The 71,679-nt window shown below is 43.9% G+C and overlaps 2 protein-coding genes across 4 annotated transcripts in view; one reads left to right on the forward strand and one right to left on the reverse strand.

Annotated features, from left to right (window-relative positions):
• Window positions 1–16,356: 16,356 nt before the first annotated feature.
• On the reverse strand, window positions 16,357–41,971 carry LOC129837673 (dual 3',5'-cyclic-AMP and -GMP phosphodiesterase 11A-like). 3 transcript variants are annotated; one of them, XM_055904022.1, is made up of 20 exons: window positions 40,742–41,971; window positions 37,032–37,190; window positions 31,956–32,045; window positions 31,186–31,326; window positions 30,092–30,156; window positions 29,834–29,954; window positions 29,251–29,326; window positions 29,060–29,127; window positions 26,322–26,414; window positions 22,982–23,032; window positions 22,398–22,544; window positions 21,988–22,095; window positions 20,566–20,675; window positions 20,273–20,363; window positions 18,214–18,314; window positions 17,985–18,062; window positions 17,818–17,881; window positions 17,614–17,688; window positions 17,023–17,106; window positions 16,357–16,769 (listed from the first exon to the last, which is right to left on the reverse strand). In XM_055904022.1, exons 1-20 carry the CDS (start codon window positions 41,519–41,521, stop codon window positions 16,380–16,382), a joined length of 2,892 nt encoding a protein of 963 aa, XP_055759997.1. In that variant the 5' UTR covers window positions 41,522–41,971; the 3' UTR covers window positions 16,357–16,379. The 3 variants fall into 3 exon arrangements, with proteins under 3 accessions (XP_055759997.1, XP_055759998.1, XP_055759999.1); XM_055904023.1 differs by lacking the exons at window positions 37,032–37,190; window positions 40,742–41,971 and adding an exon at window positions 32,827–33,182; XM_055904024.1 differs by lacking the exons at window positions 31,186–31,326; window positions 31,956–32,045; window positions 37,032–37,190; window positions 40,742–41,971 and having other exon boundaries at window positions 29,834–29,958; window positions 30,092–31,167.
• A 27,321-nt stretch (window positions 41,972–69,292) lies between these two features.
• The window catches only part of LOC129837951 (uncharacterized protein C7orf31-like), an 11,436-nt gene continuing 9,049 nt past the window's right edge, over window positions 69,293–71,679 (forward strand). Inside the window, exons 1-3 of the mRNA XM_055904545.1 lie at window positions 69,293–69,735; window positions 70,167–71,138; window positions 71,526–71,679. The exon at window positions 71,526–71,679 is cut by the window's right edge and continues 68 nt beyond it. Coding sequence (XP_055760520.1) covers window positions 70,837–71,138; window positions 71,526–71,679 — 456 coding nt within the window. The 5' untranslated portion in view covers window positions 69,293–69,735; window positions 70,167–70,836. The remainder of the gene's footprint in view (window positions 69,736–70,166; window positions 71,139–71,525) is intronic.

A 71,679-nucleotide genomic window follows, 5' to 3' on the forward strand; every position in this document is an offset into this window, starting at 1 on the left:
AGGAACTTACCCAGTTCATATATATATATATATATACACACTACCGTTCAAAAGTTTGGGGTCACTTAGAAATGTCCTTGTTTTTGAAAGAAAAGTACATTTTTTGTCCATTAAAATAACATCAAATTGATCAGAAATACAGTGTAGACATTGTTAATTTTGTAAAAGACTATTGTAGCTGAAAACAGCAGATTTCTTTTATGGAATATCTACATAGGCGTACAGAGGCCCATTATCAGCAACCATCACTCCTGTATTCCAATGGCACGCTGTGTTAGCTAATCCAAGTTCAGCATTTTAAAAGGCTAATTGATCGTTAGAAAACCCTTTTGTAATTATGTTAGCACAGCTGAAAACTGTTGTTCTGATTAAAGAAGCAATATAACTGGCCTTCTTTAGACTAGTTGAGTATCTGGAGCATCAGAATATGTGGGTTCGATTACAGGCTCAAAATGTTCTGAAACAAAGAACTTTCTTCTGAAACTCGTCAGTCTATTCTTGTTCTGAGAAATGAAGGCTATTCCAGAGAGGAGTGGGAGGCCCCGGTGCACAACTGAGCAAGAGGACAAGTACATTAGTGTCTAGTTTGAGAAACAGACGCCTCACAAGTCCTCAACCGGCAGCTTCATTAAATAGTACCCTTCAAAACACCAGTCTCAACGTCAACAGTGAAGAGGCGACTCCGGGATGCTGGCCTTCTAGGCAGAGTTCCTCTGCCCAGTGTCTGTGTTCTTCTGCCCATCTTGGCTTTTTCTTTGCAACTCTGCCTAGAAGGCCAGCATCCCGGAGTCACCTCTTCAGTGTTGACATTTCAGTGGGGAATACGCATGCAATCTGCCAATCCTCCAACCAGGATTTCTTGAAAAACGGTGCTTTTTCTTTTCAATTACTGGAACTTTGCAACCCTAACTATATCCAATGCCTTGTGGTCAGGGGTCAACCTCCACCACCTCTAAAGACTGGCTGGCTCAGATCTGTGGGTGTTGACTGAACAGGGGGGGGTCAACCTCCACCACCTCTAAAGACTGGCTGGCTCAGATCTGTGGGTGTTGACTGAACAGGGGTCAACCTCCACCACCTCTAAAGACTAGCTGGCTCAGATCTGTGGGTGTTGACTGAACAGGGGTCAACCTCCACCACCTCTAAAGACTGGCTGGCTCAGATCTGTGGGTGTTGACTGAACAGGGGTCAACCTCCATCACCTCTAAAGACTGGCTGGCTCAGATCTGTGGGTGTTGACTGAACAGGGGTCAACCTCCACCACCTCTAAAGACTGGCTGGCTCAGATCTGTGGGTGTTGACTGAACAGGGGTCAACCTCCATCACCTCTAAAGACTGGCTGGCTCAGATGTGTGGATGTTGACTGAAGAGTTCACACTGGCTGGCTCAGATCTGTGGATGTTGACTGAACAGTTCACACTGGCTGGCTCAGATCTGTGGATGTTGACTGAACAGTTCACACTGGCTGGCTCAGATCTGTGGATGTTGACTGAACAGTTCACACTGGCTGGCTCAGATCTGTGGATGTTGACTGAACAGTTCACACTGGCTGGCTCAGATCTGTGGATGTTGACTGAGCAGTTCACACTAGCTGGCTCAGATCTGTGGATGTTGACTGAACAGTTCAGACTGGCTGGTTCAGGTCTGTTGATGTTGACTGGGAGGGACGTGGATGGGTAGATGGGTGGGTGTATAACAAGAACGTCCAACAACCCAAAGGTTGCATGTTAGAATCTCATCATGGACAACTTTAGCTAATTTGCAACTACTTACTTATTTTTAGCTACTTTGCAACTACTTTGCATTTTACTTAACCCTAACCCTAACCTTAACCACAACCTTAACCAGAACCTTAACCCTAACCTTAACCCTAACCTTAACCATAACCTTAACCTTAACCCTAACCTTAACCTTAACCCTAACCCTAACCCTAACCTTAACCCTAACCTTAACCCTAACCTTAACCTCAACCCTAACCTTAACCCTAACCTTAACCCTAATCTTAACCCTAACCTTAACCTTAACCATAACCTTAACCCTAACCTTAACCCTAACCTTAACCCTAACCTTAACCCTAACCTTAACCCTAACCCTAACCTTAACCCTAACCCTAACCCTAACCTTAACCATAACCTTAACCTTAACCCTAACCTTAACCTTAACCATAACCTTAACCTTAACCCTTACCCTAACCCTAACCCTAACCCTTACCCTAAACTTAACCCTAACCTTAACCCTAACCTTAACCATAACCTTAACCTTAACCCTTACCCTAACCCTAACCCTAACCCTAACCTTAACCTTAACCATAACCTTAACCTTAACCCTAACCTTAACCTTAACCATAACCTTAACCTTAACCCTTACCCTAACCCTAACCCTAACCCTTACCCTAAACTTAACCCTAACCTTAACCATAACCTTAACCCTAACCTTAACCATAACCTTAACCCTAACCAGTAACCGAAAGGTTGCTAGATTGAATCCCCGAGCTGACAAGGTAAAAAAAAATCTGTCATTCTGCCCCTGAACAAGGCAGTTAACCCACTGTTCCTAGGCCGTCATTGTAAATAAGAATTTGTTCTTAACTGACTTGCTTAGTTAAATAAAGGTTAAACATGTTTGTTTTTTAATTGAATGGAGATAGATGTACATTTACTATGTTACTGCTACTCCTGAGTCCAGGTTTATTTTACAGTCATAATTGTATTTAGAATGGGTGGATAGCGTAGTATAGTGTAGTATAGAGTAGTATAGTGTGGTATAGAGTAGTATAGTGTAGTATAGAGTAGTATAGTGTGGTATAGAGTAGTGTGGTGTAGTGTAGAGTAGTATAGTGTGGTATAGAGTAGTGTAGTATAGAGTAGTATAGTGTGGTATAGAGTAGTGTGGTGTAGTGTAGAGTAGTGTAGTGTGGTATAGAGTAGTATAGTGTGGTGTAGTGTAGAGTAGTATAGAGTAGTATAGTGTGGTATAGAGTGGTATAGTGTGGTGTAGTATAGTGTAGTATAATGTAGTATAGAAGTATAGTGTTCCCTTGTGCTGCTATTTCCATTGCTATCATTATGAAATGATAACATCATTCTGATTTCAAAGGGCAGTACTAAATACATGAGTAATAATGATTAAGTGAATGAAGCTGTCTCCTGCGCTGGTACAGTGTGTTATAATGAGGGTTTGCATACATTCATGTAAACAGGCTACTTACCGTGCATTGCATTTGCATGGGTTTACTGGCAGAGTGTCGTTTCCAAAAAAATGAATTTAGATTGTTTCCTGTTTCTAGATGTCCTGCTGGGGTTCTATTTCCCCAGGAATTACACTCTGCGGTTCTGATTGTTATTATCATACAAATAGCCTTTATTACGTATGACTGACTGATTCACACAGGTTAGCAGAGGGCAGTGAGCTTCTAGTTTCAGTTTCCCTTTCAGATTCTGCATACAAAGCTGTTTATAATACTCAATCAGAGTTTCGTAATGGAAGCTTGTTGTGGTCTTGTAACTAGAATTCTGTCATCATAAACAAACAGTTGGAGAGAGAAAGAAGGAATAAAGAGAGAGAAAGAGAGAGAGAGAAAGAGCATGACAGAAGGATAAACAGAGAGAGAGAGAGAGCGAGAGAGAGATCAAAGACTAGTGTATAGTCAGGCCCCGTAACCACAATGAGGTTGGAGGGCCTCCCCTCCCCTCGGCGCCCCCTTCCTCTCCTTCCTGTTCTCCTCTGTTCAGTGGATTTGAGAATAGACCCAATCCCTGTTCAATTATAGATTACAGCCCGGCTCTGGCTATAGTTACAGTGTGGCTGTGCTGACTGACTGCCTGCCTAGCTGTGTGTGTGTGTGTGTGTGTGTGTGTGTGTGTGTGTGTGCGTGCGTGCATGCGTGCGTGCATCGAACCAGTTCTGAGCCTCACACAGCTGTTTCACCTCTCAACCTCATTAATTGAAAGCAACATCAAACACTCTCGACAACCCTTCACAGAGCTGGAACAGGGGATTTAGTTAAAGAGACTATATGAATATGGAAACATCTCTTCTCTCACATTCAGTACAATATGGTTTCTGTTGGTGCTGTTGCCGTTTGTAGTCTTACCTTGTGCAAAAATTCTTTATGGTGCTTGGCTCTCTGAGACTGTATACATCATCTGGTGTAGCCTATACAGTACCTGTGCTGTGATATGGGGAACACTGTGGTGTGATATGGAGAACACTGTGGTGTGATATGGAGAACTCTTTGGTGTGATATGGAGAACTTTGTTTATTTAGTCTTGTTCCAATATACCAGGCTGTCTATGCAACACTGTTCTGCACATACTGTGCTGTATGGCTGTAGGAGTGGAAAATGTATTCCTTTCCTTCATATTTCCAGCTTTTAGAACATTGTATGACCGTGTTTCTGGTCTTCAGCTTGTGTTAGAACTCTTCAGGTAGCTCTCATAGACAACCAAGAATACAAACACACACCAGTCAACCAAACAGATCATGTTACCTGCAGATTAAATATTTTAATCCATAAAGGAAGGGGATTCCATGAAATGAAGCTCCACCTTGAGGTGTCTCATCTGCAAAGAGGAAGACATGTTTTACTTATGAGATTGCAGAAATGGCCAATGATTATCAACACAAGCAACACATAATTATATCCTCTGACACTACAGAACAGGACACGACTGTGTCCCAAATGGCTGCCTATTCCCCACATAGTGCACTACCTTTGACCAGAGCCCTATTCTACAGTACATCCACTGACCAGCAGAGAGCACTGAGGCCCACCGCTGTCTTCCTCTAGCAGTTCATTCCTGACCAGCAGCAGGGAAGTTGGTCTCCTCACCACTCTCCTCTACCTGTTCCCTCTCTCCCTGGCTCTCCTCCTCCTCTCCCTCCTCCTCCTCTACCTGCTCCCTCTCTCCCTGGCTCTCCTCCTCCTCCTCCTCTCCCTCCTCCTGCTGCTCTTGTTCCAGGTCGTAAAGCATTACAGGAATGTAGGTGATGCCCAGAGGGGCAGTGGGCGGGACTATCAAGCAGGGGGAGGAGTCTCTCTCTTTCTCTTCCTGGTCTGTGTCTGGCTCCTCCTTGTCCGAGGACAGGATGGCCTGTTCCATGTTCCATGACTGAACAGATATTGAACCTGTGCAGTCACTGTTTGCAGTCATTTCTTGGTCCACTACTTCTATGGTTGATCCTCTTGTATCAGACCAACTATGGTCATCTGTTTCAGAGTCTCTCTTGTCAACAATGTTGTGCAGGTCCTCAATAAACTCTGGATTTTCATTGTCTGATCGCAGTCTTCCATTAAAGATGATTGGGCCGTCGTACACATCAAGGGAGGCACAGCACAGAAAACAATAGCAGAACCACCACTTGGCGGATCCTTTGCGTGGTCCTCCTTCCATGGTCAAATGTGAAATAACAGAATTAGAAAGAGTAGAACGGCCCTCCCCATTCAAATGAATACGGTGGACTGGCAGCCATTATCGGTGGACTGGCAGCCATTGTGAGTGTTATCAGGAGCACAGCAAGAAGCAATAGCAGGTGTTCCACTCAATCTATGCTGTGATTTGTTGTGTCAACTCAACTGACATTTAAAAAAAATACATTCTATGAGCCACATCAGTTACTTTGCATCATTTGAATGAACATTCTATATTACCATGGAAACCAGCATCAGCTGATAGAACATTCCAAATTACCATGGAAATGTCCTATCAATGTTAATTCCATGAATTGTCCGTTGTGTGTTCTTAGTTCTGGGCAGAGCCATAATCCAACGTTCTTTGCTATTGACCTCCATTGTAAAAGAGGCAACTGTTGTTGATTTTTTTGTTAATACAGAAATAACAAAACATGCTGAAAAGCTGCTGTGTTGTTCAATGTACATGTAGCCAGGTCAAACATCCCAACCTACGGTTCCTGATGCTCCCTCTGTAGGGAAAAAGAGCCTGTAAGAAGAGCCCTGTGGCTTCAGGCTATTAGGTGTGGGAGAGTGGGAAGTGTGGGGACCCGGTGTCCGAGTAGACGTAGCCATGTGTGTGGGAAACATTTCATCACAGGTAAGACGTTTAACTTGTTTAGTACAGTCCGTTTGTAACTCCACTCTACTTGTAGCTGTATACTGTAGTCAGTTTGTAACTCCACTCTACTTGTATCTGTATACTGTAGTCAGTTTGTTTGTAACTCCACTCTACTTGTAGCTGTATACTGTAGTCAGTTTGTTTGTGTTGTTGGTCTTGACTAACTTATTACTGTTCCGGTAGCTAGCTAGCGCTCACTCGCTCAGGTGGCTGCTAGCATAGTCATGAGAAGGGACATGACGGAAGCACACTATGAAGTGTTTCTCAGTAGTCAGAACTCTAGGGAGCAGGCAATGTTGAAAAGTCATCTTTAGACATGTTATACTTTTCTTAAATGTAGTTTCGTAATGAACTAAAACAAGCAGATAACAAGAAAATTGCATTTGTAAAAGGTGATGTTTTTTGCTGTGAGCCAAAGCGGTAACCTAGGTAACCACAGGTTGTTTTCCCTTTTCTGGTACCAACTGGGTCTATAGAGAGTTCCACCAGGTTTAGAATGGACGCCATGTTAGCTAGTCTGATACCGACTGGGTCTATAGAGAGTTCCACCAGGTTTAGAATGGACGCCATGTTAGCTAGTCTGATACCGACTGGGTCTATAGAGAGTTCCACCAGGTTTAGAATGGACGCCATGTTAGCTAGTCTGGTACCGACTGGGTCTATAGAGAGTTCCACCAGGTTTAGAATGGACGCCATGTTAGCTAGTCTGGTACCGACTGGGTCTATAGAGAGTTCCACCAGGTTTAGAATGGACGCCATGTTAGCTAGTCTGGTACCGACTGGGTCTATAGAGAGTTCCACCAGGTTTAGAATGGACGCCATGTTAGCTAGTCTGATACCGACTGGGTCTATAGAGAGTTCCACCAGGTTTAGAATGGACGCCATGTTAGCTAGTCTGATACCGACTGGGTCTATAGAGAGTTCCACCAGGTTTAGAATGGACGCCATGTTAGCTAGTCTGGTACCGACTGGGTCTATAGAGAGTTCCACCAGGTTTAGAATGGACGCCATGTTAGCTAGTCTGGTACCGACTGGGTCTATAGAGAGTTCCACCAGGTTTAGAATGGACGCCATGTTAGCTAGTCTGGTACCGACTGGGTCTATAGAGAGTTCCACCAGGTTTAGAATGGACGCCATGTTAGCTAGTCTGGTACCGACTGGGTCTATAGAGAGTTCCACCAGGTTTAGAATGGACGCCATGTTAGCTAGTCTGATACCGGCTGGGTCTATAGAGAGTTCCACCAGGTTTAGAATGGACGCCATGTTAGCTAGTCTGATACCGGCTGGGTCTATAGAGAGTTCCACCAGGTTTAGAATGGACGCCATGTTAGCTAGTCTGGTACCGACTGGGTCTATAGAGAGTTCCACCAGGTTTAGAATGGACGCCATGTTAGCTAGTCTGGTACCGACTGGGTCTATAGAGAGTTCCACCAGGTTTAGAATGGACGCCATGTTAGCTAGTCTGATACCGGCTGGGTCTATAGAGAGTTCCACCAGGTTTAGAATGGACGCCATGTTAGCTAGTCTGATACCGACTGGGTCTATAGAGAGTTCCACCAGGTTTAGAATGGACGCCATGTTAGCTAGTCTGATACCGACTGGGTCTATAGAGAGTTCCACCAGGTTTAGAATGGACGCCATGTTAGCTAGTCTGGTACCGACTGGGTCTATAGAGAGTTCCACCAGGTTTAGAATGGACGCCATGTTAGCTAGTCTGGTACCGACTGGGTCTATAGAGAGTTCCACCAGGTTTAGAATGGACGCCATGTTAGCTAGTCTGGTACCGACTGGGTCTATAGAGAGTTCCACCAGGTTTAGAATGGACGCCATGTTAGCTAGTCTGATACCGACTGGGTCTATAGAGAGTTCCACCAGGTTTAGAATGGACGCCATGTTAGCTAGTCTGATACCGACTGGGTCTATAGAGAGTTCCACCAGGTTTAGAATGGACGCCATGTTAGCTAGTCTGGTACCGACTGGGTCTATAGAGAGTTCCACCAGGTTTAGAATGGACGCCATGTTAGCTAGTCTGGTACCGACTGGGTCTATAGAGAGTTCCACCAGGTTTAGAATGGACGCCATGTTAGCTAGTCTGGTACCGACTGGGTCTATAGAGAGTTCCACCAGGTTTAGAATGGACGCCATGTTAGCTAGTCTGGTACCGACTGGGTCTATAGAGAGTTCCACCAGGTTTAGAATGGACGCCATGTTAGCTAGTCTGATACCGGCTGGGTCTATAGAGAGTTCCACCAGGTTTAGAATGGACGCCATGTTAGCTAGTCTGATACCGGCTGGGTCTATAGAGAGTTCCACCAGGTTTAGAATGGACGCCATGTTAGCTAGTCTGGTACCGACTGGGTCTATAGAGAGTTCCACCAGGTTTAGAATGGACGCCATGTTAGCTAGTCTGGTACCGACTGGGTCTATAGAGAGTTCCACCAGGTTTAGAATGGACGCCATGTTAGCTAGTCTGATACCGGCTGGGTCTATAGAGAGTTCCACCAGGTTTAGAATGGACGCCATGTTAGCTAGTCTGATACCGACTGGGTCTATAGAGAGTTCCACCAGGTTTAGAATGGACGCCATGTTAGCTAGTCTGATACCGACTGGGTCTACAGAGAGTTCCACCAGGTTTAGAATGGACGCCATGTTAGCTAGTCTGATACCGACTGGGTCTATAGAGAGTTCCACCAGGTTTAGAATGGACGCCATGTTAGCTAGTCTGATACCGACTGGGTCTATAGAGAGTTCCACCAGGTTTAGAATGGACGCCATGTTAGCTAGTCTGATACCGACTGGGTCTATAGAGAGTTCCACCAGGTTTAGAATGGACGCCCTGTTAGCTTGTCTGGTGTTCAAGTCTCTATCTAACATTCCACTCCTTGTCATTGCCAGAGACTCAAATATGAACATTCTATCATGAATGAGCTGGAAGAGAACAGAGGATCTCACGAGGATCTCACAGCTATCCTCCAATCACAACGATTATGAGAAGATTGGAACTCACTTTTTTCCTTTACAGAACGAGTTGGTATCCGGTTGCTAATCAACCATTTTTTGTTTGTCCAGATGAAACCAGTCCGTCAAAAGTTGCTAGCTCACATCTAAATTCCCAAACTAAATAAATACTGCAATTTCAGCCACAAAACCTCGTAGCTTTGATTAAGCCTCAAAATACAACAACTTGTCTAGCTTCACAGCTAAATTTTTGTTTTTGATTTTGTTATAATTTTTATTATATTTTCAAGGCTCCACATCTTATAATGGAAAATATTAATGTTATTTCCAACAACCAATGAGCAACTCCACCTTTGTGAAGGAGTGGAATGTTAGCTGAAGAGACTGCTACTCAGGTTACATGCTCTGCTACTCAGGTTAAATGTCAGCACCGTTTTTCTCAACATGGTGATGATGTAACAATACAATTCCCTATGAAATGACCCGCTGGAAACAAGCAGAGCAGATTATTTTATTGATTTGATTTTGGCATCATGTGTATCCTAGTCGGTACTGTGTTGTGGTGTTCTGAAAACTATCAGAAGTATACAGCACAAGGAAGTGTAAATTATCACTTAGCAACGGCTCTGGAGGAGAAAGTCTGAACATGCCTCTGAACGTTCAGAAAGAAAACATATTGGCCAAACTTTCTAAATACATGCCTCTGGTTCTGACTGTAGATGTAGGGGGAAGTCTGTGACCTTTCTAAATACATGCCTCTGGTTCTGACTGTCGATGTAGGAGGAAGTCTGTGACCTTTCTAAATACATGCTTCTGGTTCTGACTGTAGATGTAGGGGGAAGTCTGTGACCTTTCTAAATACATGCCTCTGGTTCTTACTGTAGATGTAGGGTGACGTCTGTGACCTTTCTAAATACATGCCTCTGGTTCTGACTGTAGATGTAGGGTGAAGTCTGTGACCTTTCTAAATACATGCCTCTGGTTCTGACTGTAGATGTAGGGTGATGTCTGTGACCTTTCTAAATACATGCCTCTGGTTCTGACTGTAGATGTAGGGTGATGTCTGTGACCTTTCTAAATACATGCCTCTGGTTCTGACTGTAGATGTAGGGTGAAGTCTGTGACCTTTCTAAATGCATGCCTCCGGTTCTGACTGTAGATGTAGGGTGAAGTCTGTGACCTTTCTAAATACATGCCTCTGGTTCTGACTGTAGATGTAGGGTGACGTCTGTGACCTATCCAACATATTATCCAACAGATCTATCCAACATATTACCCTAACATATGATACATTTCTAAAATCCTCAAATTGTTTCCTAATCACAGACAAAAAACAAATGTTGATATATTCATAGGAGGCATGACACACACATTTGTGTACACTGAGTCAAAATCCTATTTTCAGTTTGCATTTGTTAGACTGGAACAGCAGGTCAGATAAACTGGGACACCATTATTAGTCTGAATTATACCCCAATGACAATTCAACTACATTTTGATACATTGATCCTTGTGGTATTTTGTAATTTATTTTGTAAGTTTTGCCCATCCCTCCTTTCTGTTTAAAGCTTGCTCCGCCCCCCTCTAATTTGTCATTCCAATGACGTGATTTTGATCATGTGGTTTCTCTGTAAGGGCTTAGTAACAATAGTTCAGATTTTCTCTTTTCAGACCAAGAAATAAACGAGTCAGGATTAAGTTGTCCCAGTTTATCTAACCTGTCAGGATTAAGCTGTCCCAGTTTATCTAACCTGTCAGGATTAACGAGTCAGGACTAAACTGTCCCAGTTTATATGATGTCCCACTCTTTCTGAATTCATCCTACAGTAATTGTAAGATTCTTGTGGATTTTGTCTATTTAATAATACCCTGATATTCCGTAACTGTGTAGTATCATTGGGATCATTGTTTATGCCCTACTGCATAAAATAACCTTAACCGTAACGCATTAAATAAATAACATACTTCACCATTTTCAACACAAACCACACAAAGAAATTTTTTCGCATGCCAGAGCTTTTTAATTATTTACAAACCCCCTGAGGAAGACAGACAGGTTCTATTGAACCTTTCCATTGCACAATTTCCCTCAATCTTTCATTTAAGTATTAGTGCAGAATGTAGAAACGGTGAGCAAAATGCTAATTGTGTATCCCCCATGCAATAAATATAGAGCCTAATATATACAGTGGGGAGAACAAGTATTGGATACACTGCCGATTTTGCAGGTTTTCCTACTTAAAAAGCATGTAGAGATCTGTCATTTTTTATCATAGGTACACTTCAACTGTGAGAGACGGAATCTAAAACAAAAATCCAGAAAATCACATTGTATGATTTTTAAGTAATTAATTTGCATTTTATTGCATGACATAAGTATTTGATACATCAGAAAAGCAGAACTTCATATTTGGTACAGAAACCTTTGTTTGAAATTACAGAGATCATACGTTTCCTGTAGTTCTTGACCAGGTTTGCACACACTGCAGCAGGGATTTTGGCCCACTCCTCCATACAGACCTTCTCCAGATCCTTCAGGTTTCGGGGCTGTCGCTGGGCAATACGGACTTTCAGCTCCCTCCAAAGATTTTCTATTGGGTTCAGGTCTGGAGACTGGCTAGGCCACTCCAGGACCTTGAGATGCTTCTTACGGAGCCACTCCTTAGTTGCCCTGGCTGTGTGTTTCAAGTCGTTGTCATGCTAGAAGACCCAGCCACGACCCATCTTCAATGCTCTTACTGAGGGAAGGAGGTTGTTGGCCAAGATCTCGCAATACATGGCCCCATCCATCCTCCCCTCAATACGGTGCAGTCGTCCTGTCCCCTTTGCAGAAAAGCATCCCCAAAGAATGATGTTTCCACCTCCATGCTTCACGGTTGGGATGGTGTTCTTGGGGTTGTACTCATCCTTCTTCTTCCTCCAAACACGGCGAGTGGAGTTTAGACCAAAAAGCTCTATTTTTGTCTCATCAGACCACATGACCTTCTCCCATTCCTCCTCTGGATCATCCAGATGGTCATTGGCAAACTTCAGACGGGCCTGGACCTGCGCTGGCTTGAGCAGGGAGACCTTGCGTGCGCTGCAGGATGTTAATCCATGATGGCGTAGTGTGTTATTAATGGTTTTCTTTGAGACTGTGGTCCCAGCTCTCTTCGGTTCATTGACCAGTTCCTGCTGTGTAGTTCTGGGCTGATCCCTCACCTTCTTCATGATCATTGATGCCCCACGAGGTGAGATCTTGCATGGAGCCATGCTTGACCGTCATCTTGAACTTCTTTCATTTTCTAATAATTGTGCCAACAGTTGTTGCCTTCTCACCAAGCTGCTTGCCTATTGTCCTGTAGCCCATCCCAGCCTTGTGCAGGTCTACAATTTTATCCCTGATGTCCTTACACAGCTCTCTGGTCTTGGCCATTGTGGAGAGGTTGGAGTCTGTTTGATTGAGTGTGTGGACAGGTGTCTTTTATACAGGTAACGAGTTAAAACAGGTGCAGTTAATACAGGTAATGAGTGGAGAACAGGAGGGCTTCTTAAAGAAAAACTAACAGGTCTGTGAGAGCCAGAATTCTTACTGGTTGGTAGGTGATCAAATACTTATGTCATGCAATAAAATGCAAATTAATTACTTAAAAATCATACAATGTGATTTTCTGGATTTTTGTTTTAGATTCCGTCTCTCACAGTTGAAGTGTACCTATGATAAAAAATTACAGACCTCTACATGCTTTGTAAGTAGGAAAACCTGCAAAATCGGCAGTGTATCAAATACTTGTTCTCCCCACTGTATATATATATATATATATATATATATGTATTTTGAACCTTTATTTAACTATAATATATGAAAATATTGGACGTTTGAACTCTGATACGGAGTTGCGAAATAGGAAACTGAGTCTGTACGTCTAGTAACACTTTCAATAGTACACCGCCACCAGTACATATCTCCCTACTATCTCCCTCCTCTCATCAGTGAATAAAAGTACTTTGGAGTAAAGAGGGTTTCAGGAACATCAAAAATAAATTATCAACACAATATCCAGTGTCAACAACAGAACGACCGTGTCCAAACATATCGGCATGCTGTCCAATTTGGATTGTAGAATCCTCAGCATACTTCAACTCTACAGATACATTTGGATTGTAGAAACCTCAGCATACTTCAACTCTACAGATACATTTGGATTGTAGAAACCTCAGCATACTTCAACTCTACAGATACATTTGGATTGTAGAAACCTCAGCATACTTCAACTCTACAGATACATTTGGATTGTAGAATCCTCAGCATACTTCAACTCTACAGATACATTTGGATTGTAGAAACCTCAGCATACTTCAACTCTACAGATACATTTGGATTGTAGAAACCTCAGCATACTTCAACTCTACAGATACATTTGGATTGTAGAATCCTCAGCATACTTCAACTCTACAGATACATTTGGATTGTAGAATCCTCAGCATACTTCAACTCTACAGATACATTTGGATTGTAGAAACCTCAGCATACTTCAACTCTACAGATACATTTGGATTGTAGAATCCTCAGCATACTTCAACTCTACAGATACATTTGGATTGTAGAATCCTCAGCATACTTCAACTCTACAGATACATTTGGATTGTAGAAACCTCAGCATACTTCAACTCTACAGATACATTTGGATTGTAGAATCCTCAGCATACTTCAACTCTACAGATACATTTGGATTGTAGAATCCTCAGCATACTTCAACTCTACAGATACATTTGACAAATAAATGCATACACATAAAGTGTACACACCCAATTTTGATATCATGCATGTACACATTGAACAGAGCAAATGTTCAGCCACAGGCTGAGTACACTAGCATGTACAATAAACGCATGCAACCAAAAGGTTGGTCATAGGCTACATTACAAATGGTACCCTATTCCCTATATAGTGCACTAGTTTAGACCAGCTCAAAAGTCCCACACTATACTCTGTATAGGGTGCCATTTGGGACACAGACATTGACATGTCAGCTACTCAAGTAGCTGAGATAAACATTCAGGAACAAGATTATGCTCCGGTCTACATTCATTAAGGAGAACGATAGGATAGATAGAGGGAGACAGAAATAGAGAGGGAGGTTGTAGATACAGAGAGAGATACAGAGAGGGAAAGAGAGAGAGGGCGGGGGGTAGATACAGAGAGGGAAAGAGAGAGGGGGCGGGGGGTAGATACAGAGAGAGGGCGGGGGATAGATACAGAGAGAGGGCGGGGGATAGATACAGAGAGGGAAAGAGAGAGAGGGCGGGGGGTAGATACAGAGAGAGGGCGGGGGGTAGATACAGAGAGGGAAAGAGAGAGAGGGCGGGGGGTAGATACAGAGAGAGGGGGCGGGGAATAGATACAGAGAGGGAAAGAGAGAGAGGGCGGGGGGTAGATACAGAGAGAGGGCGGGGGGTAGATATAGAGAGAGGGCGGGGGTAGATACAGAGAGGGAAAGAGAGAGAGGGCGGGGGGTAGATACAGAGAGGGGGCGGGGGGTAGATATAGAGAGAGGGCGGGGGTAGATACAGAGAGGGAAAGAGAGAGAGGGCGGGGGGTAGATACAGAGAGAGGGCGGGGGGTAGATATAGAGAGAGGGCGGGGGTAGATACAGAGAGGGAAAGAGAGAGAGGGCGGGGGGTAGATACAGAGAGGGATACAGAGAGAGAGGGCGGGGGGTAGATACAGAGAGGGAAAGAGAGAGAGGGCGGGGGGTAGATACAGAGAGGGAAAGAGAGAGAGGGCGGGGGGTAGATACAGAGAGAGGGCGGGGGGTAGATACAGAGAGAGGGCGGGGGGTAGATACAGAGAGAGGGCGGGGGTAGATACAGAGAGGGAAAGAGAGAGAGGGCGGGGGGTAGATACAGAGAGGGATACAGAGGGGGAAAGAGAGAGAGGGCGGGGGTAGATACAGAGAGGGGGCGGGGGGTAGATACAGAGAGGGAAAGAGAGAGAGGGTGGGGGGGTAGATACAGAGAGAGGGCGGGGATAGATACAGAGAGGGAAAGAGAGAGAGGGCGGGGGGAGATACAGAGAGAGGGCGGGGGGTAGATACAGAGAGGGAAAGAGAGAGAGGGCGGGGGGGTAGAAACAGAGAGGGCAAGAGAGAGAGGGCGGGGGGATAGATACAGAGAGAGGGCGGGGGGTAGATACAGAGAGGGAAAGAGAGAGAGGGCGGGGGGGTAGAAACAGAGAGGGAAAGAGAGAGAGGGCAGGGGGATAGATACAGAGAGAGGGCGGGGGATAGATACAGAGAGGGATACAGAGAGGGAAAGAGAGAGATACAGAGAGAGTGACAGAGAGGGAAAGAGAGAGAGGGCGGGGGATAGATACAGAGAGGGAAAGAGAGAGAGGGCGGGGGGATAGATACAGAGAGGGATACAGAGGGGGAAAGAGAGCGAGAAAGAGAGAGATCACAGTGATTTCTTGTACATGAAGGCATAACACATTGGTTACTGGACATCTTTGGTTTCAAAGCCGGTCCATGGATGCACAAGCTTTAACAAACAGTAGGTTTATCACGTGGACAGCATTACTACATTTCACAAGAGCAGTGCAACGCAGGTGTGAGCATGAATCTAACATGAATGGATGTTTCACACTCAATGTTCTTGTAATTACAATGCCATAAAGATCAACACGTAATCCACTGAAGTGTCCTACAAGGTGGAAACAAAGTGTAAAAAACAGACCTTTTCAATACCCCAACTAGATCAGGTTGAGGTACAGACACTACAGTACCACACAGCCTCCCCAACTCCTCTCTCCCCCTTCCTATCTCCTAATGCCGTCTTCCTCTTTCCTCCCTCCTCTCTCCCCACCCTATCTCCTAATTCCCCCTCCCTCCCTCTCTCCTCACTCCTTCTCTCTCCCCCTCCCTATCTCCTAATTCCCTCCCTCTCTCCTCCCTCCTTCTCTCTCCCCCTCCCTATCTCCTAATTCCCCCTCCCTCCCTCTCTCCTCACTCCTTCTCTCTCCCCCTCCCTATCTCCTAATTCCCTCCCTCTCTCCTCACTCCTTCTCTCTCCCCCTCCCTATCTCCTAATTCCCTCCCTCTCTCCTTCCTCCTTCTCTCTCCCCCTCCCTATCTCCTAATTCCCCCTCCCTCTCTCCTCCCTCCTTCTCTCTCCCCCTCCCTATCTCCTAATTCCCCCTCTCTCTCTCTCCCTCCTCTCTCTCCCTCCTCTCTCCCTCCCTATTTCCTAATTCCCCCTCCCTCTCTCCTAATTCCCCCTCCCTCTCTCCTCACTCCTTCTCTCTCCCCCTCCCTATCTTTTAATCCCCCCTTCCTCTCTCCTCCCTCCTTCTCTCTCCCCTTCCCTCTCTCCTCAAACCTCAGCCCCCTGCCCCTGAGACAGCTGACCAGACACTATACTTCCATCTGACCCCAGATGACCACTAGACTCTGTAGTGAGAACTGACGTCTGATCAAATACTGAATGTGACCCAAACTCTGAATGACCACTAGACTCTGTAGTGAGAACTGACGTCTGATCAAATACTGAATTTGACCCAAACTCTAGTTGCGAGTTCTGACTGGAGTCTGGATTTTGATTGGTCTCTGGGTTGGGTCTTGACTCAGAGTCAGGACTCTGATTGGTCTCTGCGGTTCTGTGTGTGTGCTGCTGATAGGACGAGCCCAGCTCCTTCCACTTCATGCGGTTGGCTGCTATCCCATCAACCATAGGCTTCAGCTTCACGTTTAGCTTCATCAGAGCCTAGAGGGGCGGCAGTGTGGGAGACTGACTTAGAAGAGGCTGCATCATAGACAGACATAGGCTCATTTCATGCAGGATGACTGAACAAAGGGATGAAATGAAGACATTTCAGAAGACATCACACTGTGAAAACATACAGGTCTGGACTAAACAAAAGTACTGTACATAGATTTTATTGCGTTGGATTTCTCCTTTAACTTGGTGTGTCAGTAACAAACAGACAAGGTGGGTTTAGAACAGGTGAGTCCGTTACCTGGTAGAGGGGCTTACAGATCCCATCTATCCACTCCAACTGCAGGGCGGGCAGCTCGTCTTTACGATTACGGTCAAAGATGGCCTGAAGAGAGAGACGGGGGCGGGGTCAGGAAGAGAAACTGCTGTTACACTATCCTCCACCATGAAAGGCACTCCTAATCACTTAACTAACTTTAGTCATTTCATCCCAACAGTTGAATATCAAAAGAAAGAACCTCCTACATCAAGGCTAAGTTTTGGGAACCCAGAGGGTGTTATAAAGATACTGAAGCTCAGCAGAAGGAAAGATAAAAGTCTACTTCCTAAATGCGGTGCAGACGAAACGTGCATCAATGGAGTTTGGACTCAAGTGAATCAAGGTCGTAGTGGATGGAGCGTTAATATCAAAGTTGATGATCTGACAATGAAGAGAAGTGTAGTGAAGGGAAGTTTATTTTGAAGGGAGGGGTAGTTGGAAGGGAAGTTGTACAATGAAGTCTAGTTTAACAGGAAGTGTAGTTTAACAGGAAGTGTAGTTTGAAGGGAAGTATAGTTTGAAAGGAAGTGTAGTTTTAAGGGAGGTGTTACAGTAGTACTGTATACTGCTTACCGCTGGAGTTAACTTGAGCTCAGACCTCTCCCTGTCACCTTGCTCGAAAAACTCACTGGTCACCAACTCCGCAACCTGCAGGGGGATTTCAAAGTGATGTCAATGATGTCAATGATGATCCTATGGACCCTAGTCAAAACTAGTACACTGTACAATGATTAGGGTGCCATTTGTGACACAGGAAGAAGTTTTGTAACGTTTCACCTGTTTGGAGATCTCCCAGGGGCGGGTCACTGCACCCAAGTCACATGCTGTCATTAGCATAGACCTGGTGATGACAGGGGTCAGAGGTTGTTCAGAACCAAACCAAGTCTCCACATAAGGAGGTTGTTGATCATTTTTCAATAGACAAGTAAGAAAGGTGGAAGGACCTGAGAAGTTCTCTGTGAGCCTCGTCTGTCCAGCTGAACTCTCCAGACAGAACACGGTCAAAGAACTTGCTCCTTCGCCTGTTTAGGAGCACAGATAGAGTCACAAAACAGATACAAGGAAAAGGAGGCAGGTTCAATGGCAAAGCAGATGGGAGGCAGCCTGAGTACCGGTCTGTTTATGTTATCAAGTATCTCTTCTACAACTGTATGTGGAAGTTGGAAGACTTACTGGAAGTGCAGGGTGAGGTCAGTGGAGAGGATGGCCTGTTTCAGCAGCTGCATCATACTACTGTACTCTTTGGAACACAGGTTGGCAAAGATATTATGACCCTGTTGGAAGACATGACAGAAATACATATTGTGATATTATGACCCTGTTGGAAGACATGACAGAAATACATATTGTGATATTATGACCCTGTTGGAAGAGATGACAGAAATACATATTGTTATATTATGACCCTGTTGGAAGACATGACAGAAATACATATTGTGATATTATGACCCTGTTGGAAGACATGACAGAAATACATATTATGATATTATAACCATGTTGGAAGACATGACAAAAATACATATTAATATTAAGAATCTATGACCCTGATGGAAGACATGAGCAAAATATATACACTGCTCAAAAAAATAAAGGGAACACTTAAACAACACAATGTAACTCCAAGTCAATCACACTTCTGTGAAATCAAACTGTCCACTTAGGAAGCAACACTGATTGACAATACATTTCACATGCTGTTGTGCAAATGGAATAGACAAAAGGTGGAAATTATAGGCAATTAGCAAGACACCCCCCAAAACAGGAGTGATTCTGCAGGTGGTGACCACAGACCACTTCTCAGTTCCTATGCTTCCTGGATGATGTTTTGGTCACTTTTGAATGCTGGCGGTGCTCTCACTCTAGTGGTAGCATGAGACGGAGTCTACAACCCACACAAGTGGCTCAGGTAGTGCAGCTCATCCAGGATGGCACATCAATGCGAACTGTGGCAAAAAGCTTTGCTGTGTCTGTCAGCGTAGTGTCCAGAGCATGCAGGCGCTACCAGGAGACAGGCCAGTACATCAGGAGACGTGGAGGAGGCCGTAGGAGGGCAACAACCCAGCAGCAGGACCGCTACCTCCGCCTTTGTGCAAGGAGGTGCACTGCCAGAGCCCTGCAAAATGACCTCCAGCAGGCCACAAATGTGCATGTGTCAGCATATGGTCTCACAAGGGGTCTGAGGATCTCATCTCGGTACCTAATGGCAGTCAGGCTACCTCTGGCGAGCCCATGGAGGGCTGTGCGGCCCCACAAAGAAATGCCACCCCACACCATGACTGACCCATCGCCAAACCGGTCATGCTGGAGGATGTTGCAGGCAGCAGAACATTCTCCACGGCGTCTCCAGACTCTTTCACGTCTGTCACATGTGCTCATGTGCTCAGTGTGAACCTGCTTTCATCTGTGAAGAGCACAGGGCGCCAGTGGCGAATTTGCCAATCTTGGTGTTCTCTGGCAAATGCCAAACGTCCTGCACGGTGTTGGGCTGTAAGCACAACCCCCACCTGTGGACGTCGGGCCCTCATACCACCCTCATGGAGTCTGTTCATGACCGTTTGAGCAGACACATGCACATTTGTGGCCTGCTGGAGGTCATTTTGCAGGGCGCTGGCAGTGCACCTCCTTGCACAAAGGCGGAGGTAGCGGTCCTGCTGCTGGGTTGTTGCCCTCCTACGGCCTCCTCCATGTCTCCTGATGTACTGGCCTGTCTCCTGGTAGCGTCTGCATGCTCTGGACACTACGTTGACAGACACAGCAAACCTTTTTGCCACAGTTCGCATTGATGTGCCATCCTGGATGAGCTGCACTACCTGAGCCACTTGTGTGGGTTGTAGACTCCGTCTCATGCTACCACTAGAGTGAGAGCACCGCCAGCATTCAAAAGTGACCAAAACATCAGCCAGGAAGCATAGGAACTGAGAAGTGGTCTGTGGTCACCACCTGCAGAATCACTCCTGTTTTGGGGGGTGTCTTGCTAATTGCCTATAATTTCCACCTTTTGTCGATTCCATTTGCACAACAGCATGTGAAATGTATTGTCAATCAGTGTTGCTTCCTAAGTGGACAGTTTGATTTCACAGAAGTGTGATTGACTTGGAGTTACATTGTGTTTTTAAGTGTTCCCTTTATTTTTTTGAGCAGTGTATTAAGATTTTATGACCCTGTTGAAAAAGATCTATTTTCAGGTAATAAATGGAAGCTGTTAAGTAAAGGTGATGGTAGCCAAGGTCACCTCACTCTGTAGGATCATGACTGCATGGTTGAAGTGATGATGCTCCAGAGTGGCTGATGTCCCATAGAGCAGGGCCAGAGCAGAGCCAGTCCTGTAGGAAGCAGCAGAGGAGGGACATTCAACTGACTGCACCAATTGACTGATTGATTGATTAACAGAGAAGATGGACGGACAGGCGGACGGACGGACGGACGTGCAGACTGACTGACTGATCAGACTAATATCTTCCTCATTTTTCTTTATTTTCCTTCGTTTTCCTTATTTCTCTTTGGGGCTCAGCCGAGGTGACTCACTTGGCCTGGAAGGCGTTGTTGGTGCCACGGTGGTCTAAGTCATGGCAGAGACAACCCACCATCAACGCCAGGGTCTCTGCATCCGACAGAACATCCTGGAAACCAGCCGTCTGCGGACACAGAGGCAACGGAAGTACGGAAACTGTCCAAGACATTACTTGTGTCCCAAATGGCACTCTATTCATTATATAGTGCACTACCCTTGTCCCGTCCCTGGTCAAAAGTGGGGAACAAAATAGGTAATTTGGGACAGAACCATTGTAATTGGTTAATCTTTATTTTAATTGCCTTGGTGGAGAAACAAATTGAGGAACAATGTGAACAAAACAGTTTGCCATGACAAAGGGGTTGATTGACTCAAGCCATTTCAGCCTTAAATGTTTTATTAATTTCAAAAGTTTCAAAAAACATAATTCCACATTGATATTATGGGATTTTGTGTGTAGGCAAGTGACACAAAATCTCAATTTAATAAATGTTTTAATTCAGGCTGTAACACAACAAAATGTGGAAAAATTCAAGGGGTGTGGATTCTTGATGAAGGCCCTTTTTTGAAGGTTCTATAAAGGTTTTAAATGGAACTTTTACAGTGCTGTAGAGAACCCTTTCCTAAGGTTCTACAAAGAACCATTAAAATATGGTTCTATATACAGTAGCACCAAAAAGGTTCCGCTATGGTTACAACCCTTTTCGTTGCTATTGAGAACGCTTTTTAATGGTTCTTTATAGAACCTTTATGGAGAATGGTTCTTTATAGAACCTTTATGGAGAATGGTTCTTTAAAGAACCTTTATGGAGAATGGTTCTTTAAAGAATCTTTATGGAGAATGGTTATTTTAAAGAATCTTTGTGGAGAATGGTTCTTTTTAAGAATCTTTATGGAGAATGGTTCTTTTAAAGAATCTTTGTCAATCTCAAAGGTTCTACAAATAACCTTTTGAAGAACCATACACTGTGTTTTATTCTGGTTAGTCATATTATGTTGTTAAAACTCCACAGGTGTCATTCTTGTGTTAACTGGTAGCTCTGGAAGGGCTGGGGTTCCTGAGGAGAGGATTCAGATCGTCTGACTCAGCAAACAGTTCTCAACAGACACAAGGTCTTACGTGAGTCTTTTACAAGACACTGTACTGGCCATATTCAGATCTGACATGTAATGATATCACACAATAAACTGGAATGACACTCTCACTCACGGCTGCACAAAAAGATTTTTGAGCAAACCACGCCCCTACATTTTTATTATCACTAAAAGATGAAAGAACCCTTTTCTGAACGGCAAAGAACCATTTAAGGGCTCAAAGGGAACTTTGACTCATTATGGTTCGGTTCCACATAGAACCATCAGCCTTACCAAAGAACCCTTGAGGAACCCTCTTTTCTAAATGTGTCCATAGAGCATGTTTTGTTGCGTTGACTCACTGTGATCATGAGGAACATGCACTGGCACACGTTGAAGGCATGCCTCCAGTTATGGTACGCCACCGTGCGATAGTTCTTCCTCACCGTCAACAGCCAGCGACACAGGACCTGAGAGGGAGGAGGACAGTCAGAAGGAATGAATGTTTGTTTTGCTGTTGTTCATGTCAGGTGTTACTGTAACATGTCACCAAGAAAGTTCATCAAAAACAAGATAAACAGGGTTGCAAAATTCTGGTACTCCCAAAATTCCCAGGTTTTACAGAAACCCCAGTTGGAAGATTCCCGGAGTCAGGACAGAATAACCAGGAAATCTGCTATAATCCAACCACGATTTCTGGAAAATTTAGGGATTTTGGAAAAGTTGCTGGATTTTTGCAACCCTGGAGAGAAATATTGTTGACCTCACTCACGTCATAGTCAATCTTAAACTTCTGGACGGCTCCGAGTTCCAGAAACATCCGGAGGGAGGCAGTGATCATGGCGTCGTTGTCCAATGAGAAATCGTTGAAGTGGAACTCTTCGATGCCCAGCTCACTGCTCAAAGGGATCTTAGCAGCCTGAGGGAGTAGAATGTCCGGGTGAATATTGAGCGTCCTAGCAGGTGAACAGGAAATAACAAACTCAAAGCCTCAGGTCCTCCAACCCCCACCTCCACCTCCACCCCTCACCAGTCCCTCCAGTCCCTCTTTATGATAGGTCCTCCGACCCCCACCTCCACACCTCACCAGTCCCTCTTCATGATAGTCCTGGGGTGTACTCATTAGTCTGACGTAACAAAACGTTTTGCAACCAAAATGAACGTTTCTATTGGACAAATTCAGGTAGATTCCTCCCTGTTTCATTCCGTTTTCTTCTGTTTGGTTCCTAGTGAATACACCCCTGGGAAAGTAACCAGGTGACTTCTACATGGACACATGTTTTGATTATTATCTTGTAGATTTTGTTGTTGTTATTCTTCTATTTCTTCTACATGTAATGTAATTCTCAGACATACCTTAAGTCTGTCCACCTCTACCTTGGAGCATGTGGCGTGGTAGGACAGCATCTGAGGGAGGAGAAAACATCCTCATTGACTCTCTCTCTCTCTCTTTATATCTCTTTATATATCTCTCTCTCTTTATCTCTCTCTCTCTTTATATATCTCTCTCTCTCTCTCTTTATATATCTCTCTCTTTATATCTCTCTCTCTTTATCTCTCTCTCTCTCTTTATCTGATTACTGCGCCTGTACATAACCCATCTACAATTTAGCCCAAACAACTACCTCTTTACCTACTGTATTTATTTATTAATTTATTTTGCTCCTTTGCACCCCATTATTTCTGTCTCTACTTTGCTCTTTCTTACAATGCAAACCAACCATTCCAGTGTTTTTTTTTAGTTTTTATTTTACTTGCTGTGTTGTACTCACTTCGCCTCCATGGCCTTTTTATATTTTTATTTATTTATACATATATCTGTTTGCCTTCACCTCCCTTATCTCACCTCACTTGCTCACATTGTATATAGACTTATTTTTTTTCACTGTATTATTGACTATATGTTTGTTTTTACTCCATGTGTAACTATGTGTTGTTGTATGTGTCGAACTGCTTTGCTTTATCTTGGCCAGGTCGCAATTGTAAATGAGAACGTGTTCTCAATTTGCCTACCTGGTTAAATAAAGGTTAAATAAAAATAAAAATAAAAATAAAATAAAAAATCTCTCTCTCTCTTTATATATCTCTCTCTTTATATCTCTCTCTCTCTTTATCTCTCTCTCTCTTTATATCGCTCTCTCTTTATATCTCTCTCTTTATATCTCTCTCTCTCTTTATATCTCTCATTATCTCCCTCTCTCTCTTTATATCTCTTTATATCTCTCTCTTTATATCTCTCTCTCTTTATATCTCTCTTTATCTCCCTCTCTCTCTTTATATCTCTTTATATCTCTCTCTCTTTATATCTCTCCCTCTCTCTCTCTTTATATCTCTCTTTATCTCCCTCTCTCTTTATATCTCTTTATATCTCTCTCTCGTTATATCTCTTTATATCTCTCTCTCTCTTTATATATCTCTCTCTCTCTCTTTATATCTCTCTCTTTATATTTCTCTCTCTCTCTCTCTCTCTCTCTCTCTCTCTCTCTCTCTTTCTCTCTCTCTCTCGCCTCATGAACCTCTCTGGCCCCCTGCAGGTGGGTGTGGGACATGCATGATGATATGGGATCTGGCACAAAGTAGTGCATTATATAGTGAATAGGGTGCCATTTGGGATGCACACATAGAAGCAATATTGTCTTGTTCACACTACTCATGACTGCATTTTTACAGTATTATCCTCTGCTGCCCGAGCCGATCCTCCACATTAATATTCAACAGGGTTCTGCTCTCCCACCATAAATATTTCAGTTATTTTCACTGTTTCCAAAGAGGGGATGCTGTCCAAAAAATATTGCACACTGCAAAAAATGTCTGTAAACTGTAAAAATGTCTGCACACTGTAAAAATACACTAGCATATAGTATATATAATATATCAATATATAGTATATTTAATATAATATACTAGTATATAGTATATATAATATATGGTATATATAATTTAATATACCAATATATAGTATATATAATACAATATACTAGTATATAGTAAATATAATATACTAATATATAGTGTATACATAACATAATATAATATACTAGTATATAGTAAATATAATATACTAGTATATAGTGTATACATAACATAATATACTAGTATGAAGTGTATACATAACATAATATAATATACTAGTATGAAGTATATACATAACATAATATAATATACTAGTATATCGCCTCTCATCAAGGCTGATATGTGTTTCAACCACATGACCTCCGCTGTTTCATAAAGCATTCTGAGGACCATACATACATTCAGACAGACAGACAGACAGTGGAGCACAAAGCCCAGCAACTAGACTGGCTAGATAACATTTTCATTTTACATTTACATTTCAGTCATTTACCAGACGCTCTTATCCAGAGCGACTTACAGTTAGTGCATTCATCTTAAGATAGCTAGGTGAGACAACCACATGTCTCAGTCATAGTAAGTACATTCATCTTCAGATAGCTAGGTGAGACAACCACATGTCTCAGTCATAGTAAGTACATTCATCTACAGATAGCTAGGTGAGACAACCACATATCTCAGTCATAGTAAGTGCATTCATCTTTAAGATAGCTAGGTGAGACAACCACATGTCTCAGTCATAGTAAGTACATTCATCTTAAGATAGCTAGGTGAGACAACCACATGTCATAGTAAGTACATTCATCTTTAAGATAGCTAGGTGAGACAACCACATATCTCAGTCATAGTAAGTACATTCATCTACAGATAGCTAGGTGAGACAACCACATGTCTCAGTCATAGTAAGTACATTCATCTTTAAGATAGCTAGGTGAGACAACCACATATCTCAGTCATAGTAAGTGCATTCATCTTAAGATAGCTAGGTGAGACAACCACATGTCTCAGTCATAGTAAGTGCATTCATCTTAAGATAGCTAGGTGAGACAACCACATATCTCAGTCATAGTCAGTACATTCATCTACAGATAGCTAGGTGAGACAACCACATATCTCAGTCATAGTAAGTACATTCATCTTAAGATAGCTAGGTGAGACAACCACATATCTCAGTCATAGTCAGTACATTCATCTTTAAGATAGCTAGGTGAGACAACCACATATCTCAGTCATAGTAAGTACATTCATCTACAGATAGCTAGGTGAGACAACCACATATCTCAGTCATAGTAAGTACATTCATCTACAGATAGCTAGGTGAGACAACCACATATCTCAGTCATAGTAAGTACATTCATCTACAGATAGCTAGGTGAGACAACCACATGTCTCAGTCATAGTAAGTACATTCATCTTAAGATAGCTAGGTGAGACAAACACATGTCTCAGTCATAGTAAGTACATTCATCTTTAAGATAGCTAGGTGAGACAACCACATATCTCAGTCATAGTAAGTACATTCATCTTTAAGATAGCTAGGTGAGACAACCACATATCTCAGTCATAGTAAGTACATTCATCTTCAGATAGCTAGGTGAGACAACCACACATCTCAGTCATAGTAAGTAAATTTTTTCTCAGTAGAATAGCTATCAGTAAAGTCAGAGCTAGTAGGGGGGAAGTCAAGTGCGAATGTTAGTTCACGAAAGGCACATATAAAAAATAATCCTCAACGCCTAGCGAGTGAAGGGAGAAGAGTACATGGTTCAGTCCCAAATGGCACCCTAAGCCCTTTATGGTGCACTACTTTTGACCATTTGGAACGCAGACTATCAATGCTCACATCCAGGGCCACAGACTGCTTGGCCCAGGTCTTCTTCACTTGGTTGTACATCATGGTGTTGTTGATCCCCAGCCCACAGAATATCACAAAGGCCTGTATGGAGACAGGGTAGAAAAACGTTTCTACCAATAAAACAGCTTTCTAATGAAGCAATAATGCACGAGGGGGTGTGGTATATGGCCAATATACCACGGCTAAGGGCTGTTAAATATGACACATCGCAGAGTGCCTGGATACAGCCCTTAGATGTGGTATATTGGCCATATATCACAAAGGGCGTCTTATTGCTATTATAAACTGGTTGCCAATGCAATTTGAGCAGTAAAAATAAACATTTTGTCATACCCATGGTATATGGTCTGATATTGCATGGCTGTCAGCCAATCAGCATTCAGGGCTCGAACCACCCAGTTTATAATATCTATTATACAACAGGTGGGTCTAATCCTGAATGCTGATTGGTTAAAACCGCATTCCAGCCAGTGTCTATTCCACAAGTTACCACCGGCTAAATCTATGACCTTGAAATGTCTATTTACTTTGTTCCATCTGACTGCTCAATCCATTGTGTCATCATACATATATAGATATAGATAGATAGAACCTGCTCAATCCACTGTGTCATCATAGATATAGATAGATAGAACTTGCTCAATCCACTCTCTTTATACATTTATAGATATAGATAGATAGAACCTGCTCAATCCACTGTCTCATCATACATATGTAGATATAGATAGATAGAACCTGCTCAATTCACTGTCTCATCATACATATGTAGATATAGATAGAACCTGCTCAATCCACTGTCTCATCATACATATATAGATATAGATAGATAGAACCTGCTCAATCCACTGTCTCATCATACATATATAGATATAGATAGATAGAACCTGCTCAATCCACTGTCTCTTCATACATTTATAGATATAGATAGATAGAACCTGCTCAATTCACTGTCTCATCATACATATATAGATATAGATAGATAGAACCTGCTCAATCCACTGTCTCTTCATACATTTATAGATATAGATAGATAGAACCTGCTCAATTCACTGTCTCATCATACATATGTAGATATAGATAGATAGAACCTGCTCAATCCACTGTCTCTTCATACATTTATAGATATAGATAGATAGAACCTGCTCAATTCACTGTCTCATCATACATATGTAGATATAGATAGATAGAACCTGCTCAATCCACTGTCTCATCATACATATATAGATATAGATAGATAGAACCTGCTCAATCCACTGTCTCATCATACATATATAGATATAGATAGATAGAACCTGCTCAATCCACTGTCTCTTCATACATTTATAGATATAGATAGATAGAACCTGCTCAATTCACTGTCTCATCATACATATATAGATATAGATAGATAGAACCTGCTCAATCCACTGTCTCTTCATACATTTATAGATATAGATAGATAGAACCTGCTCAATTCACTGTCTCATCATACATATGTAGATATAGATAGATAGAACCTGCTCAATCCACTGTCTCTTCATACATTTATAGATATAGATAGATAGAACCTGCTCAATTCACTGTCTCATCATACATATGTAGATATAGATAGATAGAACCTGCTCAATCCACTGTCTCATCATACATATATAGATATAGATAGATAGAACCTGCTCAATCCACTGTCTCATCATACATATATAGATATAGATAGATAGAACCTGCTCAATCCACTGTCTCTTCATACATTTATAGATATAGATAGATAGAACCTGCTCAATTCACTGTCTCATCATACATATATAGATATAGATAGATAGAACCTGCTCAATCCACTGTCTCTTCATACATTTATAGATATAGATAGATAGAACCTGCTCAATTCACTGTCTCATCATACATATGTAGATATAGATAGATAGAACCTGCTCAATCCACTGTCTCTTCATACATTTATAGATATAGATAGATAGAACCTGCTCAATTCACTGTCTCATCATACATATGTAGATATAGATAGATAGAACCTGCTCAATCCACTGTCTCATCATACATATGTAGATATAGATAGATAGAACCTGCTCAATCCACTGTCTCATCATACATATGTAGATATAGATAGATAGAACCTGCTCAATCCACTGTCTCATCATACATATGTAGATATAGATAGATAGAACCTGCTCAATCCACTGTCTCATCATACATATGTAGATATAGATAGATAGAACCTGCTCAATCCACTGTCTCATCATACATATGTAGATATAGATAGATAGAACCTGCTCAATTCACTGTCTCATCATACATATGTAGATATAGATAGAACCTGCTCAATCCACTGTCTCATCATACATATATAGATATAGATAGATAGAACCTGCTCAATCCACTGTCTCATCATACATATGTAGATATAGATAGATAGAACCTGCTCAATCTACTGTGTCATCATAAATATGTAGATATAGATAGATAGAACCTGCTCAATCCACTGTCTCATCATACATATGTAGATATAGATAGATAGAACCTGCTCAATCCACTGTCTCATCATACATATGTAGATATGATAGATAGAACCTGCTCAATCCACTGTCTCATCATACATATATAGATATAGATAGATAGAACCTGCTCAATCTACTGTGTCATCATAAATATGTAGATATAGATAGATAGAACCTGCTCAACCCACTGTCTCATCATAGATATATAGATAGAACCTCAGTGGAGAGGGAGCTTGCCTCAAACAGTCTTTGATCTGCATCATTGAACGTCCTCCTGTCCAGGCGATTTAGAATCTGGGCAACCCCTTAGAACAGTACAGAAAATACATCAATATTTGTAATCATTGAACAGGTGGAATAGCAGAAAGATGAAAAGACCGAGTGGTTTTCAAGTGACAGTGGAAGGCTGAACAGACTGGTGAACCCACCTATTATCTGATGAGTCCGGTTCCAGATGGGGACACACAGTACTGATCTGATGTGGAATCCTGAGGCTTGATCTGCCTGGGGAGTACGGAGAGGAATGTTACTGTGTGTGCATGCCCACGCGTCTGTGTGTGTGTGTGTGTGTGTGTGTGTGTGTGTGTGTGTGTGTGTGTGTGTGTGTGTGTGTGTGTGTGTGTGTGTGTGTGTGTGTGTGTGTGTGTGTGTGTCTTTTAATTGAATCACTCTTTTGTTGCTGAGAATGTTCCTGCACAGAAGGAAATGCAAACCTGCAGTGTATTAAACGTTTAAAAAAAGCATTTAAAGTTTGTAATTTCCGCTTTAAAATATCAGGATTGTCACGAACAGAAAATGTATCAACCACTACAAAACATTTGCATGAATCATAATCAACATAATAATTCACATTTCCTGTTTCTGCAGGATTATTTTCCTGCTGTAGTAAACTGGCTCAAATTAAGATCCTACATCTGTACGTGCGTGCCTGTGTGTGCGTGTGTGTGTGTGTCCAAATGTGTGTGTGTGTGTGTATTTGCGTGTTTTCATTGTGAGTGATTGGTGCCACACCTCAGCATCAAAGCGGGGGTCCTGACAGACGTCGCTGATGTTGACAGGCAGTCCTGTGGACGCCACCAGCTCAGCAATGCTGTTATTGATCAGCCAATCAGAGCAGGACAGCTTCTCCATGCTGACTTTGTCAAAGAGACACACACGCTCAAGAAATGCCAAATACATGGATTGGCGATACAGACGGATGTCAGTCCTTCCTATCAATTGTTATGTATAATTATTAAAATATCTTCTCCCAAGCAGTGAAGACTTCACCTGATGTCACGGTCCATGTTGCACAGGGGAGACATGAGCTCAAAGGTCTTTGAGAACTTTACCACCTGCATAAAATACACACAATTGGAGGAGGAAGAATTAGAGAGGGGAAAATCGGAAAGGGGAGAATTGGAGAGGGGAGAATTGGAGAGGGGGGAATTGGAGAGGGGGGAATTGGAGAGGGGGGAATTGGAGAGAGGGGAATTGGAGAGGGGGGAATTGGAGAGGGGAGAATTGGAGAGAGGGGAATTTGAGAAGGAATAATTGGAGAAGGAAGAATTGGAGAGAGGGGAGAATTGGAGAGAGGGTGAATTGGAGAGTGAAGTATTGGAGAGTGAAGTATTGGAGAGGGAAGTATTGGAGAGGGAAGTATTGGAGAGGGAAGTATTGGAGAGGGAAGTATTGGAGAGGGAAGTATTGGAGAGGGAAGTATTGGAGAGGGAAGTATTGGAGAGGGAAGTATTGGAGAAGGAAGTATTGGAAAAGGAAGTATTGGAGAGGGAAGTATTGGATAGGGAAGTATTGGAGAGGGAAGTATTGGAGAGGGAAAACAGAAGGAAAGAGAAATTAAGAACATAAAGGAGGAGAGAAGAGCTGAGCTCTCACAAGTGAGTTTAATGTTTACGACACATTCATGGCAGAGGAGAGGAGAGAAAGAGAGAAATGAGAGAAGGAGGGGGAGAGGAGCCAGGGAGAAGAAAGCAGAGGGGGGAGGAGAGGAGCCGGGGAGAGGGAAGCAGAGGAGAAGAGGGGAGAGGAGTCGAAGAGAAGGAAGCAGAGGAAAAGAGGGGAGAGGAGCCAGGGAGAAGGAAGCAGAGGAGAAGAGGGGAGAGGAGCCGGGGGGAGGGAAGCAGAGGAGAAGAGGGGAGAGGAGCCGGGGAGAGGGAAGCAGAGGAGAAGAGGGGAGAGGAGCCGGGGAGAGGGAAGCAGAGGAGAAGAGGGGAGAGGAGCCAGGGAGATGGAAGCAGAGGAGAAGAGGGGAGAGGCCAGAGGAGAAGAGCGGAGAGGAGCCGGGGAGAGGGAAGCAGAGGAGAAGAGGGGAGAGGAGCCGGGGAGAGGGAAGCAGAGGAGAAGAGAGGAGAGGTCAGTCTCACAGGTGAGTGTATGTCCTCCAACAGCAACACAGAGCAGCGTTCACACTGCAGCAGGGTCACAGCTCTCTGCATGATCTTCCTCACTATCTTCTCCAGGTCTGTCTGTTCCTCAAACAGGTCATTCACCACCTCTAGCAGAGCCTGGAGGAGCACAACAACAACACTGACCACTCTCTCTATTTGTGTAAGAAATGGAGAGAGAGAGAGAAAGAGAGAGAGAGAGCGTGTGGAGAACGGTGTAGTGTACAACTCCTCAGAGGGTAAACAGTTTAGCTTGTGATTGTTGTAAGACAACATGTTTCCCCATGTGTTGTTGTGAACAGTAGATTCAATGGATACAGTAAACTGTTTGTCCCTTTAAATGCAATAAGACATCTAAATGATGGCTTACATAATCAGTACTAATCATCTTGTTCATGGTTGGAAGTCAAAATCAACATAAATTGAGAGACAGACAGGCTATGTGAGAGACAGACAGGCTATGTGAGAGACAGACAGGCTATGTGAGAGACAGACAGGCTATGTGAGAGACAGACAGGCTATGTGAGAGACAGACAGGCTATCCACTCTTAGAAAAAAAAGGTGCTATGTAGAACCTAAATGGGTTCTTTGGCTGTTCCCATAGGAGAACCCTTTGAAGAACCCTTTTGGGTTCCATGTAGAACCCTTTCCACAGAGAGTTATACATGGAACCCAAAAGGGTTATCCTATGGGGGCAGCCAGAGATCCCTTTTGGAACCCTTTTTCTAAGAGTATATGAGTCAACTCACTCTGCTCCTCTCGTACTCCTTCCGAGACTCTGAAAACAACTTGGCATTGGAGATGGATATTCCGCAGAACGGTAGATACATCTGCAGCACCTGATGGGGGGAAAGTAGAGGAGAAGATAGAAATAGTTATAGTTCTGAGGCTAAATGATAAACAGGAAAAACAACATCTATAATTCAGTGGTTGGAGTCTGATCTCAACTTTACTGTGTTCTTTCTGAACAGCCGAGTCACAAAATCCATCAGTGGGATTTAACAAACTTTTTTGGGCCGTCAAGCGTATCTGTGTATGCGTGTGTGTATGCGTGTGTGTATGCGTATCTGTGCATGCGTATCTGTGTATGCGTATCTCTGCGTGCGTATCTCTGCGTGCGTGTGTGTATGTGTGTGTGTATGCGTGTGTGTATGTGTGTGTGTATGTGTGTGTATGCGCGTGTGTGTATGCGTATCTGTGCATGCGTGCGTGTGTGTATGTGTGTGTGTGTGTATGCGTGTGTGTATGCGTGTGTGCATGCGTGTGTGTATGAGTGTGTGTATGCGCGTGTGTATGCGTGTGTGTATGCGTGTGTGCATGCGTGTGTGTATGAGTGTGTGCATGCGTGTGTGTATGAGTGTGTGCATGCGTGTGTGCATGCGTGTGTGTATGCGTGTGTGCATGCGTGTGTGTATGCGTGTGTGTATGCGTGTGTGTATGTGTGTGTGTATGCGTGTGTGCATGCGTGTGTGTATGCGTGTGTGTATGTGTGTGTGTATGCGTGTGTGTATGCGTGTGTGTATGCGTGTGTGCATGCGTGTGTGTATGCGTGTGTGTATGCGGGTGTGTATGCGTGTGTGTATGCGGGTGTGTATGCGTGTGTTTTGGTGGCTAGTTTACCATTGATAACGTTCTTCTTTTCTTCAACGTCTATTAACACACCTGGCTGCTTTCCTCTTAATGGAGTATTGATTTGGTAAATGAATGACTCAGGTATTAAGTAGGTATTCTGAATGTGCTAGACAACAAACAGTCACTTACGTAAGATTGAGTCTTTTTTAATTGGTTTTCTGTTAAGCAGACTGTCGGCCGTTCAACGACAGCCGTGGGGTACCGCCTAGACCTATTTTCCAACACACACTGAACCTACGTCTCAACCCAACTCTTTGATATGTGCTGCCATTTCTCTCAAAGACTAGGTTCAAACAGATTAGCAAATAGCATGCATCACAGATAGCATGCATCACAAATAGCATGCATCACAAATAGCATGCATCTAAAATAGCATGCATCACAGATAGCATGCATCACAAATAGCATGCATCACAGATAGCATGCATCACAGATAGCATGCATCACAGATAGCATGTATCACAAATAGCATGCATCACAGATAGCATGCATCACAAATAGCATGCATCTAAAATAGCATGCATCACAAATAGCATGCATCCCAGATAGCATGCATCACAAATGGCATGCATCACAGATAGCATGCATCTAAAATAGCATGCATCATAAATAGCATGCATCCCAGATAGCATGCATCACAAATAGCATGCATCACAAATAGCATGCATCTAAAATAGCATGCATCACAGATAGCATGCATCACAGATAGCATGCATCACAAATAGCATGCATCTAAAATAGCATGCATCACAGATAGCATGCATCACAAATGGCATGCATCACAGATAGCATGCATCACAGATAGCATGCGCCACAGATAGCATGCATCACAGAGAGCATGCATCACAGAGAGCATGCATCACAGATAGCATGCATCACAAATAGCATGCATCACAGATAGCATGCATCTAAAATAGCATGCATCACAGATAGCATGCATCACAAATGGCATGCATCACAGATAGCATGCATCTAAAATAGCATGCATCACAAATAGCATGCATCCCAGATAGCATGCATCACAGATAGCATGCATCACAGAGAGCATGCATCACAGAGAGCATGCATCACAGATAGCATGCATCACAAATAGCAGGCGTCACAGATAGCATGCGTCACAGATAGCATGCATCACAGATAGCATGCATCACAGAGAGCATGCATCACAGATAGCATGCATCACAGATAGCATGCATCACAGATAGCATGCATCACAAATAGCAGGCGTCACAGATAGCATGCGTCACAGATAGCATGCATCACAGATAGCATGCATCACAGAGAGCATGCATCACAGATAGCATGCATCACAGATAGCATGCATCACAGAGAGCATGCATCACAGAGAGCATGCATCACAGATAGCATGCATCACAAATAGCAGGCGTCACAGATAGCATGCGTCACAGATAGCATGCGTCACAGATAGCATGCATCACAGATAGCATGCATCACAGATAGCATGCGTCACAGATAGCATGCATCACAAATAGCATGCATCACAGATAGCATGCATCACAAATAGCATGCATCACAGATAGCATGCGTCACAGATAGCATGCATCACAAATAGCATGCATCACAGATAGCATGCATCACATATAGCATGCATCACAAATAGCATGCATCACAGATAGCATGCACCACAAATAGCATGCGTCACAGATAGCATGCATCACAAATAGCAAGCATCACAGATAGCATGCATCACAGATAGCATGCATCACAAATAGCATGCATCACAGATAGCATGCATCACAAATAGCATGCATCACAAATAGCATGCATCACAGATAGCATGCATCACAGATAGCATGCATCACAGATAGCATGCATCACAAATAGCATGCATCACAGATAGCATGTATCACAAATAGCATGCATCACAGATAGCATGCATCTGTGAAAATTATTTTAACAACGGGTTGCCAAGAATTGCATGTCTTCATATAAATTAGTCTGTATCTATCACTCTTCTGAATATCTAATGCATAAAGTGTTGAAAAAGAGTTGACGGTCTTGTTTAACTAAATCCTGCCACCTGGTGGGCATTAAGGAGGACTTCGCGGCTAATCCCAAATGCATCCCTGTTCCTTACTCACACCATTCCCTACGTAGGGCCCATAGAGTCCTGGTCTAAAGTAGTGCACCATGTAGGGAATAGGGTGCCATTCCCTATGTAGGGCCCATAGAGTCCTGGTCTAAAGTAGTGCACCATGTAGGGAATAGGGTGCCATTCCCTACGTAGGGCCCATAGAGTCCTGGTTTAAAGTAGTGCACCATGTAGGGAATAGGGTGCCATTCCCTACGTAGGGCCCATAGAGTCCTGGTTTAAAGTAGTGCACCATGTAGGGAATAGGGTGCCATTCCCTACGTAGGGCCCATAGAGTCCTGGTTTAAAGTAGTGCACCATGTAGGGAATAGGGTGCCATTCCCTATGTAGGGCCCATAGAGTCCTGGTCTAAAGTAGTGCACCATGTAGGGAATAGGGTGCCATTCCCTACGTAGGGCCCATAGAGTCCTGGTTTAAAGTAGAGCACCATGTAGGGAATAGGGTGCCATTCCCTATGTAGGGCCGATAGAGTCCTGGTCTAAAGTAGTGCACCATGTAGGGAATAGGGTGCCATTCCCTACGTAGGGCCCATAGAGTCCTGGTCTAAAGTAGTGCACCATGTAGGGAATAGGGTGCCATTCCCTACGTAGGGCCCATAGAGTCCTGGTCTAAAGTAGTGCATCATGTAGGGAATAGGGTGCCATTCCCTACGTAGGGCCCATAGAGTCCTGGTCTAAAGTAGTGCATCATGTAGGGAATAGGGTGCCAATTCCCTACGTAGGGCCCATAGAGTCCTGGTCTAAAGTAGTGCATCATGTAGGGAATAGGGTGCCATTTAGGATGTCAAAACAAAAATCAACTAGCCACTAAGAGAGAAAAAACGAATTCACAGGAAATGGTTGAACAGGACCAATATGTGAACAAATATGTACATTGGTGAAAGCCCTATAGCTGTAACATCTGTATTGGGGTTAGTAGTGAAAGCCCTACAGCTGTATTGGGGTTAGTAGTGAAAGCCCTACAGCTGTAACATCTGTATTTGGGTTAGAAGTGAAAGCCCTACAGCTGTAACATCTGTATTGGGGTTAGTAGTGAAAGCCCTATAGCTGTAACATATGTATTGGGGTTAGTAGTGAAAGCCCTACAGCTGTAACATCTGTATTGGGGTTAGTAGTGAAAGCCCTACAGCTGTAACATCTGTATTGGGGTTAGTAGTGAAAGCCCTATAGCTGTAACATCTGTATTGGGGTTAGTAGTGAAAGCCCTACAGCTGTAACATCTGTATTGGGGTTAGTAGTGAAAGCCCTATAGCTGTAACATCTGTATTGGGGTTAGTAGTGAAAGCCCTACAGCTGTAACATCTGTATTGGGGTTAGTAGTGAAAGCCCTATAGCTGTAACATCTGTATTGGGGTTAGTAGTGAAAGCCCTACAGCTGTAACATCTGTATTGGGGTTAGTAGTGAAAGCCCTATAGCTGTAACATCTGTATTGGGGTTAGTAGTGAAAGCCCTACAGCTGTAACATCTGCATTGGGGTTAGTAGTGAAAGCCCTATAGCTGTAACATCTGTATTGGGGTTAGTAGTGAAAGCCCTATAGCTGTAACATCTGTATTGGGGTTAGTAGTGAAAGCCCTATAGCTGTAACATCTGTATTGGGGTTAGTAGTGAAAGCCCTATAGCTGTAACATCTGTATTGGGGTTAGTAGTGAAAGCCCTACAGCTGTAACATCTGTATTGGGGTTAGTAGTGAAGCCCTATAGCTGTAACATCTGTATTGGGGTTAGTAGTGAAAGCCCTACAGCTGTAACATCTGTATTGGGGTTAGTAGTGAAAGCCCTACAGCTGTAACATCTGTATTGGGGTTAGTTCTTATTGGATATTCCTGTATGTGAAATAATAAGGTCAAGGTATATTCCAGGTTTAAAAAAAAGCTTGATTCTGAGACAGTAACACTGATTTCCCATTGGTGGAGATAATGGACTTGTTGTCAATGACAATAATGAATTCTCATTGTACAGGAACTTTAGTTTTACCACTCTTCTATTGGTCCATGAAGCCAGACAAGCTCAATCAAGCCCAGCTAAAGGATTTGAAATGATTTCTAATAGTATTGTGAACTCAGGTGTGCTGTGGAATGACCTTCTCGTCGTCCTCAGTAAAAGGTGTTCCGATTGGGTTCTTGTTGATGGCCTGCACAACCCCGATGACCTCTCCATCACTGTTACAGATGGTCATACACAGGATGGACTGGGTCTTATAGCCGGTCAGCTTGTCTATCTCGTCACTGAACCGATGGTCCTACAGGAGGAGACATAGAGGAGATGAAATGTCACAAATACTCTACACACACACACACACACACACACACACACACACACACACACACACACACACACACACATGTAGCCTACAGCACTACAGTGCACTGTGTTAATGTAGCCTACAGCACTGCAGCGCACTGTGTTAATGTAGCCTACAGCACTGCAGTGCACTGTGTTAATGTAGCCCACAGCACTGCAGCGAGAGCCACATGGTATTCTTATGTTTTTTTATTTATTTTTATTTCACCTTTATTTAACCAGGTAGGCAAGTTGAGAACAAGTTCTCATTTACAATTGCGACCTGGCCAATATAAAGCAAAGCAATTCGACACATACAACAACACAGAGTTACACATGGAGTAAAACAAACATACAGTCAATAATACAGTAGAAAAATAAGTCTATATACAATGTGAGCAAATGAGGTTAGATAAGGGAGGTAAAGGCAACAAAAAAAGGCCATGGTGACGAAGTAAATACAATATAGCAAGTAAAACACTGGAATGGTAGATTTGCAGTGGAAGAATGTGCAAAGTAGAGATAGAAATAATGTGCAGTGCACCAGAGACCTACAGGTAACTGCCAAAATAATGGAAAACCCAACATAAAGTGTCTTAATAGGGCGTTGGGCCACCAAGAGTCAGTACCTGGAACTATTGGAGGGCGTTGGGCCTCCACGAGTCAGTACCTGGAACTATTGAAGTGCGTTGGGCCACCACGAGTCAGTACCTGGAACTATTGGAGGGCTTTGGGCCTCCACGAGTCAGTAACTGGAACTATTGGAGGGCTTTGGGCCTCCACGAGTCAGTACCTGGAACTATTGGAGGGCTTTGGGCCTCCACGACTCAGTACCTGGAACTATTGGAGGGCTTTGGGCCTCCACGAATCAGTACCTGGAACTATTGGAGGGTGTTGGGCCTCCACGAGTCAGTACCTGGAACTATTGGAGGGCGTTGGGCCTCCACGAGTCAGTACCTGGAACTATTGGAGGGCGTTGGGCCTCCACGAGTCAGTACCTGGAACTATTGGAGGGCGTTGGCAACCACGAGTCAGTACCTGGAACTATTGGAGGGCTTTGGGCCACCACGAGTCAGTACCTGGAACTATTGGAGGGCTTTGGGCCTCCACGAGTCAGTACCTGGAACTATTGGAGGGCTTTGGGCCTCCACGAGTCAGTACCTGGAACTATTGGAGGGCGTTGGCCACCACGAGTCAGTACCTGGAACTATTGGAGGGCGTTGGGCCTCCACGAGTCAGTACCTGGAACTATTGGAGGGCTTTGGGCCTCCACGAGTCAGTACCTGGAACTATTGGAGGGCGTTGGCCACCACGAGTCAGTACCTGGAACTATTGGAGGGCTGTGGGCAAGTAACTGAAAGGTGGCTGGTTCAAATACCCGAGCCAACAAGGTGAAATTGATGTGCCTCTGTAACGGATGTGAAATGGCTAGCTAGTTAGCGGGTACGCGCTAGTAGCATTTCAATCAGTTACGTCACTTGCTCTGAGACTTAAGTAGTGTTGCCCCTTGCTTTGCAAGGGCCGTGGCCTTTGTGGAGCGATGGGTAACGATGCTTCGTGGGCGACCGTCGTTGATGTGTGCAGAGGGTCCCTGGTTCGCGCCCGTGTCGGGGCGAGGGGACGGTAAAAAGTTATACTGTTACATTGATGCTGTTGACCCGGATCACTGGTTGCTGCGGAAAAGGAGGAGGTTGAAAGGGGGGTGAGTGTAACGGATGTGAAATGGCTAGCTAGTTAGCGGGTACGCGCTAGTAGCATTTCAATCAGTTACGTCACTTGCTCTGAGACTTAAGTAGTGTTGCCCCTTGCTTTGCAAGGGCCGTGGCCTTTGTGGAGCGATGGGTAACGATGCTTCGTGGGCGACCGTCGTTGATGTGTGCAGAGGGTCCCTGGTTCGCGCCCGTGTCGGGGCGAGGGGACGGTTTAAAGTTATACTGTTACACCTCTGAACAAGGCAGTTAACCCACTGTTCATAGGCCGTCATTGAAAATAAGAATATGCTCTTAACTGAATTGCCTAGTTTAAAAAATGTAATAATTGCTGACCCTGTAAAGCAACACATTTCATTGCACCTATCCAGGTGTATGTGACAATACAACATTATTTAAAAATATATATATTCTTCCACAAAAAATCCATAATTTGGAGTTCCATAATTTGATAGTGGTGGAAAACGCCGTCTCAGGCGCCGCTCCAGAATCTCCCATAAGTGTTCAATTGGGTTGAGATCTGGTGACTGAGACACACCCTTTAAACCCCCTATGCTCCTTTGAGACCCCTCTTTCAAAGTCACTGAGATATCTTCTTCTAGCCATAGTAGCCAAAATAATGGGCAATCGGGCATTTTTATACATGACCCTAAGCATGATGGGATGTGAAATGCTTAATTAACTCAGCAACCACACCTGGTGTCTATATACATGAATCTCTCATTTACTCAAGTGTTTCCTTTATTTTGGCAGTTACCTGCACACCTTATTGCTCTAATACAAATGTTTATCCCAAATGTGACCCTATTGCCCAACTAGTGCACTACTTTTAACCAAGGCCTGCACTATTTTTTCAAAAGTAGTGCACTATGGAGGGAATAGGGTGCCATTTGGGACGACACATGTAAAATAAATTGGTCCACTGGATTCCAGGACTGGGCTTAACATCTCTCAAAATCACACGATGCTGCTCTATTCCTGCTAGCCTGTTGTCTATTGCCAGTAGCCCAGGTCCCACGAGACCAACGTCAACATGTTGCCTCTGCCTCGCTAGGCGCCCATGGCCATGATATAATGATGTATAGCGCGCGACTGGTGGATGGGACTGCGGAGATGGTGAGAGATGGAGCTTGCAGTCTTGCCGTGAATGAAATGGCCATGGTTTTCATATCCCTGTCTATGGAGGAAACGATGGTGGATGGGCAGTATTTTTGTTAATGTAATTGTAATAATTACACATCATTTTTTGCTCCAATTGTTGTCATGGTGATAATGTGTGAATGACAGCATAACACGGAGGTGTCCTGATCGGGAAGGATGTACAGCGTCTTCAGAAACTATTCACACACCCCTTTACTTTGTCCCCAAAAAATGTAGCCTGCATTTAAAATGGATTAAATGTAGATATTTTTGTCACTGGCCTACACACGATACCCCATAATGTCAAAGAGGAATTATGATTTTCAAGACCTTAAGAATAAGCAGAAGAAAATCAGGATAACTGGAGTTACCAAGTCAATTCATGATGTTCTCTGGAGCAGACGGCTGTTCAGGTTCTGGAGAGAGAGAGAGACTGAAAGCATGTCGTTTCACTTTTGTTTCTTCCACTTTGACATTACAGAGTATTTTGTGTAGATCGTATCCATAGAGGTTTCACACAATTTTAATGTCATGGTATTTCGATTCTATATCCCAATAATAGCATTGAATCAAAATAAAATATTATAATTTTGCATTTGGGGTTTGCAGTGTGATAGGTCTAATTTAGGAAACCTGGTGTTTCCAAATGGATAATGTTTACCTCATATGCGTTGGGTATGTTTACAGTCTCCCCATGCTCTGCCACGTATCCGATAATGCCCTTTCCCCACGGCACCTGCACCTCGTTAGAGTTCAGAGTGCTCGAAGAGGGTCGCACAGTGGTGCCTAGGTGCACGTCGAATAACTTAGACACGAGCGTTTTCTTGTGAGAGGGTCCCTCAACTAGGAACAGCGAGCACCTATCCGCATCCACCAGGATACACACATTGATTAGGATCTTATAACTCAGGTTGGTCATGTCCAGGTCATTGGACACATCTTTCACCAACTCAAGGAAGAACTCCCTCTCGTTGGTTTCCTTCAGTCTGTATTTGTAGTCGATGGCACTGGAAGCGTACTGGGGCACATTGACCCTGGATTCGAGAAGGGCGCTCAGAATGTGCCCGGTTGTTGGCGGCAAAGAACTAGCTTTGCGCAGTAACGCGCGGCGTCTCATGCTGGACTGGGAATCATCGTGTTCCCTGTGACTGGCGTGCTCGTCGTAGGTTCTGTGCGCGGTGGTGGCTTTGGACCGGGCGAAGTTCCGTCGGAGCTCCATGTGGGAGGAGCGGCGCCGGAGACCGTCAGGGTTAATCGGCCAGAGGGGGTCCCTGGGCACTCCGCCACCCTTTTCCTCGGCAAGGGAGACTTTGGACGGCTGTTGGTCCTTCAACCACCTGCTCACCGTATCGCATTTTCCTTTACGCACGACATACTCCTCAAAGAGGTCCGGGTGGCAGTCCAAAAACGCTTCCACATCAGAGAAGTCAAAAGTAGTCATCGGGGGAAAAAATAAAAGCTAAATAATATCAGGATAACAGGAGATATCGAGTCAATTCATGAGGTGCTCTGGAGCAGCAGTTGTTCCGGTTCTGTAGAGAGAGAGGGGATGCCGTTTCAGCTCTTCATTTACTACCTGCTGCTTTAAAACAATCTGTCGTCCTCTTCTTCTATGGAATGCTGCGAGCAGAGATGTTCAGCTAGAGAATTAAATAAATGATGAATAAATGATGTTTACTTATTGAGATCAAATTGATGACGCCGAGTGTAGCAAGATGAGAGGCTTTGTGCCAGTCAGCTGAGACTACAGCACCAGATGCCTTGGTGGTTCTAAAGATTATACAATGCAGATCAGGAGGAAAGCACTGTCCGCTTGCCTGTAGCAGTAGAAGTTCTCTTTCTTTATTTGCCAGGGACACTTGAAATAGCACCATATTCCATATTTAGTGCACTGCTTTTTGCCAAGGCCTATGATGAGTGAATAGGGTGTCATTTCAGACACGGGCTCTCTCTTTTTCAGGGCTCCAATTTAAAATGAATGAGAATATTAAATTACATTCCCTTTGAATCATTTTAGAGTGACTGCAGCCAAATATATTACATGTGTGTGTGTGTGTGTGTGTGTGTGTGTGTGTGTGTGTGTGTGTGTGTGTGTGTGTGTGTGTGTGTGTGTGTGTGTGTGTGTGTGTGTGTGTGTGTGTGTGTGTGTGTGTGTGTGTGTGTGTGTGTGTGTGTGTGTGTGTGTGTGTGTGGAAAAGAACAGAGAGAGAGATAGAGAGGGAGAAAAAGAAGAGAGAACATTAATATTCATGTCCAAGTTCTCCTTTGTAGACACACACTAGCCAGCCCAGCACACCTTGAGAAGCCAATTACCACTTTATACAGCACATAAATAATCCTCCCTCTGCTCTCAGATATGGAACACCAACTTTATGGAGCACAATTCGTTATTTACAATGTGATCTACTGTTAATATGCACATTTTAATGACATTATTAAAACACTATGCTTGCGTCTAAAATGGCACCCTATTCCCTATAAAGTGCACTACATTGGACCATCCTCATAGGCTCTGGTAAAAAGTAGTGCAATATATGGTGAATAGCGTGCCATTTGAGACTCCCATCCTTCTGGATAAACAACAATAGTTGATAATATGCAACAGAAAAAGCTGAGTGGTAGGACTAATAGTAATGATGGTGATGACTAAAGGCTGAGTGGTAGGACTAATAGTAATGATGGTGATGACTAAAGGCTGAGTGGTAGGACTAATAGTAATGATGGTGATGACTAAAGGCTGAGTGGTAGGACTAACAGTAATGATGGTGATGACTAAAGGCTGAGTGGTAGGACTAATAGTAATGATGGTGATGACTAAAGGCTGAGTGGTAGGACTAACAGTAATGATGGTGATGACTAAAGGCTGAGTGGTAGGACTAACAGTAATGATGGTAATGACTAAAGGCTGAGTGGTAGGACTAACAGTAATGATGGTGATGACTAAAGGCTGAGTGGTAGGACTAATAGTAATGATGGTGAGGACTAAAGGCTGAGTGGTAGGACTAATAGTAATGATGGTGAGGACTAAAGGCTGAGTAGTAGGACTAACAGTAATGATGGTGATGACTAAAGGCTGAGTGGTAGGACTAACAGTAATGATGGTGATGACTAAAGGCTGAGTGGTAGGACTAACAGTAATGATGGTGATGACTAAAGGCTGAGTGGTAGGACTAACAGTAATGATGGTGATGACTAAAGGCTGAGTGGTAGGACTAACAGTAATGATGGTGATGACTAAAGGCTGAGTGGTAGGACTAACAGTAATGATGGTGATGACTAAAGGCTGAGTGGTAGGACTAATAGTAATGATGGTGATGACTAAAGGCTGAGTGGTAGAACTAATAGTAATGATGGTGATGACTAAAGGCTGAGTGGTAGGACTAACAGTAATGATGGTGATGACTAAAGGCTGAGTGGTAGGACTAATAGTAATGATGGTGATGACTAAAGGCTGAGTGGTAGGACTAATAGTAATGATGGTGATGACTAAAGGCTGAGTAGTAGGACTAACAGTAATGATGGTGATGACTAAAGGCTGAGTGGTAGGACTAATAGTAATGATGGTGATGACTAAAGGCTGAGTGGTAGAACTAATAGTAATGATGGTGATGACTAAAGGCTGAGTGGTAGGACTAATAGTAATGATGGTGATGACTAAAGGCTGAGTGGTAGGACTAATAGTAATGATGGTGATGACTAAAGGCTGAGTAGTAGGACTAACAGTAATGATGGTGAGGACTAAAGGCCAAGGACACAATCTTACTCCAATTCTACTATTTTGATATAACTTTCTGTATTTTCTAGCCATTTTTACACTGTGTACTATAGATGTTCCTACCAGAACCCGCAGCTGGATCTACGCACCTTTTTCTTTCTTTCTAGAACTCATTTTACAATTACATCACTCCCCGCAGAGTCGACAGGAAGTGGATATTTCTCGTTTTCAAGGATACAGTCATTTTCAACTTAATTTTCGTTTCCCCTGAAAAACAGAAGCAGTGACACTGTTCAGGTGTCTCTCTATGTTTAACATCTCTTTTGCAGTTGAGTCCTGCATTGGGAAAGGGAGATACCTAGTCAGCTGCACACTGCATTTAACACAACCCCTCTGAATCAGAGAGGTGCGGGGGGCTGCCTTAATCAACATCTGTGGGTTAACTGCCTTGCTCAGGACGACCAATTTTCAACTTGTCAGTTTGGGGATTCGATCCAGCAACCTTTCAGTTAATACTCTTACACTCTAACCACTAGGATACCTGCCTGGGTAAGATTAACAACAGCAGCACAGACACATTTTTTTATTTCACTAAGCAAGTCGAACCAGGGTCTGTAGTGACGCCTAGCACTGAGATACAGTGTCTTAGACCGCTGCGCCACTCGGGAGCCCAAAATGATAACACTAACCTGTACAGATATTTAATTGTTTTGACATTCAGCTCTTGTCTTACCGTCCTACATGACTTGACTCTACCCAGGGAGTGTGTCTGTATTGCTATTCAATGAGCACTGTTACCTGGGAGTCCAGTAGCGTTGTCTCTCCATCTCCAGTCCTTCTTAATAAACAGGGCTGTAGTCCAGTGGCCTTGTCTCTCCATCTTATGGTTCTTCTTAATAAACAGGGCTGTAGTCCAGTAGCCTTGTCTCTCCATATCCAGTCCTTCTTAATAAACAGGGCTGTAGTCCAGTAGCCTTGTCTCTCCATCTCTGGTTCTTCTTAATAAACAGGGCTGTAGTCCAGTAGCCTTGTCTCTCCATATCCAGTCCTTCTTAATAAACAGGGCTGTAGTCCAGTAGCCTTGTCTCTACATCTCTGGTTCTTCTTAATAAACAGGGCTGTAGTCCAGTGACCTTGTCTCTCCATCTGTAGTTCTTCTTAATAAACAGGGCTGTAGTCCAGTAGCCTTGTCTCTCCATATCCAGTCCTTCTTAATAAACAGGGCTGTAGTCCAGTAGCCTTGTCTCTCCATCTCTGGTTCTTCTTAATAAACAGGGCTGTAGTCCAGTAGCCTTGTCTCTCCATCTAATGGTTCTTCTTAATAAACAGGGCTGTAGTCCAGTAGCCTTGTCTCTCCATATCCAGTCCTTCTTAATAAACAGGGCTGTAGTCCAGTAGCCTTGTCTCTCCATCTCTGGTTCTTCTTAATAAACAGGGCTGTAGTCCAGTAGCCTTGTCTCTCCATATCCAGTCCTTCTTAATAAACAGGGCTGTAGTCCAGTATCCTTGTCTCTACATCTCTGGTTCTTCTTAATAAACAGGGCTGTAGTCCAGTAGCCTTGTCTCTACATCTCTGGTTCTTCTTAATAAACAGGGCTGTAGTCCAGTGGCCTTGTCTCTACATATCCAGTCCTTCTTAATAAACAGGGCTGTAGTCCAGTGGCCTTGTCTCTACATATCCAGTCCTTCTTAATAAACAGGGCTGTAGTCCAGTGGCCTTGTCTCTCCATCTCTGGTTCTTCTTAATAAACAGGGCTGTAGTCCAGTAGCCTTGTCTCTCCATATCCAGTCCTTCTTAATAAACAGGGCTGTAGTCCAGTAGCCTTGTCTCTCCATCTCTGGTTCTTCTTAATTAACAGGGCTGTAGTCCAGTAGCCTTGTCTCACCATCTCTGGTTCTTCTTAATTAACAGGGCTGTAGTCCAGTAGGCTTGTCTCTCCATCTCTGGTTCTTCTTAATAAACAGGGCTGTAGTCCAGTAGGCTTGTCTCTCCATATCCAGTCCTTCTTAATAAACAGGGCTGTAGTCCAGTAGCCTTGTCTCTACATCTCTGGTTCTTCTTAATAAACAGGGCTGTAGTCCAGTAGCCTTGTCTCTCCATCTGTAGTCCTTCTTAATAAACAGGGCTGTAGTCCAGTGGCCTTGTCTCTACATCTCCAGTCCTTCTTAATAAACAGGGCTGTAGTCCAGTAGCCTTGTCTCTCCATCTCTGGTTCTTCTTAATAAACAGGGCTGTAGTCCAGTGGCCTTGTCTCTCCATATCCGGTCCTTCTTAATAAACAGGGCTGTAGTCCAGTAGCCTTGTCTCTCCATATCCAGTCCTTCTTAATAAACAGGGCTGTAGTCCAGTAGCCTTGTCTCTCCATCTCTGGTTCTTCTTAATTAACAGGGCTGTAGTCCAGTAGCCTTGTCTCACCATCTCTGGTTCTTCTTAATTAACAGGGCTGTAGTCCAGTAGGCTTGTCTCTCCATCTCTGGTTCTTCTTAATAAACAGGGCTGTAGTCCAGTAGGCTTGTCTCTCCATATCCAGTCCTTCTTAATAAACAGGGCTGTAGTCCAGTAGCCTTGTCTCTACATCTCTGGTTCTTCTTAATAAACAGGGCTGTAGTCCAGTAGCCTTGTCTCTCCATCTGTAGTCCTTCTTAATAAACAGGGCTGTAGTCCAGTGGCCTTGTCTCTACATCTCCAGTCCTTCTTAATAAACAGGGCTGTAGTCCAGTAGCCTTGTCTCTCCATCTCTGGTTCTTCTTAATAAACAGGGCTGTAGTCCAGTGGCCTTGTCTCTCCATATCCAGTCCTTCTTAATAAACAGGGCTGTAGTCCAGTAGCCTTGTCTCTCCATATCCAGTCCTTCTTAATAAACAGGGCTGTAGTCCAGTAGCCTTGTCTCTCCATCTCTGGTTCTTCTTAATAAACAGGGCTGTAGTCCAGTAGCCTTGTCTCTCCATATCCAGTCCTTCTTAATAAACAGGGCTGTAGTCCAGTAGCCTTGTCTCTACATCTCTGGTTCTTCTTAATAAACAGGGCTGTAGTCCAGTAGCCTTGTCTCTACATCTCCAGTCCTTCTTAATAAACAGGGCTGTAGTCCAGTGGCTTTGTCTCTCCATCTGTAGTTCTTCTTAATAAACAGGGCTGTAGTCCAGTGGCCTTGTCTCTCCATCTCCAGTCCTTCTTAATAAACAGGGCTGTAGTCCAGTAGCCTTGTCTCTCCATATCCAGTCCTTCTTAATAAACAGGGCTGTAGTCCAGTAGCCTTGTCTCTCCATATCCAGTCCTTCTTAATAAACAGGGCTGTAGTCCAGTGATCAAGCCCAAATATGCCTAATTTGTTAATTCATATCTTTTCATGTTCAAAACTGTGCACGCTCCTCAAACAAAAGCATGGTATTCTTTCACTGTAATAGCTACTGTAAATTGGACAGTGCAGTTAGATTAACAAGAATTTAAGATTTCTGGAAATTGTATTGTTACTTACAGCCTCGTGCTAATCACATTAGCCTATGTTAGCTCAACTGTCCCGTGGAAGGGACAGGGCTGTAGTCCAGTAGCCTTGTCTCTCCATCTCTGGTTCTTCTTAATAAACAGGGCTGTAGTCCAGTAGCCTTGTCTCTCCATCTAATGGTTCTTCTTAATAAACAGGGCTGTAGTCCAGTAGCCTTGTCTCTCCATCTAATGGTTCTTCTTAATAAACAGGGCTGTAGTCCAGTAGCCTTGTCTCTACATATCCAGTCCTTCTTAATAAACAGGGCTATAGTCCAGTAGCCTTGTCTCTCCATATCCAGTCCTTCTTAATAAACAGGGCTATAGTCCAGTAGCCTTGTCTCTCCATATCCAGTCCTTCTTAATAAACAGGGCTGTAGTCCAGTGGCCTTGTCTCTCCATCTCTGGTTCTTCTTAATAAACAGGGCTGTAGTCCAGTAGCCTTGTCTCTCCATATCCAGTCCTTCTTAATAAACAGGGCTGTAGTCCAGTATCCTTGTCTCTACATCTCTGGTTCTTCTTAATAAACAGGGCTGTAGTCCAGTAGCCTTGTCTCTACATCTCTGGTTCTTCTTAATAAACAGGGCTGTAGTCCAGTGGCCTTGTCTCTACATATCCAGTCCTTCTTAATAAACAGGGCTGTAGTCCAGTGGCCTTGTCTCTACATATCCAGTCCTTCTTAATAAACAGGGCTGTAGTCCAGTGGCCTTGTCTCTCCATCTCTGGTTCTTCTTAATAAACAGGGATGTAGTCCAGTAGCCTTGTCTCTCCATATCCAGTCCTTCTTAATAAACAGGGCTGTAGTCCAGTAGCCTTGTCTCTCCATCTCTGGTTCTTCTTAATTAACAGGGCTGTAGTCCAGTAGCCTTGTCTCACCATCTCTGGTTCTTCTTAATTAACAGGGCTGTAGTCCAGTAGGCTTGTCTCTCCATCTCTGGTTCTTCTTAATAAACAGGGCTGTAGTCCAGTAGGCTTGTCTCTCCATATCCAGTCCTTCTTAATAAACAGGGCTGTAGTCCAGTAGCCTTGTCTCTACATCTCTGGTTCTTCTTAATAAACAGGGCTGTAGTCCAGTAGCCTTGTCTCTCCATCTGTAGTCCTTCTTAATAAACAGGGCTGTAGTCCAGTGGCCTTGTCTCTACATCTCCAGTCCTTCTTAATAAACAGGGCTGTAGTCCAGTAGCCTTGTCTCTCCATCTCTGGTTCTTCTTAATAAACAGGGCTGTAGTCCAGTGGCCTTGTCTCTCCATATCCAGTCCTTCTTAATAAACAGGGCTGTAGTCCAGGAGCCTTGTCTCTCCATATCCAGTCCTTCTTAATAAACAGGGCTGTAGTCCAGTAGCCTTGTCTCACCATCTCTGGTTCTTCTTAATTAACAGGGCTGTAGTCCAGTAGGCTTGTCTCTCCATCTCTGGTTCTTCTTAATAAACAGGGCTGTAGTCCAGTAGGCTTGTCTCTCCATATCCAGTCCTTCTTAATAAACAGGGCTGTAGTCCAGTAGCCTTGTCTCTACATCTCTGGTTCTTCTTAATAAACAGGGCTGTAGTCCAGTAGCCTTGTCTCTCCATCTGTAGTCCTTCTTAATAAACAGGGCTGTAGTCCAGTGGCCTTGTCTCTACATCTCCAGTCCTTCTTAATAAACAGGGCTGTAGTCCAGTAGCCTTGTCTCTCCATCTCTGGTTCTTCTTAATAAACAGGGCTGTAGTCCAGTGGCCTTGTCTCTCCATATCCAGTCCTTCTTAATAAACAGGGCTGTAGTCCAGTAGCCTTGTCTCTCCATATCCAGTCCTTCTTAATAAACAGGGCTGTAGTCCAGTGGCCTTGTCTCTCCATCTGTAGTTCTTCTTAATAAACAGGGCTGTAGTCCAGTGGCCTTGTCTCTCCATCTCCAGTCCTTCTTAATAAACAGGGCTGTAGTCCAGTAGCCTTGTCTCTCCATATCCAGTCCTTCTTAATAAACAGGGCTGTAGTCCAGTAGCCTTGTCTCTCCATATCCAGTCCTTCTTAATAAACAGGGCTGTAGTCCAGTGATCAAGCCCAAATATGCCTAATTTGTTAATTCATATCTTTTCATGTTCAAAACTGTGCACGCTCCTCAAACAAAAGCATGGTATTCTTTCACTGTAATAGCTACTGTAAATTGGACAGTGCAGTTAGATTAACAAGAATTTAAGATTTCTGGAAATTGTATTGTTACTTACAGCCTCGTGCTGATCACATTAGCCTATGTTAGCTCAACTGTCCCGTGGAAGGGACAGGGCTGTAGTCCAGTAGCCTTGTCTCTCCATCTCTGGTTCTTCTTAATAAACAGGGCTGTAGTCCAGTAGCCTTGTCTCTCCATATCCAGTCCTTCTTAATAAACAGGGCTGTAGTCCAGTAGCCTTGTCTCTACATCTCTGGTTCTTCTTAATAAACAGGGCTGTAGTCCAGTAGCCTTGTCTCTACATCTCTGGTTCTTCTTAATAAACAGGGCTGTAGTCCAGTAGCCTTGTCTCTACATCTCTGGTTCTTCTTAATAAACAGGGCTGTAGTCCAGTAGCCTTGTCTCTCCATCTCTGGTTCTTCTTAATAAGCAGGGCTGTAGTCCAGTAGCCTTGTCTCTACATCTCTGGTTCTTCTTAATAAACAGGGCTGTAGTCCAGTAGCCTTGTCTCTCCATATCCAGTCCTTCTTAATAAACAGGGCTGTAGTCCAGTGGCCTTGTCTCTACATATCCCGTCCTTCTTAATAAACAGGGCTGTAGTCCAGTAGCCTTGTCTCTCCATCTCTGGTTCTTCTTAATAAACAGGGCTGTAGTCCAGTAGCCTTGTCTCTCCATCTCTGGTTCTTCTTAATAAACAGGGCTGTAGTCCAGTAGCCTTGTCTCTCCATCTCTGGTTCTTCTTAATAAACAGGGCTGTAGTCCAGTAGCCTTGTCTCTACATCTCTGGTTCTTCTTAATAAACAGGGCTGTAGTCCAGTAGCCTTGTCTCTCCATCTCTGGTTCTTCTTAATAAACAGGGCTGTAGTCCAGTAGCCTTGTCTCTACATCTCTGGTTCTTCTTAATAAACAGGGCTGTAGTCCAGTGGCCTTGTCTCTACATATCCAGTCCTTCTTAATAAACAGGGCTGTAGTCCAGTGGCCTTGTCTCTACATATCCAGTCCTTCTTAATAAACAGGGCTGTAGTCCAGTGGCCTTGTCTCTCCATCTCTGGTTCTTCTTAATAAACAGGGCTGTAGTCCAGTAGCCTTGTCTCTCCATATCCAGTCCTTCTTAATAAACAGGGCTGTAGTCCAGTAGCCTTGTCTCTCCATCTCTGGTTCTTCTTAATTAACAGGGCTGTAGTCCAGTAGCCTTGTCTCACCATCTCTGGTTCTTCTTAATTAACAGGGCTGTAGTCCAGTAGGCTTGTCTCTCCATCTCTGGTTCTTCTTAATAAACAGGGCTGTAGTCCAGTAGGCTTGTCTCTCCATATCCAGTCCTTCTTAATAAACAGGGCTGTAGTCCAGTAGCCTTGTCTCTACATCTCTGGTTCTTCTTAATAAACAGGGCTGTAGTCCAGTAGCCTTGTCTCTCCATTGGTAGTCCTTCTTAATAAACAGGGCTGTAGTCCAGTGGCCTTGTCTCTACATCTCCAGTCCTTCTTAATAAACAGGGCTGTAGTCCAGTAGCCTTGTCTCTCCATCTCTGGTTCTTCTTAATAAACAGGGCTGTAGTCCAGTGGCCTTGTCTCTCCATATCCAGTCCTTCTTAATAAACAGGGCTGTAGTCCAGTAGCCTTGTCTCTCCATATCCAGTCCTTCTTAATAAACAGGGCTGTAGTCCAGTAGCTTTGTCTCTCCATCTCTGGTTCTTCTTAATAAACAGGGCTGTAGTCCAGTAGCCTTGTCTCTCCATATCCAGTCCTTCTTAATAAACAGGGCTGTAGTCCAGTAGCCTTGTCTCTACATCTCTGGTTCTTCTTAATAAACAGGGCTGTAGTCCAGTAGCCTTGTCTCTACATCTCCAGTCCTTCTTAATAAACAGGGCTGTAGTCCAGTGGCCTTGTCTCTCCATCTGTAGTTCTTCTTAATAAACAGGGCTGTAGTCCAGTGGCCTTGTCTCTCCATCTCCAGTCCTTCTTAATAAACAGGGCTGTAGTCCAGTAGCCTTGTCTCTCCATATCCAGTCCTTCTTAATAAACAGGGCTGTAGTCCAGTAGCCTTGTCTCTCCATATCCAGTCCTTCTTAATAAACAGGGCTGTAGTCCAGTGATCAAGCCCAAATATGCCTAATTTGTTAATTCATATCTTTTCATGTTCAAAACTGTGCACGCTCCTCAAACAAAAGCATGGTATTCTTTCACTGTAATAGCTACTGTAAATTGGACAGTGCAGTTAGATTAACAAGAATTTAAGATTTCTGGAAATTGTATTGTTACTTACAGCCTCGTGCTAATCACATTAGCCTATGTTAGCTCAACTGTCCCGTGGAAGGGACAGGGCTGTAGTCCAGTAGCCTTGTCTCTCCATCTCTGGTTCTTCTTAATAAACAGGGCTGTAGTCCAGTATCCTTGTCTCTACATCTCTAGTTCTTCTTAATAAACAGGGCTGTAGTCCAGTAGCCTTGTCTCTCCATATCCAGTCCTTCTTAATAAACAGGGCTGTAGTCCAGTAGCCTTGTCTCTCCATCTCTGGTTCTTCTTAATAAACAGGGCTGTAGTCCAGTAGCCTTGTCTCTCCATCTAATGGTTCTTCTTAATAAACAGGGCTGTAGTCCAGTAGCCTTGTCTCTCCATCTAATGGTTCTTCTTAATAAACAGGGCTGTAGTCCAGTAGCCTTGTCTCTCCATATCCAGTCCTTCTTAATAAACAGGGCTGTAGTCCAGTAGCCTTGTCTCTCCATCTCTGGTTCTTCTTAATAAACAGGGCTGTAGTCCAGTAGCCTTGTCTCTCCATATCCAGTCCTTCTTAATAAACAGGGCTGTAGTCCAGTATCCTTGTCTCTACATCTCTGGTTCTTCTTAATAAACAGGGCTGTAGTCCAGTAGCCTTGTCTCTCCATCTCTGGTTCTTCTTAATAAACAGGGCTGTAGTCCAGTAGCCTTGTCTCTCCATATCCAGTCCTTCTTAATAAACAGGGCTGTAGTCCAGTATCCTTGTCTCTACATCTCTGGTTCTTCTTAATAAACAGGGCTGTAGTCCAGTAGCCTTGTCTCTACATCTCTGGTTCTTCTTAATAAACAGGGCTGTAGTCCAGTGGCCTTGTCTCTACATATTCAGTCCTTCTTAATAAACAGGGCTGTAGTCCAGTGGCCTTGTCTCTACATATCCAGTCCTTCTTAATAAACAGGGCTGTAGTCCAGTGGCCTTGTCTCTCCATCTCTGGTTCTTCTTAATAAACAGGGCTGTAGTCCAGTAGCCTTGTCTCTCCATATCCAGTCCTTCTTAATAAACAGGGCTGTAGTCCAGTAGCCTTGTCTCTCCATCTCTGGTTCTTCTTAATTAACAGGGCTGTAGTCCAGTAGCCTTGTCTCACCATCTCTGGTTCTTCTTAATTAACAGGGCTGTAGTCCAGTAGGCTTGTCTCTCCATCTCTGGTTCTTCTTAATAAACAGGGCTGTAGTCCAGTAGGCTTGTCTCTCCATATCCAGTCCTTCTTAATAAACAGGGCTGTAGTCCAGTAGCCTTGTCTCTACATCTCTGGTTCTTCTTAATAAACAGGGCTGTAGTCCAGTAGCCTTGTCTCTCCATCTGTAGTCCTTCTTAATAAACAGGGCTGTAGTCCAGTGGCCTTGTCTCTCCATCTGTAGCCCTTCTTAATAAACAGGGCTGTAGTCCAGTAGCCTTGTTTCTCCATATCCAGTCCTTCTTAATAAACAGGGCTGTAGTCCAGTGATCAAGCCCAAATATGCCTAATTTGTTAATTCATATCTTTTCATGTTCAAAACTGTGCACGCTCCTCAAACAAAAGCATGGTATTCTTTCACTGTAATAGCTACTGTAAATTGGACAGTGCAGTTAGATTAACAAGAATTTAAGATTTCTGGAAATTGTATTGTTACTTACAGCCTCGTGCTAATCACATTAGCCTATGTTAGCTCAACTGTCCCGTGGAAGGGACAGGGCTGTAGTCCAGTAGCCTTGTCTCTCCATCTCTGGTTCTTCTTAATAAACAGGGCTGTAGTCCAGTAGCCTTGTCTCTACATCTCTGGTTCTTCTTAATAAACAGGGCTGTAGTCCAGTAGCCTTGTCTCTCCATATCCAGTCCTTCTTAATAAACAGGGCTGTAGTCCAGTGGCCTTGTCTCTACATATCCCGTCCTTCTTAATAAACAGGGCTGTAGTCCAGTAGCCTTGTCTCTCCATCTCTGGTTCTTCTTAATAAACAGGGCTGTAGTCCAGTAGCCTTGTCTCTCCATCTCTGGTTCTTCTTAATAAACAGGGCTGTAGTCCAGTAGCCTTGTCTCTCCATCTCTGGTTCTTCTTAATAAACAGGGCTGTAGTCCAGTAGCCTTGTCTCTACATCTCTGGTTCTTCTTAATAAACAGGGCTGTAGTCCAGTAGCCTTGTCTCTCCATCTCTGGTTCTTCTTAATAAACAGGGCTGTAGTCCAGTAGCCTTGTCTCTCCATCTGTAGCCCTTCTTAATAAACAGGGCTGTAGTCCAGTGGCCTTGTCTCTACATATCCAGTCCTTCTTAATAAACAGGGCTGTAGTCCAGTAGCCTTGTCTCTCCATCTCTGGTTCTTCTTAATAAACAGGGCTGTAGTCCAGTAGCCTTGTCTCTCCATCTGTAGCCCTTCTTAATAAACAGGGCTGTAGTCCAGTGGCCTTGTCTCTACATATCCAGTCCTTCTTAATAAACAGGGCTGTAGTCCAGTAGCCTTGTCTCTCCATCTCTGGTTCTTCTTAATAAACAGGGCTGTAGTCCAGTAGCCTTGTCTCTCCATCTGTAGCCCTTCTTAATAAACAGGGCTGTAGTCCAGTGGCCTTGTCTCTACATATCCAGTCCTTCTTAGTAAACAGGGCTGTAGTCCAGTAGCCTTGTCTCTACATCTCTGGTTCTTCTTAATAAACAGGGCTGTAGTCCAGTAGCCTTGTCTCTCCATATCCAGTCCTTCTTAATAAACAGGGCTGTAGTCCAGTAGCCTTGTCTCTCCATATCCAGTCCTTCTTAATAAACAGGGCTGTAGTCCAGTGGCCTTGTCTCTCCATCTCTGGTTCTTCTTAATAAACAGGGCTGTAGTCCAGTAGCCTTGTCTCTCCATATCCAGTCCTTCTTAATAAACAGGGCTGTAGTCCAGTGGCCTTGTCTCTCCATCTCTGGTTCTTCTTAATAAACAGGGCTGTAGTCCAGTGGCCTTGTTTCTCCATATCTGGATCTTCTTAATAAACAGGGCTGTAGTCCAGTAGCCTTGTCTCTCCATCTCCAGTTCTTCTTAATAAACAGGGCTGTAGTCCAGTGGCCTTGTCTCTCCATCTCTGGTTCTTCTTAATAAACAGGGCTGTAGTCCAGTGGCCTTGTCTCTACATCTCTGGTTCTTCTTAATAAACAGGGCTGTAATCCAGTAGCCTTGTCTCTCCATCTGTAGTTCTTCTTAATAAACAGGGCTGTAGTCCAGTGGCCTTGTCTCTCCATCTCTGGTTCTTCTTAATAAACAGGGCTGTGATCCAGTAGCCTTGTCTCTCCATATCCAGTCCTTCTTAATAAACAGGGCTGTAGTCCAGTAGCCTTGTCTCTCCATCTCTGGTCCTTCTTAATAAACAGGGCTGTAGTCCAGTAGCCTTGTCTCTCCATATCCAGTCCTTCTTAATAAACAGGGCTGTAGTCCAGTGGCCTTGTCTCTCCATCTCTGGTTCTTCTTAATAAACAGGGCTGTAGTCCAGTGGCCTTGTCTCTCCATATCTGGTTCTTCTTAATAAACAGGGCTGTAGTCCAGTAGCCTTGTCTCTCCATCTCCAGTTCTTCTTAATAAACAGGGCTGTAGTCCAGTGGCCTTGTCTCTCCATCTCTGGTTCTTCTTAATAAACAGGGCTGTAGTCCAGTGGCCTTGTCTCTACATCTCTGGTTCTTCTTAATAAACAGGGCTGTAATCCAGTAGCCTTGTCTCTCCATCTGTAGTTCTTCTTAATAAACAGGGCTGTAGTCCAGTGGCCTTGTCTCTCCATCTCTGGTTCTTCTTAATAAACAGGGCTGTGATCCAGTAGCCTTGTCTCTCCATATCCAGTCCTTCTTAATAAACAGGGCTGTAGTCCAGTAGCCTTGTCTCTCCATCTCTGGTCCTTCTTAATAAACAGGGCTGTAGTCCAGTAGCCTTGTCTCTCCATCTCTGGTTCTTCTTAATAAACAGGGCTGTAGTCCAGTAGCCTTGTCTCTCCATCTCTGGTTCTTCTTAATAAACAGGGCTGTAGTCCAGTAGCCTTGTCTCTACATCTCTGGTTCTTCTTAATAAACAGGGCTGTAGTCCAGTAGCCTTGTCTCTCCATCTCTGGTTCTTCTTAATAAACAAGGCTGTAGTCCAGTAGCCTTGTCTCTACATCTCTGGTTCTTCTTAATAAACAGGGCTGTAGTCCAGTGGCCTTGTCTCTACATATCCAGTCCTTCTTAATAAACAGGGCTGTAGTCCAGTGGCCTTGTCTCTACATATCCAGTCCTTCTTAATAAACAGGGCTGTAGTCCAGTGGCCTTGTCTCTCCATCTCTGGTTCTTCTTAATAAACAGGGCTGTAGTCCAGTAGCCTTGTCTCTCCATATCCAGTCCTTCTTAATAAACAGGGCTGTAGTCCAGTAGCCTTGTCTCTCCATCTCTGGTTCTTCTTAATTAACAGGGCTGTAGTCCAGTAGCCTTGTCTCACCATCTCTGGTTCTTCTTAATTAACAGGGCTGTAGTCCAGTAGGCTTGTCTCTCCATCTCTGGTTCTTCTTAATAAACAGGGCTGTAGTCCAGTAGGCTTGTCTCTCCATATCCAGTCCTTCTTAATAAACAGGGCTGTAGTCCAGTAGCCTTGTCTCTACATCTCTGGTTCTTCTTAATAAACAGGGCTGTAGTCCAGTAGCCTTGTCTCTCCATCTGTAGTCCTTCTTAATAAACAGGGCTGTAGTCCAGTGGCCTTGTCTCTACATCTCCAGTCCTTCTTAATAAACAGGGCTGTAGTCCAGTAGCCTTGTCTCTCCATCTCTAGTTCTTCTTAATAAACAGGGCTGTAGTCCAGTGGCCTTGTCTCTCAATATCCAGTCCTTCTTAATAAACAGGGCTGTAGTCCAGTAGCCTTGTCTCTCCATATCTAGTCCTTCTTAATAAACAGGGCTGTAGTCCAGTAGCCTTGTCTCTCCATCTCTGGTTCTTCTTAATAAACAGGGCTGTAGTCCAGTAGCCTTGTCTCTCCATATCCAGTCCTTCTTAATAAACAGGGCTGTAGTCCAGTAGCCTTGTCTCTACATCTCTGGTTCTTCTTAATAAACAGGGCTGTAGTCCAGTAGCCTTGTCTCTACATCTCCAGTCCTTCTTAATAAACAGGGCTGTAGTCCAGTGGCCTTGTCTCTCCATCTGTAGTTCTTCTTAATAAACAGGGCTGTAGTCCAGTGGCCTTGTCTCTGCATCTCCAGTCCTTCGTAATAAACAGGGCTGTAGTCCAGTAGCCTTGTCTCTCCATATCCAGTCCTTCTTAATAAACAGGGCTGTAGTCCAGTAGCCTTGTCTCTCCATATCCAGTCCTTCTTAATAAACAGGGCTGTAGTCCAGTGATCAAGCCCAAATATGCCTAATTTGTTAATTCATATCTTTTCATGTTCAAAACTGTGCACGCTCCTCAAACAAAAGCATGGTATTCTTTCACTGTAATAGCTACTGTAAATTGGACAGTGCAGTTAGATTAACAAGAATTTAAGATTTCTGGAAATTGTATTGTTACTTACAGCCTCGTGCTAATCACATTAGCCTATGTTAGCTCAACTGTCCCGTGGAAGGGACAGGGCTGTAGTCCAGTAGCCTTGTCTCTCCATCTCTGGTTCTTCTTAATAAACAGGGCTGTAGTCCAGTAGCCTTGTCTCTCCATCTAATGGTTCTTCTTAATAAACAGGGCTGTAGTCCAGTAGCCTTGTCTCTCCATCTAATGGTTCTTCTTAATAAACAGGGCTGTAGTCCAGTAGCCTTGTCTCTCCATATCCAGTCCTTCTTAATAAACAGGGCTGTAGTCCAGTAGCCTTGTCTCTCCATCTCTGGTTCTTCTTAATAAACAGGGCTGTAGTCCAGTAGCCTTGTCTCTCCATATCCAGTCCTTCTTAATAAACAGGGCTGTAGTCCAGTATCCTTGTCTCTACATCTCTGGTTCTTCTTAATAAACAGGGCTGTAGTCCAGTAGCCTTGTCTCTACATCTCTGGTTCTTCTTAATAAACAGGGCTGTAGTCCAGTGGCCTTGTCTCTACATATCCAGTCCTTCTTAATAAACAGGGCTGTAGTACAGTGGCCTTGTCTCTACATATCCAGTCCTTCTTAATAAACAGGGCTGTAGTCCAGTGGCCTTGTCTCTCCATCTCTAGTTCTTCTTAATAAACAGGGCTGTAGTCCAGTAGCCTTGTCTCTCCATATCCAGTCCTTCTTAATAAACAGGGCTGTAGTCCAGTAGCCTTGTCTCTCCATCTCTGGTTCTTCTTAATTAACAGGGCTGTAGTCCAGTAGCCTTGTCTCACCATCTCTGGTTCTTCTTAATTAACAGGGCTGTAGTCCAGTAGGCTTGTCTCTCCATCTCTGGTTCTTCTTAATAAACAGGGCTGTAGTCCAGTAGGCTTGTCTCTCCATATCCAGTCCTTCTTAATAAACAGGGCTGTAGTCCAGTAGCCTTGTCTCTACATCTCTGGTTCTTCTTAATAAACAGGGCTGTAGTCCAGTAGCCTTGTCTCTCCATCTGTAGTCCTTCTTAATAAACAGGGCTGTAGTCCAGTGGCCTTGTCTCTACATCTCCAGTCCTTCTTAATAAACAGGGCTGTAGTCCAGTAGCCTTGTCTCTCCATCTCTGGTTCTTCTTAATAAACAGGGCTGTAGTCCAGTGGCCTTGTCTCTCCATATCCAGTCCTTCTTAATAAACAGGGCTGTAGTCCAGTAGCCTTGTCTCTCCATATCCAGTCCTTCTTAATAAACAGGGCTGTAGTCCAGTAGCCTTGTCTCTCCATCTCTGGTTCTTCTTAATAAACAGGGCTGTAGTCCAGTAGCCTTGTCTCTCCATATCCAGTCCTTCTTAATAAACAGGGCTGTAGTCCAGTAGCCTTGTCTCTACATCTCTGGTTCTTCTTAATAAACAGGGCTGTAGTCCAGTAGCCTTGTCTCTACATCTCCAGTCCTTCTTAATAAACAGGGCTGTAGTCCAGTGGCCTTGTCTCTCCATCTGTAGTTCTTCTTAATAAACAGGGCTGTAGTCCAGTGGCCTTGTCTCTCCATCTCCAGTCCTTCTTAATAAACAGGGCTGTAGTCCAGTAGCCTTGTCTCTCCATATCCAGTCCTTCTTAATAAACAGGGCTGTAGTCCAGTAGCCTTGTCTCTCCATATCCAGTCCTTCTTAATAAACAGGGCTGTAGTCCAGTGATCAAGCCCAAATATGCCTAATTTGTTAATTCATATCTTTTCATGTTCAAAACTGTGCACGCTCCTCAAACAAAAGCATGGTATTCTTTCACTGTAATAGCTACTGTAAATTGGACAGTGCAGTTAGATTAACAAGAATTTAAGATTTCTGGAAATTGTATTGTTACTTACAGCCTCGTGCTGATCACATTAGCCTATGTTAGCTCAACTGTCCCGTGGAAGGGACAGGGCTGTAGTCCAGTAGCCTTGTCTCTCCATCTCTGGTTCTTCTTAATAAACAGGGCTGTAGTCCAGTAGCCTTGTCTCTACATCTCTGGTTCTTCTTAATAAACAGGGCTGTAGTCCAGTAGCCTTGTCTCTCCATATCCAGTCCTTCTTAATAAACAGGGCTGTAGTCCAGTGGCCTTGTCTCTACATATCCCGTCCTTCTTAATAAACAGGGCTGTAGTCCAGTAGCCTTGTCTCTCCATCTCTGGTTCTTCTTAATAAACAGGGCTGTAGTCCAGTAGCCTTGTCTCTCCATCTCTGGTTCTTCTTAATAAACAGGGCTGTAGTCCAGTAGCCTTGTCTCTCCATCTCTGGTTCTTCTTAATAAACAGGGCTGTAGTCCAGTAGCCTTGTCTCTACATCTCTGGTTCTTCTTAATAAACAGGGCTGTAGTCCAGTAGCCTTGTCTCTCCATCTCTGGTTCTTCTTAATAAACAGGGCTGTAGTCCAGTAGCCTTGTCTCTCCATCTGTAGCCCTTCTTAATAAACAGGGCTGTAGTCCAGTGGCCTTGTCTCTACATATCCAGTCCTTCTTAATAAACAGGGCTGTAGTCCAGTAGCCTTGTCTCTCCATCTCTGGTTCTTCTTAATAAACAGGGCTGTAGTCCAGTAGCCTTGTCTCTCCATCTGTAGCCCTTCTTAATAAACAGGGCTGTAGTCCAGTGGCCTTGTCTCTACATATCCAGTCCTTCTTAATAAACAGGGCTGTAGTCCAGTAGCCTTGTCTCTCCATCTCTGGTTCTTCTTAATAAACAGGGCTGTAGTCCAGTAGCCTTGTCTCTCCATCTGTAGCCCTTCTTAATAAACAGGGCTGTAGTCCAGTGGCCTTGTCTCTACATATCCAGTCCTTCTTAATAAACAGGGCTGTAGTCCAGTAGCCTTGTCTCTACATCTCTGGTTCTTCTTAATAAACAGGGCTGTAGTCCAGTAGCCTTGTCTCTCCATATCCAGTCCTTCTTAATAAACAGGGCTGTAGTCCAGTAGCCTTGTCTCTCCATATCCAGTCCTTCTTAATAAACAGGGCTGTAGTCCAGTGGCCTTGTCTCTCCATCTCTGGTTCTTCTTAATAAACAGGGCTGTAGTCCAGTAGCCTTGTCTCTCCATATCCAGTCCTTCTTAATAAACAGGGCTGTAGTCCAGTGGCCTTGTCTCTCCATCTCTGGTTCTTCTTAATAAACAGGGCTGTAGTCCAGTGGCCTTGTCTCTCCATATCTGGTTCTTCTTAATAAACAGGGCTGTAGTCCAGTAGCCTTGTCTCTCCATCTCCAGTTCTTCTTAATAAACAGGGCTGTAGTCCAGTGGCCTTGTCTCTCCATCTCTGGTTCTTCTTAATAAACAGGGCTGTAGTCCAGTGGCCTTGTCTCTACATCTCTGGTTCTTCTTAATAAACAGGGCTGTAATCCAGTAGCCTTGTCTCTCCATCTGTAGTTCTTCTTAATAAACAGGGCTGTAGTCCAGTGGCCTTGTCTCTCCATCTCTGGTTCTTCTTAATAAACAGGGCTGTGATCCAGTAGCCTTGTCTCTCCATATCCAGTCCTTCTTAATAAACAGGGCTGTAGTCCAGTAGCCTTGTCTCTCCATCTCTGGTCCTTCTTAATAAACAGGGCTGTAGTCCAGTAGCCTTGTCTCTCCATATCCAGTTCTTCTTAATAAACAGAGCTATAGTCCAGTAGCCTTGTCTCTCCATCTCTGGTTCTTCTTAATAAACAGGGCTGTAGTCCAGTGGCCTTGTCTCTCCATCTCTGGTTCTTCTTAATAAACAGGGCTGTAGTCCAGTAGCCTTGTCTCTCCATCTCTGGTTCTTCTTAATAAACAGGGCTGTAGTCCAGTAGCCTTGTCTCTACATCTCTGGTTCTTCTTAATAAACAGGGCTGTAGTCCAGTAGCCTTGTCTCTCCATCTCTGGTTCTTCTTAATAAACAGGGCTGTAGTCCAGTAGCCTTGTCTCTCCATCTGTAGCCCTTCTTAATAAACAGGGCTGTAGTCCAGTGGCCTTGTCTCTACATATCCAGTCCTTCTTAATAAACAGGGCTGTAGTCCAGTAGCCTTGTCTCTCCATCTCTGGTTCTTCTTAATAAACAGGGCTGTAGTCCAGTAGCCTTGTCTCTCCATCTGTAGCCCTTCTTAATAAACAGGGCTGTAGTCCAGTGGCCTTGTCTCTACATATCCAGTCCTTCTTAATAAACAGGGCTGTAGTCCAGTAGCCTTGTCTCTCCATCTCTGGTTCTTCTTAATAAACAGGGCTGTAGTCCAGTAGCCTTGTCTCTCCATCTGTAGCCCTTCTTAATAAACAGGGCTGTAGTCCAGTGGCCTTGTCTCTACATATCCAGTCCTTCTTAATAAACAGGGCTGTAGTCCAGTAGCCTTGTCTCTACATCTCTGGTTCTTCTTAATAAACAGGGCTGTAGTCCAGTAGCCTTGTCTCTCCATATCCAGTCCTTCTTAATAAACAGGGCTGTAGTCCAGTAGCCTTGTCTCTCCATATCCAGTCCTTCTTAATAAACAGGGCTGTAGTCCAGTGGCCTTGTCTCTCCATCTCTGGTTCTTCTTAATAAACAGGGCTGTAGTCCAGTAGCCTTGTCTCTCCATATCCAGTCCTTCTTAATAAACAGGGCTGTAGTCCAGTGGCCTTGTCTCTCCATCTCTGGTTCTTCTTAATAAACAGGGCTGTAGTCCAGTGGCCTTGTCTCTCCATATCTGGTTCTTCTTAATAAACAGGGCTGTAGTCCAGTAGCCTTGTCTCTCCATCTCCAGTTCTTCTTAATAAACAGGGCTGTAGTCCAGTGGCCTTGTCTCTCCATCTCTGGTTCTTCTTAATAAACAGGGCTGTAGTCCAGTGGCCTTGTCTCTACATCTCTGGTTCATCTTAATAAACAGGGCTGTAATCCAGTAGCCTTGTCTCTCCATCTGTAGTTCTTCTTAATAAACAGGGCTGTAGTCCAGTGGCCTTGTCTCTCCATCTCTGGTTCTTCTTGATAAACAGGGCTGTGATCCAGTAGCCTTGTCTCTCCATATCCAGTCCTTCTTAATAAACAGGGCTGTAGTCCAGTAGCCTTGTCTCTCCATCTCTGGTCCTTCTTAATAAACAGGGCTGTAGTCCAGTAGCCTTGTCTCTCCATATCCAGTTCTTCTTAATAAACAGAGCTATAGTCCAGTAGCCTTGTCTCTCCATGTCTGGTTCTTCTTAATAAACAGGGCTGTAGTCCAGTAGCCTTGTCTCTACATCTCTGGTTCTTCTTAATAAACAGGGCTGTAGTCCAGTAGCCTTGTCTCTACATCTCTGGTTCTTCTTAATAAACAGGGCTGTAGTCCAGTGGCCTTGTCTCTACATCTCTGGTTCTTCTTAATAAACAGGGCTGTAATCCAGTAGCCTTGTCTCTCCATCTGTAGTTCTTCTTAATAAACAGGGCTGTAGTCCAGTGGCCTTGTCTCTCCATCTCTGGTTCTTCTTAATAAACAGGGCTGTAATCCAGTAGCCTTGTCTCTCCATATCCAGTCCTTCTTAATAAACAGGGCTGTAGTCCAGTAGCCTTGTCTCTCCATCTCTGGTCCTTCTTAATAAACAGGGCTGTAGTCCAGTAGCCTTGTCTCTCCATATCCAGTTCTTCTTAATAAACAGAGCTATAGTCCAGTAGCCTTGTCTCTCCATATCTGGTTCTTCTTAATAAACAGGGCTGTAGTCCACTAGCCTTGTCTCTACATCTCTGGTCCTTCTTAATAAACAGGGCTATAGTCCAGTAGCCTTGTCTCTCCATATCTGGTTCTTCTTAATAAACAGGGCTGTAGTCCAGTAGCCTTGTCTCTACATCTCTGGTTCTTCTTAATAAACAGGGCTGTAGTCCAGTAGCCTTGTCTCTCCATATCCAGTCCTTCTTAATAAACAGGGCTGTAGTCCAGTGATCAAGCCCAAATATGCCTAATTTGTTAATTCATATCTTTTCATGTTCAAAACTGTGCACGCTCCTCAAACAAAAGCATGGTATTCTTTCACTGTAATAGCTACTGTAAATTGGACAGTGCAGTTAGATTAACAAGAATTTAAGATTTCTGGAAATTGTATTGTTACTTACAGCCTCGTGCTAATCACATTAGCCTATGTTAGCTCAACTGTCCCGTGGAAGGGACAGGGCTGTAGTCCAGTAGCCTTGTCTCTCCATCTCTGGTTCTTCTTAATAAACAGGGCTGTAGTCCAGTATCCTTGTCTCTACATCTCTAGTTCTTCTTAATAAACAGGGCTGTAGTCCAGTAGCCTTGTCTCTCCATCTCCAGTTCTTCTTAATAAACAGGGCTGTAGTCCAGTAGCCTTGTCTCTCCATCTCTGGTTCTTCTTAATAAACAGGGCTGTAGTCCAGTAGCCTTGTCTCTACATCTCTGGTTCTTCTTAATTAACAGGGCTGTAGTCCAGTAGCCTTGTCTCTCCATATCCAGTCCTTCTTAATAAACAGGGCTGTAGTCCAGTGGCCTTGTCTCTCCATATCCAGTCCTTCTTAATAAACAGGGCTGTAGTCCAGTAGCCTTGTCTCTCCATCTCTGGTTCTTCTTAATAAACAGAGCTGTAGTCCAGTAGCCTTGTCTCTCCATATCCAGTTCTTCTTAATAAACAGGGCTGTAGTCCAGAAGCCTTGTCTCTACATCTCTGGTTCTTCTTAATAAACAGGGCTGTAGTCCAGTAGCCTTGTCTCTCCATCTCTGGTTCTTCTTAATAAACAGGGCTGTAGTCCAGTAGCCTTGTCTCTCCATCTGTAGCCCTTCTTAATAAACAGGGCTGTAGTCCAGTGGCCTTGTCTCTACATATCCAGTCCTTCTTAATAAACAGGGCTGTAGTCCAGTAGCCTTGTCTCTACATCTCTGGTTCTTCTTAATAAACAGGGCTGTAGTCCAGTAGCCTTGTCTCTCCATATCCAGTCCTTCTTAATAAACAGGGCTGTAGTCCAGTAGCCTTGTCTCTCCATATCCAGTCCTTCTTAATAAACAGGGCTGTAGTCCAGTGGCCTTGTCTCTCCATCTCTGGTTCTTCTTAATAAACAGGGCTGTAGTCCAGTAGCCTTGTCTCTCCATATCCAGTCCTTCTTAATAAACAGGGCTGTAGTCCAGTGGCCTTGTCTCTCCATCTCTGGTTCTTCTTAATAAACAGGGCTGTAGTCCAGTGGCCTTGTCTCTCCATATCTGGTTCTTCTTAATAAACAGGGCTGTAGTCCAGTAGCCTTGTCTCTCCATCTCCAGTTCTTCTTAATAAACAGGGCTGTAGTCCAGTGGCCTTGTCTCTCCATCTCTGGTTCTTCTTAATAAACAGGGCTGTAGTCCAGTGGCCTTGTCTCTACATCTCTGGTTCTTCTTAATAAACAGGGCTGTAATCCAGTAGCCTTGTCTCTCCATCTGTAGTTCTTCTTAATAAACAGGGCTGTAGTCCAGTGGCCTTGTCTCTCCATCTCTGGTTCTTCTTAATAAACAGGGCTGTAATCCAGTAGCCTTGTCTCTCCATATCCAGTCCTTCTTAATAAACAGGGCTGTAGTCCAGTAGCCTTGTCTCTCCATCTCTGGTCCTTCTTAATAAACAGGGCTGTAGTCCAGTAGCCTTGTCTCTCCATATCCAGTTCTTCTTAATAAACAGAGCTATAGTCCAGTAGCCTTGTCTCTCCATATCTGGTTCTTCTTAATAAACAGGGCTGTAGTCCACTAGCCTTGTCTCTACATCTCTGGTCCTTCTTAATAAACAGGGCTATAGTCCAGTAGCCTTGTCTCTCCATATCTGGTTCTTCTTAATAAACAGGGCTGTAGTCCAGTAGCCTTGTCTCTACATCTCTGGTTCTTCTTAATAAACAGGGCTGTAGTCCAGTAGCCTTGTCTCTACATCTCTGGTTCTTCTTAATAAACAGGGCTGTAGTCCAGTAGCCTTGTCTCTCCATCTCTGGTTCTTCTTAATAAACAGGGCTGTAGTCCAGTAGCCTTGTCTCTCCATATCTGGTTCTTCTTAATAAACAGGGCTGTAGTCCAGTAGCCTTGTCTCTCCATCTCTGGTTCTTCTTAATAAACAGGGCTGTAGTCCAGTAGCCTTGTCTCTACATCTCTGGTTCTTCTTAATAAACAGGGCTGTAGTCCAGTAGCCTTGTCTCTCCATATCTGGTTCTTCTTAATAAACAGGGCTGTAGTCCAGTAGCCTTGTCTCTCCATCTCTGGTTCTTCTTAATAAACAGGGCTGTAGTCCAGTAGCCTTGTCTCTCCATCTCTGGTTCTTCTTAATTAACAGGGCTGTAGTCCAGTAGCCTTGTCTCTACATCTCCAGTCCTTAATTAACAGGGCTGTCAGAAAGCTACTTATTGTGCTATACATGTCTATTTCTCTCCCTCTCTGTCTCTCTCACACACACACACGCACATGCACACACACACACACACACACATTCTCCCCTCCAGGTCTCCATAGATTAGTTCTGATTTGTTTTTAAATGTGCTTTAAAATATTCACTTTATTCTCCTGGAAACTGGAAACTAGTCCAGCTGGATTGCTTTGAGCTGGCACCAGGCTCCTATCATTCTCAGCAACACAGATGAGAGAGCACTAAGCCAGGAAAGTTGTCTCCATCATATAACTGCTCTAGTATGTATGGCCAGTCCATTGTCCATGAGACAGAAATGGACTGACCATAGGACAGATGGGCTCTACCATCTTCCTTTATCCCATGCGGGCCTGTCTAAATGGGATGTTTTGGCAGAATGATCATTATTTGGCTAATCATGAGGGCATCTTGGAAAAACGTGAGTGGTATGGGGGCCTCGATGGGAATAAATGGGCCGGTGTGTTAGAAATTCCCCGCCTGATTTCTGGTTCCAGTCCACCCCTCTTCATTGTCTTTGAGATCTGGTACAGAGCAGAGGAGAAGGAAGTGGTGTGATGACGTCTCAGGGGGGTCGGTGGCTGTTGCACCATGTTGTAAACGTGCATCATTAGCCTGTGTACAATGGCTGTTCATTCATTCATTTAAATGTCATGTTCTGCAAATGTACTTTTCATATTTTAATTCCCTTACAGCATAGTTATATGTCTTCCCATACAGCATAATTATATGTCTTCCCATACACCTTAATTATATGTCTTCCCATACAGCATAATTATGTCTTCCCATACAGCATAATTATATGTCTTCCCATACAGCATAATTATATGTCTTCCCATACAGCATAATTATGTCTTCCCATAAAGCATAATTATATGTCTTCCCTTACAGCATAATTATGTCTTCCCATAAAGCATAATTATATGTCTTCCCATACACCTTAATTATGTCTTCCCATAAAGCATAATTATATGTCTTCCCATACAGCATAATTATATGTCTTCCCATACAGCATAATTATGTCTTCCCATAAAGCATAATTATATGTCTTCCCTTACAGCATAATTATGTCTTCCCATAAAGCATAATTATATGTCTTCCCATACACCTTAATTATGTCTTCCCATAAAGCATAATTATATGTCTTCCCATACAGCATAATTATATGTCTTCCCATACAGCATAGTTATATGTCTTCCCATACAGCATAATTATATGTCTTCCCATACAGCATAATTATGTCTTCCCATAAAGCATAATTATATGTCTTCCCATACAGCATAATTATATGTCTTCCCATACAGCATAATTATGTCTTCCCATAAAGCATAATTATATGTCTTCCCTTACAGCATAATTATGTCTTTCCTTACAGCATAATTATGTCTTCCCTTACAGCATAATGATGTCTTCCCTTACAGCATAATTATATGTCTTCCCTTACAGCATAATTATGTCTTCCCTTACAGCATAATTATGTCTTCCCTTACAGCATAATTATGTCTTCCCTTACAGAATAATGATGTCTTCCCTTACAGCATAATTATGTCTTCCCATACAGCATAGTTGTATGTCTTCCCATACAGCATAATTATATGTCTTCCCATACAGCATAGTTATATGTCTTCCCATACAGCATAATTATATGTCTTCCCATACAGCATAATTATATGTCTTCCCATACAGCATAATTATGTCTTCCCTTACAGCATAATTATGTCTTCCCTTACAGCATAATTATGTCTTCCCATACAGCATAGTTATATGTCTTCCCATACAGCATAATTATATGTCTTCCCATACAGCATAATTATATGTCTTCCCATACAGCATAATTATGTCTTCCCTTACAGCATAATTATGTCTTCCCTTACAGCATAATTATGTCTTCCCATACAGCATAATTATATGTCTTCCCTTACAGCATAATTATGTCTTCCCGTACAGCATAATTATGTCTTCGCATACAGCATAATTATGTCTTCCCATACAGCATAATTATGTCTTCCCTTACAGCATAGTTATATGTCTTCCCTTACAGCATAATTATATGTCTTCCCTTACAGCATAGTTATATGTCTTCCCATATTGTCACGGCTGTTGAATGAAGTAGACCAAGGTGCAGCGTGGTTAGCGTACATATTCCTTTGTTTAAGTGAATACGCAGACAAAACAATAAACACTACAAAACAAACCGTGAAGCTAAAGGCTATGTGCCATAAACAAAGTCAACTTCCCACAAAGACAGGTGGGAAAAAGGGATACCTAAGTATGGTTCTCAATCAGAGACAGCGATAGACAGCTGTCCCTGATTGAAAACCATACCCGGCCAAAACATAGAAATACAAATAATAGAACATAGAATACCCACCCCAACTCACACCCTGACCAAACCAAAATAGAGACATAAAAAGGATCTCTAAGGTCAGGGTGTGACACATACAACATAGTTATATGTCTTCCCTTACAGCATAATTATATGTTTTCCCATACAGCATAGTTGTATGTTTTCCCATACAGCATAATGTCAACCCACGTTGACACTGAGACTATGCTGTCTAGTCTATGCCTAATGAGGCCTGAACGACAGACAGACAGATAGACAGACAGACAGACAGACAGACAGACAGACAGACAGACAGACAGACAGACAGACAGACAGACAGACAGACAGACAGACAGACAGACAGACAGACAGACAGACAGACAGACAGACAGACAGACAGACAGACACAGACAGACACAGACAGACACAGACAGACAGACAGACAGACAGACAGACAGACAGACAGACAGACAGACAGACAGGCAGACAGGCAGACAGGCAGGCAGACAGACAGACAGACAGACAGACAGACAGACAGACAGACAGACAGACAGACAGACAGACAGACAGACAGACAGACAGACAGACAGACAGACAGACAGACAGACAGAGACCTACTGTATAACACAACACTGGTATGTTTTCAGCCCTGCGGGTAACAGTTTATGTGGACACCAGTGTGTAGTGAGCTAATCAAACCACCTCTGTAATATCCTGGGTATTAACACCAAGCAGAGCCGACAGAGCCTGGAGAAATCTCTGCATCTACTTCACATGTATAATGCAGCAGCAGGAAATGGAATCCAGAGAGCAGAGCAGCTCTTCAGTTGAGGCTGAACAGGCTGATTGGTCACTGGACTTTGTGTATGCCCCAAATGGGACCCTATTCCCTTTATAGTGTACTACTTTTGACCAGAGTTTATAGATAGTAGTGCACTATATTGGGAATATGGTGCCATTTGTCAGAGGGTGTGTCCCAAGGCAAGTGGAACCCTATTCCCTATATACTGTAGTGCATTACTTTTGACCAGAGCCATATGGGAGCCTATTGGCCCAAAAGAAGTGCACTAAATAGAGAATAGGGTGCTATTTGGGATGCGAGCTTAGTTCTGGGTCAGCTGCGTGAAGTGATACATCTCTGTGTTTTGCTGAGACTTTGGACAAGGTCTCACGAGAATCCCAATTAAGGAGCTAATGCTGAATATGTTTCCTTAATTAAAACAGCTGGTAAACCAGGCGTGTCTAGGCTTCTTGGCAAGCGCTCAATGTTTATGACCAAAATGGCACCCTATTTCCTATGTAGTGTACTACTTTTGACCTGGGCCCGTCGTGCATTATGTAGGCTATAGGGTGCCATTTTGGACGCCCCCACGTCACGTCCATTTGTATTGTATTGATTAAGAGGGATGCGGGGGATGGAACGGTTGCCTAGATTCTAGAATAAGGGCAGGGCATTGTAGGCTAGAAGTGTGTTGTTTTTCACGGCGGGTCTGTTTTTATTGATAGGCGCAGTGTGGATTGAAACGGTGAGTGGGAGATCGCCTGTTTTTAACAAGGTTGACAAGGTTCAAATCAATAAAACACCCCTGGCATTGACACATTTATTAAATTAGTAAACAAAGAAAGTGCTACTTCTATTCTTGATTCTGTGAGAAATTGATCCACAAACTAGGCCAATTGCTCCTGGACAAAAGCCGTTCTTGTGTTTTCTGGAACAGACCGATCCTCGCATAGATTCAGCACTATGGACAGCTAAAGGAGAGATTATTTTCAACGCCGCGAAACCCAGCCTTTGATTCCGATTCCATATTCCATTGTGATTTCACAAGAGAAGGTGACATGCTCTGACGTAATCAACAACGCACGATTGTACTGCCTCAAACCTGTACCGACAGCAAAGAACATCTCAGCGACAGCGAGGCCTTCGCTTCATACAACTCTGACAGTTCTTTCCGATCTAAACCTAACAATGGCGTTGCCGTTGGGAACATAAGGTCGGTAGACCTCTTCGCGCTGAAGTACATTACCCTTTTGACGCAATTTATTCTTGGTTCGTCTGATGTCTTGTGGAGGAAAACAACACATAGGCCTGCATGTGAAACGAACATACAATTAGAATGTACTGCAGTCAGTCTGTGCGAATGTTTAATAACATAGATAGAACGAATTCAATGTGTAGTATTCTAGCTGTGTATCTATCCTGTCATTCTAATGTTATGTGAGCATGCAGGTGAGTGCAGGCCTACGTAAATAAAAGCACGGATAATGAAGGCTATACACTGACATGAGGTCTGGATGAGTTCACACGTGTGTGTGTGTGTGTGGAGGAACATGAGTAGCCATGCAGTAACCAGAGCCCACCTCTGTCATTGAACCCATCTGTTGTCATCAGACACTGCCTCATGCTAACCTGTTTGGGTTTCAGGCTTTGTGAAGCTGGTCATTCTTCTCTCTGCTGCTCCACTGAGCTGTGACGCTGTGATATTATCACTGGGGAGACTCCATGACACTTCACTGAGCTGTGACGCTGTGATATTATCACTGGGGAGACTCCATGACACTTCACTGAGCTGTGACGCTGTGATATTATCACTGGGGAGACTCCATGACACTTCACTGAGCAGTGACGCTGTGATATTATCACTGGGGAGACTCCATGACACTTCACTGAGCTGTGACGCTGTGATATTATCACTGGGGAGACTCCATGACACTTCACTGAGCAGTGACACTGATATTATCACTGGGGAGACTCCATGACACTTCACTGAGCAGTGACACTGATATTATCACTGGGGAGACTCCATGACACTTCACTGAGCTGTGACACTGTGATATTATCACTGGGGAGACTCCATGACACTTCACTGAGCTGTGACGCTGGGATATTATCACTGGGGAGACTCCATGACACTTCACTGAGCTGTCACGCTGTGATGTTAGTAGTATCTTCCTGTATGGTACAGGTCCTGCTGAGAGCACAGACACAGAGACCAAGCCTGTGTGCTGCTCAGCCTAGACAGTGGATAGGGTGTCACTAACCCAGATCCTGTTGCGGACGCTAGCCTACTGTTGTTGACAACGCCATCGTCACTATGACCAGCCTAGGGATCCAGCAACGTCCCGCTGACCACAGACAGATAGGGAGGAGTCCTTTACTCCTGTCTCACAAACAGAGGTCCTCCTCCTCCCTGCCCCTCCTGAAACACCTGCACCAGGCCGGGGGGGCGCACGCTGTCGCTGAGCCCCAGACAGACCCTTCGCTGGATGGCTACTTCTCCCTCCTCCAGCGACTGAAAGAGGAGACTTCCATGTACAAACAGAACAAGGAGCTGAAACAGGCACAGAGCAGGAAGCCATGGTGCAAGCAGCAGCCTCACTCTCCACCTCTGCCCAGGTAAGAGAAGAGCAGTCTTATCCTGCTGCATGACTCCATTTTGTTTGCCAGTGCACTACAGTATATTTGGTTATTGTACTGTCTGTGTTGTACATCATATCTTGGTGCACTATGGGAACTACATGTAGCTTAGCTGATGAAAATAAATCCTTTAGTCTGTCATAGACTTGATGGTCAGAGATGTTAGGAATGATGTCACATGGGAATGTTAGCGGGTCACATCTGAATAGGTGTGTCGTTGGGAACCCTAGTCTACATCCCAAATGACATTCTATTCCATTTATAGTGCACTACTTTTGACCTGTCCAAATAGGGAATAGGGTCCCATTAGGGACGCCCTTGACCTTGACTTGTTCCTCAGCAACAGGTTTAAATGTCCTCTTGCAGTCCTCTTCCCAGAGGCCCTAGCAGCAGAGTCCCACCACTTCCCGGAGTTCCCACTAGCAGCCGCAGGGTCTTACCGTCGGGTCGTACCCAGCGTAGACTGAGCCAGCACTCCAGCCACAAGATGGCGTCCTCCTCCTCCTCCTCCTCCCAGAAG

This window comes from Salvelinus fontinalis, chromosome 38 (assembly GCF_029448725.1).
Source record: "Salvelinus fontinalis isolate EN_2023a chromosome 38, ASM2944872v1, whole genome shotgun sequence".
NCBI lineage: Eukaryota > Metazoa > Chordata > Actinopteri > Salmoniformes > Salmonidae > Salvelinus > Salvelinus fontinalis.

Bases quoted from the DNA above. Each gene is read 5' to 3' on its own strand.
- LOC129837673 (XM_055904022.1), bottom strand. From the start codon at position 41,521: ATGACTACTTTTGACTTCTCTGATGTGGAAGCGTTTTTGGACTGCCAC. The intron at 37,191-40,741 runs GTAAACATTATC...CTCCTCCTGTAG, and splicing joins ACATACCCAACGCATATGAG to GACCATCGGTTCAGTGACGA. The intron at 26,415-29,059 runs GCAAGCTCCCTC...GTCTCCATACAG, and splicing joins CAGATCAAAGACTGTTTGAG to GCCTTTGTGATATTCTGTGG.